The sequence below is a fragment of the Plectropomus leopardus genome, chromosome 20, assembly GCF_026936395.1.
Source record: "Plectropomus leopardus strain MGB_pleo_1.0 chromosome 20, ASM2693639v1, whole genome shotgun sequence".
Taxonomy (NCBI): domain Eukaryota; kingdom Metazoa; phylum Chordata; class Actinopteri; order Perciformes; family Serranidae; genus Plectropomus; species Plectropomus leopardus.
The window spans coordinates 2,954,140-3,025,972 of NC_142195.1; the positions used below are offsets into that span (position 1 = coordinate 2,954,140).

A 71,833-nucleotide genomic window follows, 5' to 3' on the forward strand; every position below is an offset into this window, starting at 1 on the left:
TCAAGAATGTTTTTGTCGTTAATCCAACCATCCATCCCATTCTTGTCAACGAAATATCTCAAGTTTCCTTAAATTTGGCATAAATGTCCAAGTGGACTCAAGAATAAACGGACTGATTTTGATCATGAAAGGTCAAGGTCAGGGAGGGAGACATCTGGGCAGATACTGGCTGTCCACCTTGAAACTGTGCTGACTGTTTAGATGTTCTGTGCTGCCGGGTGAAGATGTGTGTGAAGCATCTCTGTTTTCACACACATGTGTAACTGGAACTTCCCTGGAGGCATATGACCACAAAGCGGTAATTCTAGTTCTTTTGAATTGTTTTTATTTTGATTAAACGGCCAGTGGTCAGGATGCGAATAATGCAGTTTCCTGAAGCTTACGCATTTTTAGGCAAACAGGTTAGTCACTGTGGCTGTTACTGGTACTAAAGCAAAGTATCTACCCTTAAGTTTGAAAAAGTACTCTGCTGTAAATATACAGTATAAGGTGGTGGTGACTGATGGCCTGCATGTTTTGAGGCAGAAAGTGCACCCTGTCCATGTTGCCTCACACGCCTCAGCTCTGCGCTCTGATACTTTCATTTCTCTGTCTGCCGCTTGAGTACTGACTCACCCTCAACTCAACAGTGTGTGTGAAGTCCCAGCCCACTCATGACCAGTCACTGACCCCCCCCCGCACCGAAACCTCACATCCTCTCCAGCTGCTCCATTTGTTCTCCTTTATAGATCACAACTCACCACACAAGACACTTCAAATGCCAACCTGATATCCCTTCCTGAGTATTTCTTATGAATCCATTATGACTATCCGAGGTCTAGACAACAAAATGTTCTGGGCTGAGTGGAGAAACAAAACCAAAAACTTTTATTTCATCATTTCTAGATGAGATGGATAAAATTTGCGATATTTAATCTCAAATTGCAATGATTTAACCCTCACTCCCCTAATGTTTAACCCTTTGAAATCTGCAGCAACATTGCTTTTCTTGTGCTGCTTTCAGATATGCCTTTTGATAAGTATTAAAAAGTCTAAAACACAGGGGAAAAGACAATTAATAACTTGCTGTGAAATGCTCCACAAATTGCAGGAAATTAAAAGATGTAGGAAATTATTTCTTTAAGCTGGGGGAAAAAGAAAAATCTCAGGGAAAAAAAACATTTATAATTATCACAATCACATATTAAAAATTATGTTTCAGAATTATTTTTAATTTTTAAGCATTTTTTTCAAGTCTTGTTTGCCTTTTTTGTTTGATGTTTTTTTTTTTTTTTTGCTTTTGGCTTTTTTTCTCCTTTTGTCTTTTTTCTTCCTCTGTACTGTATTTATAGTTATCATATATCATATCATCATTTCATATATTAATTATCATTTGAATGAATTTATTAATTTTTTTAAGGTCATTTCCTTTCTCAACTTCCTCTTTCTTTCTTTACTTTTTTGGGTCATTTCTTTTTTTTGATACTCATTGCCTTCCTCCCATGTTTTTGAAAGAAATCAATGTAACTTGCTAAGTTTTCAAAGGGTTTAAAAAAATAGAAAAAGGTAATTCAATTCAAGTCATTCAAAGGCCAACAGTTTGTATGCTGAAGCCATAAATCAGTGAATGCACCTTAAATGTCAGTACGAAAGCTTTAAACATTCCATTTTTTATTGTCTTTCTTGCATGACATACACTAAAGTGATGATTGGATTTTCACCCAAAAAATATATATTGATTTCAACCAGATTAGCAAATTGCCTCTAGTTTCACATTTGTGCATTTCACAGTAATTTCACTTCCCCTTATTGACTTACTCTAAGCCCTGGATATTGCGTAAACGCTAATTTTACAAAGACACCAAACTGGAGAACAGAGGAAACGCGAGCGGGGGAGGAGATGGAAATGGAACACACCTGTCCATGCACACTTTTTCCCAAATTGTAAAAGTAGTGCAATAATGCCTTTAAAAAATCACCAGAAAGAACTGCGTCTTCTGTCTTCTGCAGATAATTGTAATCAGAGGTGGATGCAAAATATACAGCTCATTTACCGAAGTAATAGTAACACACTGTGAAGGACAAATTGCAGAAAAAATAAATAATAAAAATGATAACAAAAGTAATTTATTTAATTTAAAAAAACCTTGAAATAATTTTACAAAATAATATAAAATGACCTAAATTTCATTTTTAGTTTGGGTTTTTAGTTTTAGTTTATTTACACACAATTAAAAACTGAATAAAATTCAGGATTAAAAAAAAAGTGTCAGGAGAGGTCAAGAGACCACAGGCTTACACAAATGTTTAACAAAACCCCTACATCAATATTTTATTGAAAAATATTTTTCTGCATTAAAACCAAGACAATACATAGAACACAATACAAAGTGTAATATCAAATCATCTTTTTTTTCTTTCAATTAATTTTCTGTCAGTTGAATGATTTATTAATTAATTGTTTCAGCTGTATATGTATAAACTGTTTGGTAATTTAATTTATAACAAAACGTTATCTTTTATAAAGTCGTATGTTTTATTAAAAAAATATAATATGTCACTAAAGCTTTCAGATAAATGTAGTGGAGTTAGAAGTTCAATATTTCCCTCTAACATGTAGTGGAGTAGAAGTACAGAGTGGAACAAAAGGAAAATACTCAGGTAATGTACAAGTATCTCAGATTTGTACAGTACTGCAATAAATGTATTTAGTTACACTCCATCTCTGATTGGTTGTGTTGACATCACAATAGTGCTATCCCAGGACGTCAACAGCAGATGCAGAAGTACACCTGGATATCTCATTAGCCATTTATGTGAAATGTTGTCAGAATTAGCGTGTGAATTCTTGAGTTATGGCCCAAAAATGGGTTGTGATCACACAGTGACCTTGACCTTTGACCACCAAATTCTAATCAGTTCATTTTTTTTAGTCCTAGTGGACATTTGTGCCAAATTTGCGGAAACTCTTGTCAAGGCCATTTTGAGATATTGTATTCTTTAGAACGAGGAAGGCAACTCCCTCAAGGTGTTCTTGAGATATCGTTTCCACGAGGTCACAGTGACCTTGGCTATGTATTTGAATGAAGTTTGGCAGAGTTCATTACATGAGAAGAATTCTAAAGATACTTTTTTTATCATTAAATATTGAGCCACTTTCAGTAACTGATAACTTTTCCTTGAATTGTCCTGTTCCACTTTTGTAAGTGAGTGACCTCAGCTTCCTCTGCATACCGTGATTACAGCTGATGTTGGGACAGTGTTAATGGCCATATTTCTGGTTCCCCCTAAGTAACAACATTAGCTTTTGTCAGCACTGTTAACCCTTAGGGACTGTTTGGTTCGGTATTGTGTGAGAAGGCTGCAGCCAACAGCAAAACAGGCTTTATTGTAACTAACCAGAGTATTTGTGCACAGTCAGTGTACATTCACTGTAAAAGCACTCTGACAGGCTCAGATTATTATTCTAAGGATCTGACAAATTATGGAAAAGATCCCTACAGAGATAAATCTTTTGGTTAAAGAGTAAGGTACTTTTCGTTTAACGAGAAATAGTCCCCAAATTAACTATCACCAAACCCACAAGACTCCGTTTAACCCTTTGAAACCTGGAGTGTCTTCCCTTTTTTGCTGCTTTCAGACTCCTTAAAACATTTGGACAAAGAAATTTGATTTGTCATGGGGGAAAAGGCAATGAGCAACTTGGTGAAAAAAAGTTTCAAAAATTTCAAGAAATTAGTATTTAGAAAATTGTTTTCTTAAAAGCTAAGGAAAATGTCTTTTTTTTCTAATGATCATAATTACAGTCTTTTCACAGTTAACTGTGTGAATCAAGGGTTTATTTCAACTACATCCAGCTTGGTAACTGTTGGATCAATGGAAAGACAAACCACGGTGGCTTTTATTTTATTTGTGTTGACTTTGAACAAAGTTTGTTTTACGCTGATAAAATGACTGCTTATTTATATGGAGTCTGGTGGGTTTGGCAATGCCAATTTTGTTTCTGATTTAACAAAATGGATCTTACTTTTTGAAGAGCTCCATCTATGTAAGGATCCTTTCCATAATGTTGTCAGACACTTATAATAATCAGCTGAGCTTGTCAGTGGTAAAAACAAGCACTTTTAGTGGATATAAATTGATGGTGCTCAAATGCCCCTAGTGGTTACATTGCAACCCATTTCATGACTGCTGGCTGCAGTGCTATAGCTCAATACTGGACCAGTTTCAAAAACTGATGTCCCCATTGGTCACAATTATACACAAAAGCATGGAAACATTTGGTCCACGTATAAAAATACTGAGCAGCTAGCAGCAAATGGTGCCAGGTCATCAACACCACTAACAACGGCAACAGTGCTCACAGAGCTAACATTGTTACCTCGGAGGCAAATGGAGAATGGGCGCCTGTTTCGAGGCTGCCGACTGCAGCCCTCCTGGACCAATTCCAAAAAGTGTTGTTCCATTAGTCATTTAGACACAATAATGTGGGAAAATAGAGTCCAGGTTGAAAAATACACAAGCATCATGGCGTGATATTCCCATCATGAACAGGTGGTGTAAATGTGTCTCCTGATAACAAGTATTTTCCTTAAGAAAACATTCTCAAGAATTTGTACAAATGCTTGATTTATCTCCACAGTATAGCTTTCACCCACAGGAAACGCTCAGCCTAATTGCATTCCTGTTTTGGTAAAGGCTTGCCACACTTAGATAGTGAAACTATTTTTTCACTTCCAAGTCCTTCCAGAGAATCATAACATCCTGAGGGCATGTCAGGCATGTCTGATCTGGCCGTGTGACTCACGATTACCAGAAGCTAGCCTCTTTATTTCCTGCACTAAAGTCCACTCCGATTTCACAATCATTATGAGCTCAAGCAGCAAATGGATTTCTAAAGCATGCATCATTGGCTGTACGTGTGAAGGGAGTGCTGCTCTAGAGTGTAACTTGACACTTTGAGTTTTTGTTTTTTCTTAGCCTTCAAAATTAAACTCATTTGCTGTGTTAAGTCTTAACAACCAGTCAGACTTCTTCTTGTAAGTATTTTGATTTACCCTTACAAAAAGCCTCAGGAATATGCTCTTTTAGAAAGTAAATAATATTTTGACACTAATCAAACTATTTTCTTCCACAGTTATCAAGTGTAATCGGTGGATGTCTTTCCTGTGAAGCGCTAAATCCATGAGGACAAAGGAATAATAAAGGATTAATAACAATTGCCGACAAATTGGCATTGTAAAGCGGATTACGATGATCACATGGTTATTACTGGTCTCATTCTTCTCTAAGAGCACACAGGATGGAAATGGCCAAGACAATGGTGAGTGTTTCACCCTTGAACTTGTTACAGCCTGCAGGTATCAGATAGTCTTTACAGTGGATGCATTAATGTATTAATAGCACAAAAATGTCGCCCCATTTCCATGTGTAGTCATATGCAAATAGAAAAGTGTTTTGGAGAAGTTAGTGGTTTCTAGACTTGTTTACATTCTACAGTGACTGTTTTTCGGCCTATTCGGTAGAGTAATAAAGACAATACTCAACCATTTGAAACCTGAGCAAACTGGTTTGATAACTTTCAGAAATATGAGGGAGAAGGCAATAAGCAACCAGATATCACAAGAAAATTACCTAAAAAAAAAAACAAACCAAAAAAAGTAAAAAACAAACAAACAAAAAAAACAACCAAAAGAAAATCACCTGAAAATAAATTCCAAAAATTAAAAAAATATGTTTGTGCTTATTTAAGTTTCTTCATAACTTATTGACAATCTATTAGCGGGAGATCGACAGGCGGATCGGTGCAGCGTCTGCAGTAATGCGGACTCTGCACCGGTCTGTCTTGGTGAAGAGGGAGCTGAGCCGAAAGGCAAAGCTCTCGATTTACCAGTCGATCTTCGTTCCTACCCTCACCTATGGTCACGAGCTTTGGGTAGTGACCGAAAGAACAAGATCGCGGGTACAAGTGGCCGAAATGAGTTTCCTCCGTAGGGTGGCTGGGCTCTCCCTTAGAGATAGGGTGAGAAGCTCGGTCATCCGGGAGGAGCTCGGAGTAGAGCCGCTGCTCCTCCGCATTGAGAAGAGCCAGATGAGGTGGCTCGGGCATCTAATTAGGATGCCTCCAGGACGCCTCCCTGGTGAGGTGTTCAGGGCACGTCCCACCGGTAGGAGGCCCCGGGGAAGACCCAGGACACGCTGGAGAGACTACGTCTCTCAGCTGGCCTGGGAACGCCTCGGGTCTGGAGCTGGATGAAGTGGCCGGGGAGAGGGAAGTCTGGGTTTCCCTGCTTAGGCTGCTGCCCCCGCGACCCGACCCCGGATAAGCGGAAGAAAATGGATGGATGGATGGATGGATGGACTATTAATGCATATATTATTATTTATTATTATTTATTTATTATTTTCTAGATATTACAGCTGCATAGTGCAAGGGCTCCTTTAAAGTTATTAAAATCAATCTAATGCATAGTCTATGTTTGATAATATGAAGAAATGAATAGCTCTGAAATGCCTTAGCCATTTTATTATTACTATTTCACAAAATAAAGTATAAAATGACGAACCCTCCCTTAAAACTTTTTGGCCTCTCTTAGCGGAGTGTCTGTCCCTTTAAGAGTATTCTTAGTGTTTGTTGCTTCAATGCAGCTTTTGAGTTACCTACCTGTATTCCCTTGAGTGTTTATTTCTGTCATCCTCACATTATGTGGTGGATTACATTCCATAAATACATAAACTATGCTGGCTCTTTGCTCACAGAGCTTGCGGACTTGCAGTAAGTGTGTTTGCAGCAAACTCTGCACTGCTCTCCTTTCTTCCTCTCTCCTTGGAGCAAGGCAGAGAAACACCATACGCTGTAGTTGAAGAAAAAATGAGCAGTCTCATACATGCTCTTGATTATTGTGTGTGGTGTTCTGCAGCAGACAGGCCTCAGCTGCTGCTCTTACACACACAAGGTAGCTAAACAGAGACATTCTGTTGCTATGTTGCATGTTTTTCACCACAGATATTTTCAGAAACATTTTTTAGCTCACTGTTTAGCTGTAATATGAGACTGTTATCTGCCAGCTGGCTGCTATTGTTTCAAATGGATAGGGACACATTACTTCCTCCACAAGTTTGGGGCTGATGCTACACACTGAATTTTTGTGGTTATAGGTATTCTGCCTCTTTACTAAAAGCATCCCTTTTCTATGTTTTCTGTGGTTGTGTAGCACCTATTTCAAGAGTATTTACGTCTTTCTACTGCAGAGAGTTTTAAAAGCCATCGTTCCATCAGTGAAAGATTTTTTTACAACACTTATTGCCTTCTTGTCTTCATAGTTTGTACTGCTACTGGTGTCTTCACTATTGTCTCTCTGCTGGTAATGATAAGGATATATTTTATAATGATTATTCCCTTCAGGTGTTTTGCATTGTGGACCTCAGAATCAGACAGTTACCAGCGATAGCCAAATGATCCAGGTATCATGGGAAGACCAGCCTTCATGCTCTACAGTACAGGATGTGCTGATCTATGAGGTGGTGGTTCTCATAGCAGACAAGCAAGTACATTATGTAAGTATTATCTTCATTTGTGTTGCGTCAGTATTGCGATCTTCCATATTGATAGTCACAGCTTCTGGACTAGCCATATTAACGCGATTCTAATTTCAAAATGAAAATGCTTCAGGAGGAAGTTACTGTAATGCCTGACCAGATAGGATCTACTCACTTCTGGAACTGGTCGTCCTACTTTGCGTTGGAGTGTGCTTCGGTCAAGCTCAGGGCTCGATACAAAAACCATACAAGCCTATGGAAACAAGAACGGACTCTTCCTGGTTACTATTCAGCTTACCATGATTTCATCAAAAAAATATATCATTATTACACCTTAGACAGTCAGGGCACTTGTTGAAATGCTCATAATGTCTTATTCTGTTTTTTTTCAGTGGGGAAAATCTCAAAAAGACCAGAGATTTTCCCAAAGGACAGAGAGCTGAAGGTTGGCAGTAATGTCACATTCTGCTGCATTCTGCCTGAGGGGCAAGTTTTTGACAAAATGTTTCTGAATGAGCATAGTATTGCTAATGAGACACCTACTAAAATTAGCAATCAGATCTATGACCTGACTGTCCACCTGAATCAGGCATCAGAAGGCAGTTGCACTAATGTAAAATGCAAGTCAAATGCAATGGAAAATGGGGCTTGTGCTTATATTGGCTGTAAGTATGACCTATTTTGTGACGAATTTGGGGATTTCGATATTTTAAATATGTCTTGATAATAAATGCTAGCTGTTCTTTTTTTCTTAAATGCCTGCTTTCATTCAGACCCACCTCAGGACAGTAACCTTCAGTGTGAAACCCGAGATCTGAAATCAGTGGAGTGTCACTGGACAGTAGGAAGAAAAGCCTCCATCAAGAGGGGAGGTGGAACAGAGTATCACCTGCTTGGAAGGTAGATTAATAAAATTAAAACTGATATAACCAGAGGCTGGACAACATGTTTTCATCCAAGTTATCGTATTGGATCAGCTGTTGATGTTCCAGGATGCCACAGCTAACGCTTGAATGCTAACAAAAGCATGTGATTAGCATTAAACAAAAAACATTGTGTTTTGGCTCTACATTCATACCAAAAGCAAACATTGGGCTCCCGGTTGACAGTCTGAGGTTTTTTTGACCCGTCCAGCTCCCTTCAGCCCTATAGGGACCTTCCACCTCCTTACATTACCTAGATACTGGCAGCTAGGGCTGGGTCATAAAACTATATCTATCGCAAAATAACTTTTCCTTGATTGAAATATGAGAAGTAGTCGATAGAATGGCGATAGAACGCATTCGGGCCATGTTTTGACAGACAACACAAACAGCCAATGATAATAAGAATAGCGCCACGGCGAACCAAATGCAGTGAATGACTGTGACTCTAGAACAGCTGAGTGTTTGATTACCGAGTCGTACGTGCTTCCACAGTGTTTCATCATCGTGAATCAAACAGATGATGGTCCAACAGCAGCGCAGTGAGACAGACAAACAGAGCGGAGCTTCTCCTCATAGCACCAAAGTGTCTGAAACCGTCACATTTGGTGGAAAGTGACTTCTTTAGACATCTACAGACTACTTTGTGATAGTTTCAGGTTTAATAAGATTTTGGAATAATTATTTAGAAACAGCAGGACGCATCGCTGTCTCATCCAGCCGCTCGCGCTGAGCTCTTCTTATTATTACCAGGGGCAGATGTAATATTTTGGGGGCCTGGTTCCACAGGCACATTTCCTTATTTTCACCCTTTCTCTGACTGGGATTGTGGCAGGCTGTTGGCAACTATAGGAGAAGTAGGCCTACTGAAAAGTTTGTTTTTTTTTTCCCGAGTAAGATGATTAATAGCACAGAAGATTCACAGAAGTTGAAGTCAGAGTCCTGCAGTCAGAAGAGGTTGCTGTATTATCAGCACAATGTGCTTAAATTTACTTGAAGTTTGTTTGAGCTTTTAATTTTTATATAATGCTGGTAAATTTAATGAATAATAATTAATCATATGTTTATTACAATCCAACACACTATGGTCACATAAAACTGTGAGGGCAAAAAAAAAAAACCCACAAAAAAAGCAAAATAATCATTCATTATTTGTAATCGAAGTAAAATGTTCAATTAATCATGATACTGATTTTAGATATGAGGTTAGCACCTTTGCTGGGAGGAAATTTTAGTAACTGGACCTCTCTATATTTGTCATGGTCAATGTCTGACAGAAAATAAATATTTAAATCAAAATTGACCTTATGATATCTTCATATCTCACTTAGGAGTAAAAGGGAACCTTTAAGCTTGACAGAGATAGTGATCTGATTTATATCGCGATATATATCGATATCGACTGATATGAAAATTATCATGATAAGATTTTTCTCCATATCACCCAGCCCTACGGGCAGCATTTCAATCTCTCCTTTCAGTGCTTTTGGCATAAGTGCACAATGACAAAAAGTACAAAAGGTATTCTCTGCTGCATGGCGTCAACAGAGAACGCAACCAGACAGATCTGGTTGTTGTGGTATTACATTTCGGCGGACAGTGCCTGCCATGTCAATGTGATACATGCACAAGCGTCATCTCTTGAGAGCATAGCTGGATGGAACAGAACCTGTAGTGCGTGCATGACATGCGGCAGTACAGCGGCAGGTTGAAGCGCTGCTGGTAATGACGTAAAATAAGGAGTGCAAGGGCGCCTATAGGGCAGGAGGGAGGCTTGGTGTTGGATGGGTCCCACAAACAAGAGACTCTCCTGTGGGAGCCCATTGTTCACTTCCTGTCTGAATGTGATGTTTTTCTACACCTTACCATGTGCCTCCTTCCCCTAATCCTAACCATCTGTGCCAGCATGTGTGTTTGTTCACGTTTGGTGTTGGTTGTCATGTGCTGTTGTTGCCTAAACATAACCACGTGCCGCCTCATCTCACATGTGCATTTGTTGACATAATGGTAACGGCATCATGGAATGTTAATAGCAGATGCAGATGAATACCTAAATCATAAAATGTGACACAGAAGTCTACTGTAAAGCAGCAACATGTGACGACTTGGCGTATCATATGGCAGCCACAGGTGCCATCAGCTGCATTATAAACTGACACCGCCCGTCTGTGTATTATACTGCCACTGGCTGGCAATATACTGACAAGTGAGGTCTGGCCAACCAGCAGTGAATCATAACACTACAAACAGTTCCGTCTGGCTGTGGTACAGACACTGCCTGATACTGTATCATACTGCCTCTAAAGGTGGCTTTTGGCATCAGTGCATGAAATCAAAATCACTGGTATTGACAAGTTAATTTCGTTGGTATAACTAGAGGATGGAATTAGGCTGTTTAGGTGCTTACAAATTTTTAATTGATGGCCTTTGCTTGCTTCCATATTTAATGTGTTGTCCAGGTTGCCTGTAGGTTTCTGTTATGGGAGAGAGTTAAGCAATTTATATGTATCACCTGAGAAGTTACACTCTCCTGGCATTTCTATTTCAGTCCATGTAAGGTTCCGGGGAGCTGCTCTAAAGAAGCACAAGTAGATGTTGGTGAGAGAACGTGGACGCTGACAGCACAAAATAAGCTTGGGAAGGTAGAGCTTTTGGACACTGCAGACCTGACTAAAAGAGGTATATCTTTATACAAATGAGCATTATTGTGTGCCAAAATGCTTATGTAGTTGCTAAAAAACTCTTTGAAATAATTAAATTCAACTGAATGTTGTTTGTCTTTTGTTTCAGTGCACATGTTCGCTCCACAGGGAGTGACAGCTTTAACTGTTAATGCCAGAAATGTCAGCCTGAAATGGAAGTGGAGGGCGCAACAGTACTCTAATCTCAATTTAACCTGCCAAGTAAACATCATCCATGGTGAAGAAAAGATCACAGTGAGTTGACAAAAGAAGTGGGTGACATTAGCAAGGTTTTATTTAAAAAGTAAGATCCTTTTCTGAGCTACATTAACATCACTCTTGTCCATATTGTGTTCCCAGAGTGAAATCTTTGGAGTAGGTCTTAATTTTGCAGTTTTAAATGACTTGTTGCCAAACTGGACATATAATGTGACATTTCGATGTGGAACTGCGCAACACTTTTGGAAGTGGAGTGACTGGAGTCAAAGTGTCACCTTCCACACAAATAGTGATGGTAAGTAATAAAAAACAAACAAACATAAAAACACTGTTTACATTGTGGTCACTGATAGCCTATATGTCCCACAGTTCCAGATGCTCTTGATGTGTGGATGCAGATGAAGGACAACCAAATTATAACCATCTGGAAAGTAAGTCAGATGAGTGGATGCTACTTTCTAGTAAGCTGCTCTTTTATGGCTTTATTTTTGGCTGATAAATCATTCACCTACAGATCAATTACTATTTGTGGTTGTAAAAAAATCTCTCTGGTTCTCTGCTTACCCTCCACCATTAGGACGCTTGTCTTAGCTCCTTAGTGTACTCAGCCTGTTCTCATGCTGAAGATGTCAAATACCGCTGCCTCGACAGTGCTTTCAGCGTACAAGGCACAAGGCACAGGGCAGATTTACTAGTCTTTTTTTTGAAAACAAAGTTTAAATTAAAAACTACAATTTGTCCTTGATCCTACTACATCTTTGGAGCAGAAAGATGAGTTAATTAAAATCACCAGCTATCAATCCAAACAGGAGGCATGAAAGTCCGGGGTTTGTTGGACCCATTAAGCGCCCCTCCCGTCGGCCCTATAGCCACTCTCGAGTTTATTATATCACGTTGTTACTAGCAGCATTTCAACCTGACACGGTTCTGTGGTGTGTCTTTGCAACATTATGTGTCACATTGCAACATTATGCACAGAAAATAAGGGAAAGCATAACAGGTCCCCTTCAATAGATTGTTGTAAAAACTTTTCACATTCAACATATTCATATTTATAATATAAAATACTGAATGTTGCTGTTGGCTTATTAAAAAGTTATTTCAAAGACTAGCTAACATTTGTAACTGCAGACTTGATGGCTTGTTAGACAGTAAGACACATTACCTATATTAATTAATTTGTACTCACTGGCATGAGGGATTTTTCACCCCATGAAAAACCAAAAATTGCTCTAATGAGTGGCTAAAAATTCATCTGTAACACACTAGTAAATGATTTATTAGCCTTTAATAGCGTCAAAGCTATTAGTCAAAGGGTGCCTCATTAGAAAGTGCCATTGATGAGGGCCTGATCTCCATATGTGTGTTTTGGCAGGTAAGCTAAAGTCCTGTTACCTCTCTGCAGATGCCACTGGCCAACCAGAGTCATGGAAAGATCATGGACTATGAAGTCACCTGGACAAAGACCACAGAGAGAGGACGTCAAAACAGAACCAAAGTGGCTCCCAACAGCAACAGTCTGGCACTCAGTCTGGACACCACTGAAGAGTATATCATCTCAGTTACAGCTAGGAATATAAACGGCAGCTCATCTCCATCAACCATCACCATCACCAGCCCCAGTCCAGGTATGAAGCTCACGCAAATTACATTTAATTTAGTTTTAAACCTGTGTTAATTGATTTTTTACCATTTAGGGGCAGCAAAACATTCTGTACAGATAAAACTAAAATATTATCACCTTAAAAAGTTGACTGTTATCTTATTTTTATGTTGCGAGATGACTGTGTTTCCATTGAGTGATGTTCTGCGACTTCTCCTCTGGTGATAACATTCTAAGAAGCATATTGTCATATGTTTATAACATCAGCAGCTTTATTTCTATTGCAGCCACCCCACTAGCTGTCATCATTTCCAAATCAAAATTTACGTAGGCATGTTATGCGAGCGATAATGGAAAGGCAAGCTGCTCATAGTACATGGGAGTGGATTTCTGAGAGGCGATAGATTTCACAGAGGAATTTTGGATGCAAAACTTCCAGATAATCTGCTCTTCGCCAGCTGCATCATGCCCGAGAGAGCCAGTTCATACTGACAAGCACATAGCTGTAGCATCATGTGACCTATAAAGGACAAAAAAGTGTTTGCATTGCAGTTTTGCAAGATATGGCTTTTTCAAATCGCCTGAAATACCACCTTTTTTGTGATAAATGGATGTTTTTTTAAGAAATTGACCCGTTTCCATTAGACGTATTTTTTGATATTCGCAATTTCAATTTGCCTACTGATAAAGAAAGTTTGTATCAAAGACACTGATGATCATTGCTTTAAGATATTGTTATCTTCTCTGCAACAACTAAATGTCAATTGATAGCAGCTTTGTCAACTCTAACTTTCAAAGACTCTTCTTTTTCAGACAGCGTGAACACGTCTTGGATCATTGGCAGCAACAGCAGCTTCAATGTTTCCTGGTCCGCCAGTCCTGCAGCCAGCTGTGGTTACATAGTGGACTGGTGTCCTACATTAGGGCGGTGCATCGTGGAGTGGCTGAAAGTGCCTCCCACTGAGACTAACGCCATTATATTTTCAAGTAAGTCTTATTCCGCAAAACTGTTACCTATGTGACGTTACATGTCCTTGTGTTACAATATATCTCCTGTTATGTCTCCACCCAAGAAAACTTCAAAGATGGAGTGAGATACTCCCTGTCCATATATGCCTGCACCCCAGGAGCTCCAGTGCTGCTAGAAAGAAGAGAGGGCTATGTCCGCGAGGAAAGTAGGATTCCATTCTTTGATTGTCTGTAGAGCATTATTACTAATACATGCGTCAGTGCCCAAAAAATAACTCTATTCGACTGTGTTTCCCACTTTCTCAGAAATACAGGGCACCTTGTTTAAATCATTTAAGGGAAAACAGCAGGATTCAGATTATGTGGTGCACTGGGACCGTATATCTCTAAGAGAGCAGACTGCTTTTATCCAAGGCTACGTCCTGTATTGTTCCGGCAGCAACCAAAAAGTCATCAGTTTCAGCACAGGTATTGTGACACCCTGTTATTTTCTGATGACAGTCCACAGAGAACCAGGGTTACATACAGGACTACGCATTCTCAATCTGTAGAAACCTTCACAGATATTAGAACACATTTACACAGCCTGGTCAGACCAACAAACAAACACCAAACAACAACAATAACAAAAACAAAATAGCCCCCATAATAAAACAAAAAGAAACAAAACAAAACAAAGCATTTGTTATATATTTAAGCAGTGTATCCCATCTTTCCTCAAATATATGTATTTGATATATAATTCTCATAGTAATCTTCTCTATTTCGTATATTTCCTTCACAAGACCAACAAACCTTTATTTCAATGTCCCTAATATTGTGACAACACTCAACTTTATTTCCCCCTAGTTTTTACAAATAGTATATTTGCATGGGACAAATACTTTTAAACACACTATTTGCAGATGTATACTATAAGCAGATGTAAGAGTTTATTCATGTCAATAACTACAACTCCTGTCACTGCCTAGAAGTGAGGGCTGCTGTATATGCAGTTATTAAATGACAAGCCAATAAAACACAGTTGTAATATTAAAGCTGTAGATGATAACTTTCATGAATTTTATCTTTTTGACACATTTGCTGAAACTGTCACTATAACCTGTCAGTAGTACACAAGACAAACAGTCTCAAAGAAAATCATGTTCCTCCTCCTTGTAGTGCTTCTAATGGCATTTGCAAGAATTCTCTGCCATGGGATTGACAACAACCAATCAGAGCTAAAGAGTCTCTAATGCAGCTGGTAGTCATGTGAATTGCTGTTTGTTAACTGTGGTTAAACTTAAAAACTAGGCAGCACTGATCACATATTAATCAAGATTCTGTTACTGCATTGCCTATTTCTTACCTCAGATGTTCTTAGAAACATATTTTAGTGTACTGTTTAGCTGTAAAGTGAGAAAATTTGTGAAAAACAGACTGCTAACACCAAATAACCACTTACAATCATGAGCAAATGTCCTCATGGATTCTTGACAATGCTATTGGATGAATATGAAAAGAAGGGGAAACAAGTTTTTTCCAGACTATCTGTCTGATGTACTATTGTCAGGATATAGTGTTTCAGAAAATATGACACAGTTGCTTTTAGAAAAGTTATTAACTAGAGCTTTAAATGTGTCTTCATAAGAGAAGTTAGAATTGTTGACAAGTATTGCACATTCAAGGTCATAATTAGGGGGATGTTTTGACAGAAATGGCATATAATATAATAAGTATGTTAACTTTAGTGTAGAATCGCCTTGTTTCTACAGTAATCCAGAATGGACAACACAAACACTGGCCCACATTTAACTTTTTGCACCACCAACCGTAGTTAGTAACCCTTTTGCGATAAGCAGTGTCACAAAAACATTGTTTTTTTTTTCTTAAAGTGTTATTTTTTTCAGTGTTTTTACCAGTTTAAATCACCACATCTGTTTGTTTTGGAGAGGAAGGGACCTCTTCAGATAATCTGGCTTCCATTAAAAACTTTCTGAATAATGAACACTGAGGGAATGCCAATTAGCACTATGCAAAAGCCCCAAGAAACCAGAGATATTATTGCCTGAATATTCCAAGATATGACAATTCACATGGTAGATACTCTTTGAACATGAGGGTAATAGATTTCATGTTTGGAGCATATCAACTCCCGGGAACAGTTTATACTGCAAGAATATGAAGGATATGATCAGTGGTCATGGCTGAAGTCCAAACATGAGTGATTTCTGAAGATACTTGTAGCCATGTTACAAGTCAAAACAAGGATGATTTCTACTGTCTGGATGTATCAAACTATTACCAAAGTGATAATAGTCATATCTGATGATATTTGATGAGGATATACCAGTCATGTCCCTTGTCCAGATATGTAAAGATATGGCCAGCACCCATGTTTGATGTCAAAACATGGATGATTTGCAGACTTCATGTTCGAAGCATATCAACTCCTGGTATGGGACCACTTTATATTACAAGAATCTGGAGTTCAGGATATGTTAAGGATATGACCAGTTGCCATGGCTGGAGTGTGAACATGAGTGAATTTTTGTAGTCAAGATATTTCAAAACATTACTAAAGTGATGTTAGTCATATTTGATGAGGATATACTAGTCATGTCCCCAGTCCGGATATTATGCAAAAAACCCAAGAATCTAGAGATATTATTGCCTAATTTTTAGAGTAGTGCAACTTGCAATCCTCACTACTACATGCTACTGAATCCCCCTAAATTTAACTCACTGGACCTTTAATTAATACTTGCATAGGTGCATGTAACACCATTATCATGGGTTATAAGGCACTGAATGTTTGTGCACTGGTAATATAGTAAATGTGAAATTAGGGGTTCTAAAAAAAGTTTTAACTTTGTATCAACATATACAATGCAGAACTTTTTAGTGAAATCACTGTAGAGCACTCTATGAAACAGTGACCTTGGTGGTTCTGATTTGTACTGATGATCTTTTCTGCCTGGTTTAGATGATCCTGAAGCCAACAACCTGACAGCAAAGAACCTTAAAATTGATACCTACACATTCACATTGAAGGCAAAGACTGCAGTTGGAGAAGCTGGCACTGCAGCTATTATCGCCACCTTGAATTCTACAAGTATGTTGCTTCTTTTCCCTTTCAGACCATGATCCTCCACAATGCATTTGTTTCTAGACTTGTCTTATTCCTGTTCCTCTTCTGGGCTGTTTGCTTTGACTCATCAGCTGATTACTTGATCATAGCAGTCCTGATTTCCCTGGTCACTGTTTTTGGTCTCCTTTCCCTCATCGCTATTGTTTGCTACAGACACTGGACATGGTAAGCAAGTCAGCACATTCATTTTCTGTGGTTGCGTGTTACCTCTGATGGTTCCATTTGAGTGAGCTGCATGTTGTTGCCATAACCTGTGTAATTTATTACTATGCAATCTAACATCCAACAGCATGAAACAGGCGGTCTATCCTCCGATCCCCAAGCCAGTGCTGATATCAACGGTAGGTGCTAAAAACCATGTCTTAAAGGGGCACCCCACTAATTACATATATAAAGATTAATTTACTTGTCATGAGGAGTATTTCTTTAGCTGCGGACAGTGCTGAATAATGTCTTAAGTGGCTCTGCAAGGAGCTTTCTAAAGTCTGAGAAAACAACCCTGAAGATGTCGCAGTGGGTGGGTTTCCACTGACCCTAAAGTTGTGCATATTGAAATTGCAAATACAAAAGAGTTTTTACACTTGCATGAGGTGGTATTTCAGGTAATTTGAAAAGTCCATATTTTGCAAAACTGCAATAGAAGCACTTTTTTTTACTTTAATAGGTCACATGATGCTATGGCTATGTGCTTGTCAGTAAGAACTGGCTCCCTCATGATGCAGCAGGCATGAAAAGAGGTGTTATTGCATCACATAACTTAAGTTGAGCAAATGATCCAGAAGTTTTTAATCCACAATTCCTTTGTGAACTATCACCTCCCAGTAATCCCTCATTTTTGCAGCTCCCACATATAAGGGGGCTTAATTTTTCCATTATCGCTTGCATCATATCCCTACGTCACCTTTAATCGGGAATAATGACAACTAGTGTGGTGGCTACAATAAAAATAAACCTGGTGATGTTTTGAACATCCACCGCCATGCTTCTCAGAATGTTATCACCAGAGGAGAAGTTGCAGAACATCACTTAGTGGAAATGCAGTCATCGCACAATTGTGTTTTTTCAACTTTTTTGAAAACATCACTTAAAATTTGAAAACCTATCTAGTGATGTTATCAGTGTTATCTTGGATTGACGTCAAATTTTAGACCGAAACCCTTTAAACCCTAAATAACTTGGGTTCAAAGTTTTAAAGTCGTTAGCATTTAAAAGGTAGGGATAGTCATATGACCATATGACAGATGCCATTAAGTGGGATTATGGGAAGTATGGGGTCCGGCATTTTTGGACCGTGAGCGATACAAGAGACTTTAAGTCAGCATATCTCTGCTTCTGGGGCCGTACTCACAAAGCTTCTGAGAACTAAGAGTTGCTCTCAGTGACAAAATGCAGAAAACTGCCTCAGCTATGCTAGCAAGGCTGTACACTCTTTTATCTTGACTGTATGTCCTTTAATTTTAAGAAATTACAGTACTATATTGGTTGTATACCTCTTTAATACTATGTGAAAGTTCAATGTTCCTACTATGGTGCACTATTGGTTCAGGGGTTATTCACATTTTTACTTACCCAGCTACCACCCATCTTGAAATTTATATGAGTTCATTCCGTTTGATTTTCAGGGTGAACACAAATGTCATCCTCTACATGTGGATCAGTGCCACCAGAGTGAAGCAGAAATTGTTAATGTTGTGGAGCTGCACTGCAGTACAGGAGCACCGCTGAATGGTGATGTCAGCCAGGAGAACATGCCATTTGTTTATAGACAAACTCTGAAGGGTTACTACAACCAACCCCTGAAAAAGAACACGCCACCACCCCTCCATTTACTCACTTCAGCCGTCCCATCTCAGTCAGCGTTACCATCGTCTCCATTCAGAAGTATGTTTCCGAACCCGTTATACGACTTGATGATGCAGCCTGGAAATCAGCAAGAGGGAACATCATTAGAGCCTTGCTCGGATGGATACCAGCCTCAGGGTCACACAGAAACCTTCCCTTTTAACCTGACAGAAGAGGATCAAGTGAGTCCCATATCCTGCATCTCCACTTACGTTTTGATACCGAAGTCACCTTCCAGCTAACCGCGGCATGTACAACATGTGTGGGCTGTTATAAGTAGGGTAGCTTGGGAAAAGGACATTTAACATGAATGTAGTGAAACACGGATGTTTTATTATGTGTACTCATGTTATTTTAAGCTAAGCCTTAGACGTACTAGTGGCATCTGTTTGTCTACCACTTTGGACTGAAATAGCTCAACAACAAGCGGATGGATTGGTATGAAATTCATAGGCTAACCCTTTCCTTAACCTTAGTGGTGCCGCCACAAGGTAGACATTTTCGTTTTATTGTTAAAAAATCTTGATAGCTATGATATAGATTGCCATGGACTTTGCAACAGACATTTATGATCTCAGCTGATGAGTTATATGAACGTTTATCCCCTGACCTTTTGTCACCATCATCAGGTCAGAATTGTAATTTCTCCAATGCTTTGGTTTATGATCCAAGACCTGCAGAACTAACGGGATCCCCATCAGCCTCAGCTTTATTCAGAGTCTAAATTAGCAATAGTTAGCATGCTGATGGTCAGCATGAAAATAAAAAGTCGTTGCCGTTTTGAGCATGTTTGTATGCTGGCCATTTATCTGAAAGCACTGCCTCACTGATCTGCTAGCAAAGCTGACTCTTAGATTATCCTGAAGTGCTAAATCGAGGGCAACTGGACTTACTCTTGATTCTTGAAGACATTTCATTCAAAACGCCTTCCTTGAGTTAATTAAGTAAGTACTTTTATAACTTTGCTTGAATCATTTTTTTTATGGGAGTAATTGTAGCTTTCTTTGATGGCTGAAATTCTTCACATACAAACTGTTAGTCTTGTTGTTTTCATGACTGATCACTGATTTTATAACATACACTGTTTAATTACACAGTATATCTCACAGACTGTATTGTTTTTGCCAGTGCTGTAAATTACACAAAATGCCTCCAATTTATGAGCTACTGTGTATATGAAAATAACTGGGAAAAACTCTTCTGTAATTTTTAATCACTCTTCTATTGTAATCCTTGGAAAAATAAGCCTTTGAAAAGTCTTTAGTTCTTTCAGAAACACTGGAAGAAGTTAGCAACAAAAGAAGAAATGAACATAAAATTAGCAACACCCTCTGGAAATTTGTAAATAAATAAAGTTTAAAAACAACAACAAAAAAAGAAAAAAGAAAATGTCCTGGAATTTTCTTAAAAACAGTGACTTTGTGAAAAAAAGCAGTGACTTGTACTTTGTTAGTTTTGCAGTATCTTCTATCTAAAAAAATCAACATTTTTATCTGTTTTTGTGCTATTTTTGTGCTACATGCTGTACTTTTACTCTTACGTTTTAGTGCTACATTGGCCAAAATATTACAGTAAGACTTTTGTATGCTAATTTGGACTACTTTGAACAACATACTAGAGTTTGATTTTTTTGATGCTGTTTTGAACAACATACAATGGTATGATGTTTTTATGCAAATTTGGACCACATACTATAGCATGATATTTTGTTGCTTTTATGGATGACATACTACAGTATGACACTTTTGTGCCATTTTGGAAGACATAATATAGTATGACATTTTAATGCTATATTTGGATGACATATTATAATATGACATTTTCATGTTATTTTGGATGACATACTAACTATGCTATCACTTTTTTCATTTTTTTTTAAACACACTGTTCTATGATTTTTTTTGACATGTTTCACTACAATTGAGACACAACATGTTTTTTCACGATTAATGTTTTTGAGACTGGTGAATCCTCAATGTAGATATTAATGAAGTAAAGATCAGGACAGCGCTCCGCTTATATTCTTATAATTGCCACGGATGTTTTGGGCCAGACAAGGTGTTTTGTTGGCCCTGGAGATTGGCAATATTGCAAAGAAAGCCCACAGGTGGGGTTGATTAGAAGTCACCACATTAAAACATAACCAGTGCATCCCAGCAGGTGGAGCCAAAATATTTTCAAAGCACAGAATCACAACATTTTAAAAATGCAGTATTTACATAATAAAATTATTAGTAAATATTCTCATTTGAAAAATAAAATTCAATTTATAAAAAGCAAACAAATTAAATCTCCTCATTCACCCCATTAGAAATGAGGGTGTAAAGGTAATGTATTCAGTCTCTTGCTTTAAAAATTGCAAAACAATCCACTGTGGTCATGAACTTATTACTAAACGGATCTGCAGAACATGGACCCGGGGGCCCAAAGTGTCAGTGGGCCCCCTTGACTTCACTTGCAAAATGTCACTGAAATTAACATGCACTGCCAAAGAGGAGACCCAAAATTACTACGAACCGACACAAAAAGACCTCAAAGTGATGCAAAGAGACACAAAAAAACTACAAAACGGACCAACAACCACAAAGAGACACAGAACTACTACAAAGAGACACAGAATGACTGCAAGGACACACTAAATGGTTACAAAGTGATAGAAAATGAACAAAACATAGATACATACATACATCCCAGTAAGGCACAAAAAGGCACCTTACAACCACAAGTGGACACAAAATGACCACAAGATAGAAAATGACTACAAAGTCACATTATATAACCCAAAAATACATAAACTGACCTCAATAGGACACAAAATGACCTTGAAATGCTCCCAAACAACCACAAAATGACCACAAAGAGACACAAAAAGAACCAACAGAAAGTGTGTGTCTCACTCCTATGTAGAAGCAGTGGGGCCCTTTTGCATATCTATGATTATGCCTCACAAGACTGCCTAAACACCTAAAATAATAATGCAGATAATTGGCCAATGTTTCATATGAGTATGTAACTGTCAGCTAAGTAGTTAACCTTTCTGTTATTGATAGATGCTGCACAGCGATTTAGCGACAGATAGTTAACATGATTGCACAGGGATTTGTGGGTAACAGGTCAATGTCATCAATGTTGTGTATTATTTTTTTTTTTTATGAACAGGCCAGTTTTTTTTGCTAATAATATGCTGGATTCATGTTAATGTGTATTTCCAGACATATTTTATTTTTCAAAAAAGAAAAACCTAAAATTAGAATAGTGTTACTATCTGAGTCTTCACTGTGTGTCAGAGATGAGCTGAATGTAGCAGCTTAAGTCAATGTCAGTAGCAGAATATTGTAAATGACATTGTGGCTGAGTTGATGTTTAACATGTTTCTTGCAGTGAGACACTACCAGTTGAATATCTGGGAGGGAAGGCCCTCTGTATGAATCAGTACTACGAAGTGCTGTCGTCCTGCCGTATCCCTGGTCTGAAGAGAGACTCGGTGGTGAACCACGCCAGGAGCTCCAGGCCCCCTAAACACATCACTGTGGTCCATAACTTTCAGGTGATGAGTCCCACTTATTGTGTCTTGTGATCTTCTATGGGACTTGGGGCATGTATCACAAAGCAAGTTAAACGTTTGACAGTTGAGTGCTTTGTCTCATGAAGAACATACGTTTACGTGGTGTTTGAAAAAGGTCAAAGTATTGTAAGTCTGACTAAAGCTGGACTTTTAAAATACATGTAAACATGTCAGTGTGACTAAAATCGGACTACATTCATTTCGCAAAATCGGACTCACACACCCAGATAATTTGATTGGAAGATGAGCTATTCTGTCATGAAAACACCTCAGTCAAATTTAAGACGACTTGGTGCTCTGCATGTGCTCATAGCCGCTGCTCTGGCCTCCATCGGTGTGTACAGATAGGGACAGTTTGTCACATATGAAGGGGAAAAGGATGCTGCAAAATGGGTTTGGCATTACTAAAAATGTAAGCACTGAGGAGGGATGTGTTCCTAGTTTTGGTCTAGTTTTTTAAAAAAGTCACACGCCAGCAATAAACTCACATCTGTCATCTAAAAAAGAGACACCCAACTGATCCTAGCTTGTCTTTTCTCCTCTTGGAATCAGTTCTTTGTGTTGGACGTGTACAACAGCGACGGGACTCCACTGACAGCTGATCAGCTGTGTGTTCAGCTGGAGAGGATCTGCAGCTCCTCACTGCAGACCAACACAGAACCTGTGGGCATCCTCACCACCCAGCATTGAGACTCCTGGGGCAAAGCCTACGTCAACCTTAACCAGGGTGAGCTAAAGACCACCGACACCAAGCTAAGGGATGTTGGAGTCTTCATAGAAAGCAGTGTGAGAGTGATCTTCAGTGTAAACAGCAGAATGCAAAGCTTGATTCAGAAAATAGGTTGTAATTGCATTTGTAGGTTTTAAACCAAATGATGGAGTGATTTCAAAATAAAATTGAAATAAATGATAATAACACAGGGATAAATCATTAAATGCTAATTAGATACACAATGCCTCCCTAATGTAGAAATGCTAATTAGATACAGCATGTGAAAAATTTTAGATACCTAGATGAGGTAAACTGTCTCAATCTGATTTCACAAGAACATCATGTTTGATTTGTGTCCAGATAAGACCAACAGAGAATCCGTGTCAGCCATCCAAAGGAGCATCTTCACTCTGTGTTTGGATGGAGCGATGCCCCAGGGGTCCGATGAGACGTACCGCAGCTGTGCTGCAATCCAGATGCTGCATGGAGGAGGCAGCCAGTGGAACAGCGGCAACCGCTGGTTTGACAAGACGCTGCAGGTGACCCACTCAGGCTTTTTATATACACTTATTATAAAAACACTTTGTTAAAGAGGAGTTATTAGTTATAGTTTGAGTAATGTTTCCCACAGCTCTTGGTCACGATGACAGCGTAAGACTTAACTTTCTTTCTGAACACTTGCATTTAACAAATATATATTATAATATTTTTTATGCATGTTATGTTTTTATTTTTAAGTCAGTGAATGCAACTAATTTATGGATTATTCTAAAGATTGTTTTTTATTTTTTAATTATTATAAAAATGTATTTACCATAAATCAATGTCAAAAACTTTTGTCATTATTTAAATATTTAATTCAATCATATTTTCTTAAAAACAGTGATAATAGGGGCATATTTTAAAATTAGTCCAATTACCATATCAGTGGTGCATAATGAAATAATAATAATAATACTACATTTTTGTCATCCATATTTAAATATTTTATTTAAGGTAACGGACATGTTTTAAATTAGTCTAATTACCATTTCACTGCTGCGTAATGATAATAACAATAATAATAATAATATCAAAAATGATAATAATAATGATGATGATAATAATAATATTAAGTCATCAAGTCAAAAAGGACTTGATTTGCCTAAACAAACAGACTTGAGACTTGACTCTCTTTAAACAACTTGTAATAACTTTGGAGCTTTGGAAAAAATGTTGGCATTGTACGCTTCTGAAACCACAGATGTGTTACATTTGCATGTTATTACGTAGCGGATACACTGAAACTGAACTGTGCTGAAGTTAACATGTGGTTAGGTTATGGTAAGAAAAAGCTCATGTTTTGGCTTAAAATACCTGGTTTTAGGAGCACAATTCCTGTTAGAAGAGCAGGGCTGTCTGGATAAAAAAAAACAACCCAAAAAACAACTATCTGTGGCACTATCCCCAGTAGAAACACTGCAATGAGTTACCATAAAACACCCATGTTTAGAGCCTAAAACACTGGAAACAGCAATTACTTGAGAGAAACACCCACTTTTGTTGTTTGTTGGTCTCAAACTGTGGTCTGACACACCATCCACTTTCCCCTCCACCTGCTGAGGACGAAGTTTGATACCATACATTTAAAATGTGCAGAATGCAAACGTAATGTATTCACGAGCTGCAGAAATGTTCAATGGCAACGTTTTCTTCTTCTGGTGACTGGGCTGTAACTTGACCTTCTCAACAGATTCCTCAGGTGGATGTTATGCAAATCTGTGGTTTATGTTTTGTAAAAGTGTCTGATCTTTCCTCAGTTTATTGTAGGACAAGACGGGATGTGTGGTGTGAACTACGAGCATGCCCCGGCTGAAGGCCCACCCATAGTGGCCTTGATCGACCATGTTGTAGAGTACACGTAAGTGGGTCACAGTTTATTTTGTTTTGTTTGGATTTCTTCTTGTTTTAACGTCTTTGAACGTTCAGCAACAAGACAGAGAGGACACTGTGACATTCTGCTTCAGGCTGAGCATGGACAGAGAACCATGGCTTCATTAAGGATGACTTTCTTCCATCTCATGTGTTGTCTCTTTTCTGCCGTGTTGGTGGTAACAGGAGGAAGCCAGAGATGGTGCGGACTCCCATGGTGCCTTTGCCCATGCCCAAGAAGCTGCACTTCAACATCACGCCTGAGATTAAGAAGGACATTGAGGAAGCTAAGCAGGCCATGAACAAGTGAGGGCAGATTTTAAAAACACTCTGTGACCTTTATAATAAGTGTTTCTACTAGTGCTGGGCAATATGTCCTAGAAATGCAATTTTTTCACACCAAGCTCAATTTACAGTTTTAATTGATCCCCCCCCCCCAATAACAAATTACAAATGATAAAGAAATTACTCAAAACAAGATTTGCTTTGATCCAAGCAATACAAATTAACAAAGGCGAACTGAAAAATGTAGGACTTCAAGTCAGTTTTGCAGTTGGAACAGTCGAGTACTGAAAATGACCAATTCTGATTCATACAACTGTCGGTCAACGTTAGTTCCGTGTTAACAAATAATGTTGTTGTGTTGAAATGACTGGAGCATCGGTCTATGGTAGTGGAGTCAAACCACTTCCCCTCCAGCTCTCTAATGATCTTTTCACATGTACAGTTGTTCAGATGAGGCAGGGCGGCTGGTAGCACATAGCTGGGGCGGATAGTTTTCAGCATGTGGATAAATCTGCAGGCTTATCTACTGTATATGTGGGCACCGTATCTTTAGGGATATGCAGCTCGACTCGACTGCATCAGTAACAGCTTTGCAGCTGGTCTGTCATGCAAGACTCAATTGGAAAAGTATTTCAGTAATGTTGGCTGCTGCCTTTAGTTGCAACAGCCTTTTAACAAACTTTTAAGTGGACTGTGGATTGTTCCAGATCTGACGCCACAAAACCGAACCAGTTCCAAATGACTGACGAGACTGCTATCATGTTGTGTGTATCTCTAGGGCGTAAGTGCGGGTTGAGGGCGTAGGCCACTAAGAACTACAGAAGCCCAAAGGGAGCAGCGGAGGAAGTTAAAGAGAAAATCTAGATTTTCATTTTAAAAATCGATCTAAACCACAAATTGGCATTAATCGTAAAAATCGATTTAGCGCCTAGCCCTAGTTTTTACATTTTCACTGCATGTCATCAGGCACAGAGACAGAGTGGGTCTCACATTTCTCCCTCCACAGACTGGCCCAAGACCTGGACATGAGAGTCATCATTTTCAGCCACTTAGGGAAAAACGTCCCTAAGACCTATAAGATGAGTCCTGATGCTTTCATACAGATCGCACTACAACTGGCCTACTACAGGTGAGATAGTGAAAAGTGGTGTGGAGCTGGAAGTATCTTTTCTTTTACATTAAAAACATTTAAAAAAAAACCTTGATCAGAGTCTATATGTGTCAGAAATTCTTGTATTCATTAAATGAGATGAAATACATTTACCCATTTTTCATGTTCTTAATCTTTATTTCTTTCTTAATTCTTTCTTGTTAAATAAACACGATCAACTGCGATGATGATGATGATGATGATGATGATGATGATGATGATGATGATGATGATGATGATGTGCTCTCCACTTATAGAAAACCCTGCTGCATATAAAGTGTTCCCAAAACTAACAGCCAGCCTCCACTTAATTAGAGCTGTCTGCTGCCTGTGCACGCTGCAGTAGCTGCAGCCTGGGAAAAACTATGCTGAATTTTGCAACTGCAGACGGGCAAAACAAAAATCATCCTTTATCAACCATAATCATCTGCTGTTTGGCAGTATTTCGGATACAGAGAGAACAGATCATGTCTTTGTATATCTTCGTATATCCGGTTCTGTCCTTTGTGAATCCGGCAATGTTACAGGAGTGCAGGGCTATAGTGGAGTAAATTTTTCAGACTGCCTGTCATTTATTGTATCCTGTGTGATGTTTGGATCAATATATTAAGGCCTGCAAGAAAAATAGATTATAAATGAGATGTTTCCTCACAGTTATGGTGACAATATATATTTATATTATTTAGGATATCATTCATAAAAATCGTAAATACCTTAAAGTAGAATTCACCATTTGAACTGAGAACCATCTGTGGAGCTTCTAAATTTTTGCACTGTGACTCAAATCCATGTTTACACCCGTTGTCCTAAACAGAATGAAGAGTTGACCTAAAAATGAAACTGTCTTAAAATTTAAACTGGTGTGATTGTGTAGAATAATCTTTTTCTTATTAATAACAGGTCTTTCCCACTGACCTAAAATAAATGTAATAACCTGGATAATGTAAGCAAACAAAGCTGTTTATGTGTAACAGAAGTTATGTTTCCACCAGCACACAGTTTTCTCACACTGTCTCTCCTTCCTCTTGTGTGGGCAGGATGTACCAGCGCTGCTGTGCCACATATGAAAGTGCCTCCCTGCGTATGTTCAGACTGGGCCGCACAGATACAGTCCGGTCAGCCTCAAGTGCTTCGGCCGCTTTTGTCAAGGCCTTTGATGACCCCAGCAAACAGGTCTGTCAAGAAAATTGAAAGAGATATTCTTGTGTATGTAGCAACTTTGATTACAGCCCAGACTGTCTGACATGGTAACGCTGAGCTTTATCAATCAACCTTAGCATTATACGTACAGTGTAACAGTCAGGTTCAAAGAGAACTTCACACACAATATCTGTGAGTTACGCAACAGAACATGAGCACTGAGCCTCTGACAATTGAATAAAGACATCACTGGAAACCTCTCAAAAAGACGATCAAGCCGAAGATAAATCAGAGTCAGAAATACTGTTTTGATCCCTGAGGGGACATTGCAGTTCGTTCACTCAGATGCTAAGCATAGTATACAAGTACACAAGTATATAAAAATCTAAATATACAAATGTAAATACAGTAATAGTAAACAATTAGCACATTATGTAAATATTTGAATATTTTAAAATAAAGTAAAATAAAAATAAAAAATAAAGTATGTAGTTCACTGAGTATGTAAGTGTGTAAAAATATAAATGTAAGAAATACAGTAATAGACAGAAGTAATATATGAACATTTAAATTATGATATGGATAATGTGCTGGGTGTGTAAAATATAAAACTGTGCACTTATGCTACAATGCAATGTATAAAACCAGTATGTATGTTAAAATATAAAAATATAAATATGTTTGCAAAGCTCCAACAATTCACAACAAAGATAAGCAAGAATAACAATAAGAATGTAGACAAGATTTGTCACATATTAAGTATAGCCTACATTCAGGATTTGGAGGATTATTGCACATTTGAATAATTGCACAGAGAATTGTTGTAATTGAAATATTGCACCAAATATTTCAGTTAAAACAGCGATATTAAGATATATATTCCCTGCACCAAGTGATGATGTGATGATGAGTGCACATTATTCTTTTGGTGCTGTTAGACAGCAAGCTTTTAGTCAAATTGACAAATGAACACTGGCCAAGAATAACCTTTTGTAAGATGTGTTGTATTGTTTCTGCCTTCCTGCTGCCTTTTCTCTGTTCACAGAACACAGAAAAGGTTGATCTCATGGAGAAAGCTGTCAAAGCACACAGGTCATATACTAACATGGTAAGTATTCACAGCCACAGCACTGGTTCAGAGTTAAAAATTAAATGTTTTACTTTTTTTTTTTAAATTGGTCTAGTATTGAGAGAGAGCTCTGCAGCCAGCAGCAGTGAAACAGGCTGCAATGTAATCCCTGTGGGCTTTTGACCTATTGCTAAGCCCCGCCCCTTTAGCTCACTGTCAACAGTCAGCGTGCTGCTTAAAGTAAAAATGGCAGCTGTCAGTGTCAAGACAAATCCAAAGAAGATATACAGTACTTTTGTGGACAGAGGCTCCTTATTTCTCATAGAAGCATCAAAAGGTTCTTCATTATGGCATGGTGCTAGCATTAGCTAGCTATTGCTTTCTTTGTAATATTACAGCTAAGTTAATGTTAATGGTTTTCAGCTGGGTAGGCTTTAACTACAACCTTTTGCTACAGTTAACACTGATGTTGGATTGTCAAAGAACACAAATACTGAGACTAAGACTGAACAGATGACATGGTGAGCTAACATTAGGAAGCTGAAGTTGGCCATAACTTTTGCAGCTATCAGCTGACTTAAGCTAACGTTACCAAGCGAAGTCTGCTGCAAGGTGATGTTATACGCGATGTTGCCGACATAATGTATGGGGTTATATATACTTGTTACTTTGCATAAAAATTTGCCCAACACTATGTTGCCTTACCTAGAACAAATGTAGCAGCGTGTGCATTGTGTAGCTTCATGGAATGTGTTTGTGGCGTTTGAGGGTGGGGCTTAGCAAAAGGGCCAGTTGAGCACCGTCAATGTATGTCCACTAAAAATGTTAATTTTCCATTATGTCTGACAACATAATAGAAAAGATCCCCACAGCAAAAAAAGACCATTTTGTTTAGTATGATAATTCACATTTAATCTAAAACCTGAAATTCTAATTAACAAACCCAACACTCCATTTAAATGTACATTAATTTAAGAGTGTATAGAGCCAGCATATTTTCACATCTAACTGGAGGAATTAAGGGTTATTTAATCAGAACCAGAGCTGGTGAGTGGTGGAACAATGGAAAGACAAACCAAGATGTGTTAAGAGAGATGTTTTTTTTTTTTTTTGCTTGTCTTGACTTTGAATGAAGTGTTATACAATGACAAAATGATGGTTTATTTAAATGGAGTCTGGTGGGTTGATAATTCAGGGCTATAACTAGAGCCTGTCAGTGGCAAAAATAAGCACTTTCTGGCTGCAGGAATTACATTGCAGCTGGTTTCACTGCTGTTGGCTGAGGTGGTCTCACTCAATACTGGTAATATTAAAGAGTACTTTGTGTGTATCTCCAACCTGATATATCTTCTTCCTCTTTGCCATAGTTGTCCAAAAGCTATTAAAACACATAATTTACAAAAAATAATCAATATCAGTTTAAGTGTGCGCTATATTTAGAATATTTTCACAGCTTTATCTTGCTGTTAGACAGCTCTTAAAGATGGGGATTTTAAGCCGTTCTATCAAAAACACCAGACTCCACTGAGAGAAACAGTCATTTTACTCCACTGAGCTGCTGCTCTGCTGCTGCCTCCTTCAGCCGTTGTTGAAGGTTAAGAAGAGGCAAGAATCAAATATAGTGAACCGATATAGATTTTTAATTAGTAAAAGTTTGTTTTGCTTCTCACATTTTTTAATGCCTGACCCATTTTGTAGCACCTTCCCCCTCATAAGTGATGAACAGTCCCTATCTTTAACCACTGAGGGAGGATTGAGATGTTTACATTACGGAAAAGCTTAACTTCCAATTGAATTATCTGGTTGTGTTTTGTCATTTAGTAGATTACAGTCAGACTAACATGTTTACATGGATTTTAAAAGTCCAGTTTTAGTTGGACTGACACAATAATTCCACTTTTTCTAACTTCATGTAAACATACTAAGTGCCGTCATTACCATGAACACAGGATCTGCAGTTTATTTTGACCTAATCACACACACACACACACACACACACACACACACACACACTGTTCTGCTGTCACAAATACTTGAAATGCGAGAGCACCAACAAATCCCCAACTGATGCAATATTTCCTTTTGTTTGAGTAACGCCTGATTAAAAACTACAGTGACCAACTGTTAGGAAATACTGTACTTCAGATTTATAGACAAAAATCCATAATAATGCAAGTATTGTGTTTTTAGTAGTTAACATGTGGTGACTAATATTGTAAATAGATCATTTTCTCAATCCCTTCAGGCGATCAGTGGCCAGGCCATAGACAGACACCTGCTGGGCCTTAAAATGCAGGCTGCTGAAGAAAAGCTCTCCATACCTGCTATCTACACCGATGCGGCCTACTCCAAAGCTTTACACTACAAGCTGTCTACAAGTCAGGTATGGGCCAGCGCTGAAACTGCCACTGCCTGTTAGCAAAGATGTTTTTTCCTGTAAACTAATATTAAGACCTCAAAGACAATATGATGCATGGGTCATTCCATGGAAATTGTTCAGATTGAACCTTGGAATTCTAAGATTTTTGATCATGCACAAATTAAATTCATACTGTACTTTACAGCTTGAAGAATATGTCAGACCTGCAATGAAAGAATGAATCATATTTTTCAAGCTCAGGCATAATTTCTTTTCTCATTATATCAAGAGATCAGCCTTTGGCAGGTTGGAAAGCTTTAGGATAATGTGGCTGAATTTCTCACTCTGGTCAATGCTTATACCAAACTCAACATGCAGCCAAATTTTTAAAAATCATGATTTATACAAACACACTTTAAAAATGTAATGAAACAGAAGTTGTTTTCCCCATGTTTTTTGCCTGATGATGTGAATATGTCATGCTTGAAAAGACTATTTTGAAAGAAAGACATAGCCAAATAGTGGTGAATTTTGATTTTGTTGTAGAGCATATTTTGATGAGTCCAAATATCTACCCTCTAGATTTATGGACTGAGCCCTTGCAGACCTCAGTGTTATGACGAGTTTGCTGTCATCATGTAAAGTTTGCAAGGGCAGAGACTGTCCTGATAGACGGGCCTTGAGTCAGGTTCTCTTGTTGCTGTGAAAACATTTGAGCGAAAACTACAATCATTGATTGATCGCTGCTGTCACATCCGTCATCCAAACTAAACATTATAAAATATCGGATATTATTTCTGGCCTAAATGACTGTTTCATGTTTTCCTTTAAATGTTTGAACTCCAAACTCAGCAGTTTTCATGGAATGGTTGACTAACTAACCACCACATTCTCTCTTTTCACAAGGTACCTTCCAAAACTGACTGCGTCATGTGTTTCGGCCCAGTCGTACCTGACGGATACGGCGTGTGCTACAATCCCATGGAGGATCACATCAACTTTGTGGTGTCTTCTTTCAACTCCTGTAAAGAAACAAACTCGGCACATCTGGCCCAGGCCATGCAGGACACTCTGTTGGACATGAGGACGCTGCTGGAACAAACCCCAAGAGCCAAACTGTGAAGCTCCTTTAGACTCTACTAACCTCTCTGTAGATTAGGTTGATGCGACAGGGCCAGTTTCAGTGACGGCGCTAATGAGTCAGATCTGATGGTAAAACCACTTTCAGTGTGACTGAGTAACATGTGAATGACTGAACCCCACTCCTGCTGCAAGGCTGCTGAGCTCCGGTTGGTAGTCTGAACCAGGGTTCTCACCTGGATATTGATTATCAACATGCATTTTAAATGAGGCATTGAAACGTGCTACAATCTCAAAGCCCATCGGCCATCGGTCCAATGAGGATTAAGTCTCCTGGGCAATGGACAAAATATTTGGGTTAGGGTTAACTGATATGATATTTTGTGCAGCTACACAATGCGCTCAGACATCCTGCTTGTGGACCTTCATAGAAAAGCATCAGAAATTTAGATTTTCCTGTGGTGTTATTTGAATTTACGCACATTAAATTAAAGATTCAGCATGTAGGATTTAGGGGGATATATTGGAAGAAATTGAGTTTTAATATAATGAGTATGCTTTCTTTAGTGTATAATCACCTGGAATAAGAATCGTGGTTTCATTACCTCAAAATAAGCTGTTTATATCTACATAGGGAGCGGGTCCTTGTCAGTGGAGAATTACCATGTTGCACCACCATCTTTCTGCAGTAGCCAAGAATGGACAAACCAAGCTCTGGCTCTAGGTAGCAACATTCACGTTTTCGTTTGTTTGTGCCGGCCACCGTGGTTAGAAGCCCTTCTGCAACGAACAGCATCAGGACAACACTGATTTTTAACCTGAAACTGCTTTATTGAGCGTTTTTACCAGTTTGAATCAATGGGTCTGTTTGTTTTGGAAAGGAAAAGACCTCTGTGGGCAATTCGGCTCCAGGTAAAAACCTACGAAAAATGAACACTGAAGAATTCTAACTGGGAGCAGTTTCAGCTGGTTGCGGTATAGGAGTGGTTGCAATTTAGGACCCTTGGATTTAAATCATGTTTTTGCCCGCTTAAACCAACATGTTCGTTTAGTTTTGGAGAGCAAGAGACTTTGTGGATAACTCAGCTCCCAATAAAAATCTCCTGAACAATAAAAACTAAAAAAAAAAAGTCTAACTGGGAGAAGTCTCAGTTGGTTGCAATCTGCGATCCTCGCTACTAAAAAAAAAAAAATCCCCTAAATCCCACACACTGTTTGTTTAAAAATGGCGCACAGTTGTTTAAAAAGACATTTTTGTTTCGACACTGGTCAATTCTGATAATATTTTCGAGTCCAGAACTGGTCAACAGAACAATCTGGTGATTGTATGGAAAAGGATTGTCCATGGAGCCACAATCTGGTTTACGCCTCCGTGCCTTAGACCTCTGCATATTTTGAAAGCCGTACAACTATATTAGGTGAGACTTTATTTCAACTTCACAGCAGACATGACACGCATGCTATATTTGTTGAGCACATTTGGTACTACAGGGAAATTCAAAATGCTTTACAGAGCAATAAAATATAAAACATAACAAGGATACAGGTTTATAAAGAGTGAAGAGATAAGATGTAAAAGGTACATTTGATTACTAAATAATTTATCATTTTTAAAATAAAAGTCATTAAAAATAACAAAAGTGCAGACAAGAAGTGCAAAATAAATACATTCTTTAAACTGATTTAAAACCAAGTTTAGGAATAAGTTTAAGTCATTACCAGGTGGAACAGACAGTGTGGTGTGACAGTGTGTAACTCTTATGTGAAGTTTTGTCATAATAAGTGCATTCATTCAAAGTCTAAAATGACAGTTAGACATTTTATATCTAATAGGTCAAAGGTCAGCTTCACTGTGACATAATTTTCTGCAGAAACATTTTTTGGGGCATTCGTAAATGTCAGAAATTAAGAACAGAAATATTATATATCTAAAATTTCTACCATATGACACCCAGCGGGTGGCAGTATTGAATTCTGCATTGCTGTCCTCCCCTGCTGTTTATTTCTGTCATACAACAGTAGAGTTAGAAAAGTCTGAATTGAGTCTTAAAAACAGGATCTTATTGATTTTTATCAGTTGAAAGTCGCCATGTTTAAAAAATGATCTATCATGTTCTCGTTTTTGTGCAATGAAGCCACATACTGTGTCTGAATCGAAACATTTTAAACTGCAAAATGACTGAATATTCCTCAGATAGAGACAGCGAATGTAACTTCTCTGTCTGAGGAAGAGACGCCTCCACCTGATCGACTTTTATTGGCCAGTTAGCATTTCATCCATGTTTGTTGTGTAAGATAGTCAGCTTGCAGTAGCTTGAAATGAAGAGATGTGATTATTCTGAATGCAGTAATGAAGATTTTGGTATTGTGAGGACAGTCGAGCAGGAAAATTACATAATAACACAAAGCATGTTCAAATTGTTCAACACTTCCTCCCAAATTAAATGCATTTGAAGCACTTGCTGTACCTTCTGGCTGCTTTTCTGAAGTTTTACTGATGCACCTCTTTCTTTTAGCATCATCTCAGTGCCCTACTGACATGTTTGATGCCAGCAGAAACCGTGGAATAGAGGGATGATATTAAACCAGATATGTATTAGTGCATATGCATAAAGTAGGGTTACTCACAGATCAATGAAAGAATAGACAAAATCTGCATAGCAGAGGCCCAGATAGCCTCTATTTTCTACTCCATTTACACCAACTTGAAAAAATGCAATGCAATCTGTGTCAGGATAAGGAAGTTAAAGCCAACTGTAGGTTCACACATATCAATTGGTCCTTCTCAATTCTTCTGTTGATGGCTGGTTATACCTCAGAGTTTTCACTTTAACCCTTTGAAACCTGTGAAATTGGTTTGATTTCTTAAAATTAATGAGTGGGCAATGAGCAATTTAACAAGAAATTGCACAAAAAAATTGGCAAGAAATTAGTAAAAAGTTGCAAGAAAATTGCCTGGAGATCAAAAAGGACATAAAGCGCACACACACACACACACACACACACACACACACACACACACACACACACAAACATACATACACATACATATATAAAAAAATAAAAAATAAATAAAATTAGTCAAGAATGTTTTTGTGTCGTTAATCCGACCATCCATCCCATTCTTGTCAACTAAATATCTCAAGTTTCCTTAAATTTGGCATAAATGTCCAAGCGGACTCAAGAATAAACGGAATGATTTTGATCATGAAAGGTCAAGGTCAGGGAGGGAGACATCTGGGCAGATACTGGCTGTCCACCTTGAAACTGTGCTGACTGTTTAGATGTTCTGTGCTGCCGGGTGAAGATGTGTGTGAAGCATCTCTGTTTTCACACACATGTGTAACTGGAACTTCCCTGGAGGCATATGACCACAAAGCGGTAATTCTAGTTCTTTTGAATTGTTTTTATTTTGATTAAACGGCCAGTGGTCAGGATGCGAATAATGCAGTTTCCTGAAGCTTACGCATTTTTAGGCAAACAGGTTAGTCACTGTGGCTGTTACTGGTACTAAAGCAAAGTATCCACTCTTAAGTTTGAAAAAGTACTCTGCTGTAAATATACAGTATAAGGTGGTGGTGACTGATGGCCTGCATGTTTTGAGGCAGAAAGTGCACCCTGTCCATGTTGCCTCACACGCCTCAGCTCTGCGCTCTGATACTTTCATTTCTCTGTCTGCCGCTTGAGTACTGACTCCCCCTCACCTCAACAGTGCGTGTGAAGTCCCAGCCCACTCATGAACAGTCACTGACCCCCCCCCCGCACCGAAACCTCACATCCTCTCCAGCTGCTCCATCTGCTCTCCTTTATAGATCACAACTCACCACACAAGACACTTCAAATGCCAATCTGATATCCCTTCCTGGGTATTTCTTATGAATCCATTATGACTATCCGAGGTCTAGACAACAAAATGTTCTAGGCTGAGTGGAGAAACAAAACCAAAAAACCTTTATTTCATCATTTCTAGATGAGATGGATAAAATTTGCGATATTTAATCTCAAATTGCAATGATTTAACCCTCACTCCCCTAATGTTTAACCCTTTGAAACCTGGAGCAACATCGCTTTTCTTGTGCTGCTTTCAGATATGCCTTTTGATAAGTATTAAAAAGTCTAAAACACAGGGGAAAAGACAATTAATAACTTGCTGTGAAATGCTCCACAAATTGCAGGAAATGAAAAGATGCAGGAAATTATTTCTTTAAGCTAGGGGAAAAAGAAAAATCTCAGGAAAAAAAAACACCATTTATAATTATCACAATCACATATTAAAAATTATGTTCCAGAATTATTTTTAATTTTTAAGCATTTTTTTCAAGTCTTGTTTGCCTTTTTTGTTTGATGTTTTTTTTTTTTTTTGCTTTTGGCTTTTTTTGTCCTTTTGTCTTTTTTCTTCATCTGTACTGTATTTATAGTTATCATATATCATATCATCATTTCATATATTAATTATCATTTGAATGAATTTATTAATTTTTTTTAGGTAATTTCCTTTCTCAACTTCCTCTTTCTTTCTTTACTTTTTTTGAGTCATTTATTTTTTTTGATACTCATTGCCTTCCTCCCATGTTTTTGAAAGAAATCAATGTAACTTGCTAAGTTTTCAAAGGGTTTAAAAAAAGAGAAAAAAGTAATTTAATTCACCATGTCATTCAAAGGCCAACAGTTTGTATGCTGAAGCCATAAATCAGTGAATGCACCTTAAATGTCAGTACGAAAGCTTTAAACATTCAATTTTTTATTGTCTTTCTTGCATGACATACAATAAAGTGATGATTGGATTTTCACCCCAAAAATATGTATGGATTTCAACCAGATTAGCAAATTGCCTCTAGTTTCACATTTGTGCATTTCACAGTAATTTCACTTCCCTTATTGACTTACTCCAAGCCCTGGATATTGTGTAAACAAAGACACCAAAACTGGAGAACAGAGGAAACGCGAGCGGGGGAGGAGATGGAAATGGAACACACCTGTCCATGCACACTTTTTCCCAAATTGTAAAAGTAGTGCAATAATGCCTTTAAAAAATCACCAGAAAGAACTGCGTCTTCTGTCTTCTGCAGATAATTGTAATCAGAGGTGGATGCAAAATATACAGCTCATTTACCGAAGTAATAGTAACACACTGTGAAGGACAAATTGCAGAAAAAATAAATAATAAAAATGATAACAAAAGTAATTTATTTAATTAAAAACAACCTTGAAATAATTTTACAAAATAATATAAAATGACCTAAATTTCATTTTTAGTTTGGGTTTTTAGTTTTAGTTTATTTACACACAATTAAAAACTGAATAAAATCCAGGATTAAAAAAAAAGTGTCAGGAGAGGTCAAGAGACCACAGGCTTACACAAATGTTTAACAAAACCCCTACATCAATATTTTATAGAAAAATATTTTTCTGCATTAAAACCAAGACAATACATAGAACACAATACAAAGTGTAATATCAAATCATCTTTTTTTTCTTTCAATTAATTTTCTGTCAGTTGAATGATTTATTAATTAATTGTTTCAGCTGTATATGTATAAACTGTTTGGTAATTTAATTTATAACAAAACGTTATCTTTTATAAAGTTGTATGTTTTATTAAAAAAATATAATATGTCACTAAAGCTTTCAGATAAATGTAGTGGAGTTAGAAGTTCAATATTTCCCTCTAACATGTAGTGGAGTAAAAGTACAGAATGGAACAAAAGGAAAATACTCAGGTAATGTACAAGTATCTCAGATTTGTACAGTACTGCAATAAATGTATTTAGTTACACTCCATTCCTGATTGGTTGTGTTGACATCACAATAGTGCTTTCCCAGGACGTCAACAGCAGATGCAGAAGTACACCTGGATATCTCATTAGCCATTTATGTGAAATGTTGTCAGAATTAGCGTGTGAATTCTTGAGTTATGGCCCAAAAATGGGTTGTGAGCACACAGTGACTTTGACCTTTGACCACCAAATTCTAATCAGTTCATTTTTTAGTCCTAGTGGACATTTGTGCCAAATTTGCGGAAACTCTTGTCAAGGCCATTTTGAGATATTGTATTCTTTAGAACGAGGAGGGCAACTCCCTCAAGGTGTTCTTGAGATATCGTTTCCACGATGCAAGGTCACAGTGACCTTGGCTATGTATTTGAACGAAGTTTAGCAGAGTCCATTACATGAGAAGAATTATAAAGATACTTTTATATTATTAAATATTGAGCCACTTTCAGTAACTGATAACTTTTCCTTGAATTGTCCTGTTCCACTTTTGCAAGTGAGTGACCTCAGCTTCCTCTACTACTTTCCTCTTGTACTGTAAGCTGCCTGCTGATGAGACTTTTTTGAGGAACACAGTCAAAGGTTCTGTATGTGACTTTTAGAGCATTAATAAAGCAGCAAACTACTATTTGCCATGTAAAGATATAGTCCAGTAATGACATCCTGAGCGGAAAATGAAGCCACCCTCACACAATTCATGCTGTAATCCTTCTCTGTCCAGTGTTTTGGTAGACAGTCTAGCCACTCGAGCATGTTAGTTCATCCCCGTTGTTCTGCACTTTGATCATACGGTGATTACAGCTGATGTTGGGACAGTGTTAATGGCCATATTTCTGGTTCCCCCTAAGTAACAACATTAGCTTTTGTCAGCACTGTTAACCCTTAGGGACTGTTTGGTTCGGTATTGTGTGAGAGGGCTGCAGCCAACAGCAAAACAGGCTTTATTGTAACTAACCAGAGTATTTGTGCACAGTCAGTGTACGTTCACTGTAAAAGCACTCTGACAGGCTCAGATTATTATTCTAAGGATCTGACAAATTATGGAAAAGATCCCTACAGAGATAAATCTTTTGGTTAAAGAGTAAGGTAAAGTAAGTACTTTCCGTTTAACGAGAAATAGTCCCCAAATTAACTATCACCAAATCCACAAGACTCCATTTAAACCTTTGAAACCTGGAGTGACTTCCCTTTTTTGCTGCTTTCAGACTCCTTAAAACCTTTGGACAAAGAAATTGATTTGATTTGTCATGGGGGAAAAGGCAATGAGCAACTTGGTGAAAAAAAGTTTCAAAAATTTCAAGAAATTAGTATTTAGAAAATTGTTTTCTTAAAAGCTAGGGAAAAATGTCTTTTTTTTCTAATGATCATAAGTTAACTGTGTGAATCGAGGGTTTATTTCAACTACATCCAGCTTGGTAACTGTTGGATCAATGGAAAGACAAACCACGGTGGCTTTTATTTTATTTGTGTTGACTTTGAACAAAGTTTGTTTTACGCTGATAAAATGACTGCTTATTTATATGGAGTCTGGTGGGTTTGGCAATGCCAATTTTGTTTCTCGTTTAACAAAATGGATCTTACTTTTTGAAGAGCTCCATCTATGTAAGGATCCTTTCCATAATGTTGTCAGACACTTATAATAATCAGCTGAGCTTGTCAGTGATAAAAACAAGCACTTTTAGTGGAAATAAATTGATGGTGCTCAAATGCCCCTAGTGGTTACATTGCAACCCATTTCATGACTGCTGGCTGCAGTGCTATAGCTCAATACTGGACCAGTTTCAAAAACTGATGTCCCCATTGGTCACAATTATACACAAAAGCACGGAAACATTTGGTCCACGTATAAAAATACTGAGCAGCTAGCAGCAAATGGTGCCAGGTCATCAACACCACTAACAACGGCAACAGTGCTCACAGAGCTAACATTGTTACCTCGGGGGCAAATGGAGAATGGGTGCCTGTTTTGAGGCTGCCGACTGCAGCCCTCCTGGACCAATTCCAAAAAGTGTTGTTCCATTAGTCATTTAGACACAATAATGTGGGAAAATAGGGTCCAGGTTGAAAAATACACAAGCATCATGGCGTGATATTCCCATCATGAACAGGTGGTGTAAATGTGTCTCCTGATAACAAGTATTTTCCTTAAGAAAACATTCTCAAGAATTTGTACAAATGCTTGATTTATCTCCACAGTATAGCTTTCACCCACAGGAAACGCTCAGCCTAATTGCATTCCTGTTTTGGTAAAGGCTTGCCACACTTAGATGGTGAAACTATTTTTTCAGTTCCAAGTCCTTCCAGAGAATCATAACATCCTGAGGGCATGTCAGGCATGTCTGATCTGGCCGTGTGACTCACGATTACCAGAAGCTAGCCTCTTCATTTGCTGCACTAAAGTCCACTCCGATTTCACAATCATTATGAGCTCAAGCAGCAAATGGATTTCCAAAGCATGCATCATTGGCTGTACGTGTGAAGGGAGTGCTGCTCTAGAGTGTAACTTGACACTTTGAGTTTTTGTTTTTTCTTAGCCTTCAAATTAAACTCATTTGCTGTGTTAAGTCTTAACAACCAGTCAGACTTCTTCTTGTAAGTATTTTGATTTACCCCTACAAAAAGCCTCAGGAATATGCTCTTTTAGAAAGTAAATAATATTTTGACACTAATCAAACTATTTTCTTCCGCAGTTATCAAGTGTAATCGGTGGATGTCTTTCCTGTGAAGCGCTAAATCCATGAGGACAAAGGAATAATAAAGGATTAATAACAACTGCCGACAAATTGGCATTGTAAAGCGGATTACGATGATCACATGGTTATTACTGGTCTCATTCTTCTCTAAAAGCACACAGGATGGAAATGGCCAAGACAATGGTGAGTGTGTCACCCTTGAACTTGTTACAGCCTGCAGGTATCAGATAGTCTTTACAGTGGATGCATTAATGTATTAATAGCACAAAAATGTCGCCCCATTTCCATGTGTAGTCATATGCAAATAGAAAAGTGTTTTGGAGAAGTTAGTGGTTTCTAGACTTGTTTACATTCTACAGTGACTGTTTTTCGGCCTATTCGGTAGAGTAATAAAGACAATACTCAACCATTTGAAACCTGAGCAAACTGGTTTGATAACTTTCAGAAATATGAGGGAGAAGGCAATAAGCAACCAGATATCACAAGAAAATTACCTAAAAAAAAACAAACCAAAAAAAGTAAAAAAACAAACAAACAAACAAAAAAACAACCAAAAGAAAATCACCTGAAAATAAATTCCAAAAATTAAAAAAATATGTTTGTGCTTATTTAAGTTTCTTCATAACTTATTGACAATCTATTAGCAATATGAATAAATACAGTGGATCGGTGCAGCGCCTGCAGTAATGCGGACTCTGCACCGGGTCTGTCTTGGTGAAGAGGGAGCTGAGCCGAAAGGCAAAGCTCTCGATTTACCGGTCGATCTTCGTTCCTGACCTCACCTATGGTCACGAGCTTTGGGTAGTGACCGAAAGAACAAGATCGCGGGTACAAGTGGCGAAATGAGTTTCCTCCGTAGGGTGGCTGGGCCTCTCCTTAGAGATAGGGGTGAGAAGCTCGGTCATCCGGGAGGAGCTCGAGTAGAGCCGCTGCTCCTCCGCATTGAGAAGAGCCAGATGAGGTGGCTCGGGCATCTAATTAGGATGCCTCCAGGACGCCTCCCTGGTGAGGTGTTCAGGGCACGTCCCACCGGTAGGAGGCCCCGGGGAAGACCCAGGACACGCTGGAGAGACTACGTCTCTCAGCTGGCCTGGGAACGCCTCGGGGTCCCCCGGGAAGAGCTGGATGAAGTGGCCGGGGAGAGGGAAGTCTGGGTTTCCTGCTTAGGCTGCTGCCCCGTGACCCGACCCCGGATAAGCGGAAGAAAATGGATGGATGGATGGATGGATGGACTATTAATGCATATATTATTATTTATTATTATTTATTTATTATTTTCTAGATAATACAGCTGCATAGTGCAAGTGGGCTCCTTTAAAGTTATTAAAATCAATCTAATGCATAGTCTATGTTTGATAATATGAAGAAATGAATAGCTCTGAAATGCCTTAGCCATTTTATTATTACTATTTCACAAAATAAAGTATAAAATGACGAACCCTCCCTTAAAACTTTTTGGCCTCTCTTAGCGGAGTGTCTGTCCCTTTAAGAGTATTCTTAGTGTTTGTTGCTTCAATGCAGCTTTTGAGTTACCTACCTGTATTCCCTTGAGTGTTTATTTCTGTCATCCTCACATTATGTGGTGGATTACATTCCATAAATACATAAACTATGCTGGCTTTTTGCTCACAGAGCTTGTGGACTTGCAGTAAGTGTGTTTGCAGCAAACTCTGCAGTGCTCTCCTTTCTTCCTCTCTCCTTGGAGCAGGGCAGAGAAACACCATACGCTGTAGTTGAAGAAAAACTGAGCAGTCTTATACATGCTCTTGATTATGGTGTGTGGTGTTCTGCAGCAGACAGGCCTCAGCTGCTGCTCTTACACACACACATGGTAGCTAAACAGAGACATTCTGTTGCTATGTTGCATGTTTTTCACCTCAGATATTTTCAGAAACATTTTTTAGCTCACTGTTTAGCTGTAATATGAGACTGTTATCTGCCAGCTGGCTGCTATTGTTTCAAATGGATAGGGACACATTACTTCCTCCACAAGTTTGGGGCTGATGCTACACACTGAATTTTTGTGGTTATAGATATTCTGCCTCTTTACTAAAAGCATCCCTTTTCTCTGTTTTCTGTGGTTGTGTCGCACCTATTTCAAGAGTATTTACGTCTTTCTACTGCAGAGAGTTTTATTAAAAAGCCATCGTTCCATCAGTGAAAGATTTTTTTACAACACTTATTGCCTTCTTGTCTTCATAGTTTGTACTGCTACTGGTGTCTTCACTATTGTTTGTCTCTCTGCTGGTAATGATAAGGATATATTTTATAATGATTATTCCCTTCAGGTGTTTTGCATTGTGGACCTCAGAATCAGACAGTTACCAGCGATAGCCAGATGATCCAGGTATCATGGGAAGACCAGCCTTCATGCTCTACAGTACAGGATGTGCTGATCTATGAGGTGGTGGTTCTCATAGCAGACAAGCAAGTACATTCTGTAAGTATTATCTTCATTTGTGTTGCGTCAGTATTGCGATCTTCCATATTGATAGTCACAGCTTCTGGACTAGCCATATTAACGCAATTCTAATTTCAAAATGAAAATGCTTCAGGAGGAAGTTACTGTAACGTCTGACCAGATAGGATCTACTCACTCCTGGAACTGGTCGTCCTACTTTGCATTGGAGTGCGCTTCGGTCAAGCTCAGGGCTCGATACAAAAACCATACAAGCCTATGGAAACAAGAACGGACTCTTCCTGGTTACTATTCAGCTTACCATGATTTCATCATTCCAAAAAATGATATCATTATTATACCTTAGACAGTCAGGACACTTGTTGAAATGCTTATAATGTCTTATTCTGTTTTTTTTTCAGTGGGGAAAATCTCAGAAAGACCAGAGATTTTCCCAAAGGACAGAGAGCTGAAGGTTGGCAGTAATGTCACGTTCTGCTGCATTCTGCCTGAGGGGCAAGTTTTTGACAATTTTTTTCTGAATGAGCATAGTATTGCTAATAAGACACTTACTAAAATTAGCAATCAGATCTATGACCTGACTGTCCACCTGAATCAGGCATCAGAAGGCAGTTGCACTAATGTAGAATGCAAGTCAAATGCAATGGAAAATGGGACTTGTGCTTATATTGGCTGTAAGTATGACCTATTTTTTGAAGAATTTAGGGATTTCGATATTTTAAATATGTCTTGATAATAAATGCTAGCTGTTTTTTTTTTTAAATGCCTGCCTTCATTCAGACCCACCTCAGGACAGTAACCTTCAGTGTGAAACCCGAGATCTGAAATCAGTGGAGTGTCACTGGACAGTAGGAAGAAAAGCCTCCATCAAGAGGGGAGGTGGAACAGAGTATCACCTGCTTGGAAGGTAGATTAATAAAATTAAAACTGATATAACCAGAGGCTGGACAACATGTTTTCATCCAAGTTATTGTATTGGATCAGCTGTTGATGTTCCAGGATGCCACAGCTAACGCTTGAATGCTAACAAAAGCATGTGATTAGCATTAAACAAAAAACATTGTGTTTTGGCTCTACATTCATACCGAAAGCAAACATTGGGCTCCCGGTTGACAGTCTGAGGTTTTTTTGACCCGTCCAGCTCCCCTCAGCCCTATAGGGACTTTCCACCTCCTTACATTACCTAGATACTGGCAGCTAGGGCTGGGTGATAAAACTATATCTATCGCAAAATAACTTTTCCTTGATTGAAATATGAGACGTAGTCGATAGAATGGCGATAGAACGCATTTGGGCCATGTTTTGACAGACAACACAAACAGCCAATGATAATAAGAATAGCGCCACGGCGAACCAAATGCAGTGAATGACTGTGACTCTAGAACAGCTGAGTGTTTTATTACCAAGTCGTATGTGCTTCCACAGCGTTTCATCATCGTGGATCAAACAGCTGATGGTCCAACAGCAGCGCAGTGAGACAGACAAACAGAGCGGAGCTTCTCCTCATAGCACCAAAGTGTCTGAAACCGTCACATTTGGTGGAAAGTGACTTCTTTAGACATCTACAGACTACTTTGTGATAGTTTCAGGTTTAATAAGATTTTGGAATAATTATTTAGAAACAGCAGGACGCATCGCTGTCTCATTCAGCCGCTCGCGCTGAGCTCTCATTTGTATTACCAGGGGCAGATGTAATGTTTTGGGGGCCAGGCACATTTCCTTATTTTCACCCTTTCTCTGACTGGGATTGTGGCAGGCTGTTGGCAACTATAGGAGAAGTAGGCCTACTCAAAAGTTGTTTTTTTTTTTCCTGAGTAAGATGATTAATAGCACAGAAGATTCACAGAAGTTGAAGTCAGAGTCCTGCAGTCAGAAGAGGTTGCTGTATTATCAGCACAATGTGCTTAAATTTACTTGAAGTTTGTTTGAGCTTTTAATTTTTATATAATGCTGATAAATTTAATAAATAATAATTAATCATATGTTTATTACAATCCAACACACCATGGTCACATGAAACTGTGAGGGCAAAAAAAAAAAAACCCACAAAAACAGCAAAATAATCATTCATTATTTGTAATCGAAGTAAAATGTTCAATTAATCATGATATTGATTTTAGGTATGAGGTTAGCACCTTTGCTGGGAGGAAATTTTAGTAACTGGACCTGTATATGTGTCATGGTCAATGTCTGACAGAAAATACATATTTAAATCAAAATTGACCTTATGATATCTTCATATCTCACTTAGGAGTAAAAGGGAACCTTTAAGCTTGACAGAGATAGTGATCTGATTTATATCGCGATATATATCAATATCAACTGATATGAAAATTATCATGATAAGATTTTTCTCCATATCACCCAGCCCTACGGGCAGCATTTCAATCTCTCCTTTCAGTGCTTTTGGCATAAGTGCACAATGACAAAAAGTACAAAAGGTATTCTCTGCTGCATGGCGTCAACAGAGAACGCAACCAGACAGATCTGGTTGTTGTGGTATTACATTTTGGCAGACAGTGCCTGCCATGTCAATGTGATACATGCACAAGCGTCATCTCTTGAGAACATAGCTGGACGGAACGGAACCTGAACTGAACCTGACATCCGGCAGTACAGCATCAGGTTGAAGCGCTTCTGGTAATGACGTAAAATAAGGAGTGCAAGGGCACAGACTTTCCTGTAGGAGCCCATTGTTCACTTCCTGTCTGAATGTGATGTTTTTCTACACCTTACCATGTGCCTCCTTCCCCTAATCCTAACCATCTGTGCCAGCATGTGTGTTTGTTCACGTTTGATGTTGGTTGTCATGTGCTGTTGTTGCCTCAACATAACCACGTGCCGCCTCATCTCACATGTGCATTTGTTGACATAATGGTAACGGCATCATGGAATGTTAATGGCAGATGCAGATGAATACCTAAATCATAAAATGTAACGCAGAAGTCTACTGCAAAGCAGCAACATGTGACGACTTGGCGTATCATATGGCAGCTACAGGTGCCATCAGCTGCATTATAAACTGACACCGCCCGTCTTCTGTGTATTATACTGCCACTGGCTGGCAATATGCTGACAAGTGAGGTCTGGCCAACCAGCAGTGAATCATAACACTACAAACAGTTCTGTCTGGCTGTGGTACAGACACTGCCTGATAATGTATCATACTGCCTCTAAAGGTGGCTTTTGGCATCAGTGCATGAAATCAAAATCACTGGTATTGACGAGTTCCGAATGACATTTCGTTGGTATAACTAAAGGATGGAATTAGGGTGTTTAGGTGCTTACAAATTTTTAATTGATGGCCTTTGCTTGCTTCCATATTTAATGTGTTGTCCAGGTTGCCTGTAGGTTTCTGTTATGGGAGAGAGTTAAGCAATTTATATGTATCACCTGAGAAGTTACACTCTCCTGGCATTTCTATTTCAGTCCATGTAAGGTTCCGGGGAGCTGCTCTAAAGAAGCACAAGTAGATGTTGGTGAGAGAACGTGGACGCTGACAGCACAAAATAAGCTTGGGAAGGTAGAGCTTTTGGACACTGCAGACCTGACTAAAAGAGGTATATCTTTATACAAATGAGCATTATTGTGTGCCAAAATGCTTATGTAGTTGCTAAAAAACTCTTTGAAATAATTAAATTCAACTGAATGTTGTTTGTCTTTTGTTTCAGTGCACATGTTCGCTCCACAGGGAGTGACAGCTTCAACTGTTAATGCCAGAAATGTCAGCCTGAAATGGGAGTGGAGGGTGCAACAGTACTCTAATCTCAATTTAACCTGCCAAGTAAACATCATCCATGGTGAAGAAAAGATCACAGTGAGTTGGCAAAAGAAGTGGGTGACATTAGCAAGGTTTTATTTAAAAAGTAAGATCCTTTTCTGAGCTACATTAACATCACTCTTGTCCATATTGTGTTCCCAGAGTGAAATCTTTGGAGTAGGTCTTAATTTTGCAGTTTTAAATGACTTGTTGCCAAACTGGACATATAATGTGATATTTCGATGTGGAACTGCGCAACACTTTTGGAAGTGGAGTGACTGGAGCCAAAGTGCCACCTTCCACACAAATGGTGATGGTAAGTAATAAAAAAAACAAACAAACATAAAAACACTGTTTACATTGTGGTCACTGATAGCCTATATGTCCCACAGTTCCAGATGCTCTTGATGTGTGGATGCAGATGAATGACAACCAAATTATAACCATCTGGAAAGTAAGTCAGATGAGTGGATGCTACTTTCTAGTAAGCTGCTCTTTTATGGCTTTATTTTTGGCTGATAAATCATTCACCTACAGATCAATTACTATTTGTGGTTGTAAAAAAATCTCTCTGGTTCTCTGCTTACCCTCCACCATTAGGACGCTTGTCTTAGCTCCTTAGTGTACTCAGCCTGTTCTCATGCTGAAGATGTCAAATACCGCTGCCTCGACAGTGCTTTCAGCGTACAAGGCACAAGGCACAGGGCAGATATACTAGTCTGTTTTTTTGAAAACAAAGTTTAAATTAAAAACTACAATTTGTCCTTGATCCTACTACATCTTTGGAGCAGAAAGATGAGTTAATTAAAATCACCAGCTATCAATCCAAACAGGAGGCATGAAAGTCCGGGATTTGTTGGACCCGTTCAGCGCCCCTCCCGTCGACCCTATAGCCACTCTCGAGTTTATTATATCACGTTGTTACTAGCAGCATTTCAACGTGACACGGTTCTGTGGTGTGTCTTTGCAACATTATGTGTCACATTGCAACATTATGCATAGAAAATAAGGGAAAGCATAACAGGGCCCCTTCAATAGATTGTTGTAAAAACTTTTCACATTTAACATATTCATATTTATAATTTAAAATACTTGTTGCTGTTGTTGTAAAAAGTTATTTCAAAGACTAGCTAACATTTGTAACTGCAGACTTGATGGCTTGTTAGACAGTAAGACATGTTACCTATAATAATTTATTTGCACTCACTGGCATGAGGGATTTTTCACCCTATGAAAAATCAAAAATTGCTCTAATGAGTGGCTAAAAACTCATCTGTAACACACTAGTAAATGATTTATTAGTCTTTAATAGCGTCAAAGCTATTAGTCAAAGGGTGCTTCATTAGAAAGTGCCATTGATGAGAGCCTGATCTCCATATGTGTGCTTTGGCAGGTAAGCTAAAGTCCTGTTACCTCTCTGCAGATGCCACTGGCCAACCAGAGTCATGGAGAGATCATGGACTATGAAGTCACCTGGACAAAGACCACAGAGAGAGGACGTCAAAACAGAACCAAAGTGGCTCCCAACAGCAACAGTCTGGCTCTCAGTCTGGACACCACTGAAGAGTATATCATCTCAGTTACAGCTAGGAATATAAACGGCAGCTCATCTCCATCAACCATCACCATCACCAGCCCCAGTCCAGGTATGAAGCTCACGCAAATTACATTTAATTTAGTTTTAAACCTGTGTTAATTGATTTTTTTACCATTTAGGGGCAGCAAAACATTCTGTACAGATAAAACTAACATATTATCACCTTAAAAAGTTGACTGTTATCTTATTTTTATGTTGCGAGATGACTGTGTTTCTACTGAGTGATGTTCTGCGACTTCTCCTCTGGTGATAACATTCTAAGAAGCATGTTGTCGTATGTTTATAACATCAGCAGCTTTATTTCTATTGCAGCCACCCCACTAGCTGTCATCATGTCATCATTTCCAAATCAAAATTTACGTAGGCATGTTTTGCGAGCGATAATGGAAAGGCAAGCTGCTCATAGTACATGGGAGTGGATTTCTGGGAGGCGATAGATTTCACAGAGGAATTGTGGATGCAAAACTTCTAGATGATCTGCTCTTCGCCAGCTGCATCATGCCCGAGAGAGCCAGTTCATACTGACAAGCACATAGCCGTAGCATCATGTGACCTATAAAGGACAAAAAAGTGTTTGCATTGCAGTTTTGCAAGATATGGCTCTTTCAAATTGCCTGAAATACCACCTTTTTTGTGATAAATGGAAAAGAAATTGACCCGTTTCCATTCGGCGTATTTTATATTCGCTATTTCAATTTGCCTACTGATAAAGAAAGTTTGTATCAAAGACACTGATGAAATCATTGCTTTAAGCTATTGTTATCTTCTCTGCAACAACTAAATGTCAATTGATAGCAGCTTTGTCAACTCTAACTTTCAAAGACTCTTCTTTTTCAGACAGCGTGAACACGTCTTGGATCATTGGCAGCAACAGCAGCTTCAATGTTTCCTGGTCCGCCAGTCCTGCAGCCAGCTGTGGTTACATAGTGGACTGGTGTCCTACATTAGGGCGGTGCATCGTGGAGTGGCTGAAAGTGCCTCCCACTGAGACTAACGCCATTATATTTTCAAGTAAGTCTTATTCCGCAAAACTGTTACCTATGTGACGTTACATGTCCTTGTGTTACAATATATCTCCTGTTATGTCTCCACCCAAGAAAACTTCAAAGATGGAGTGAGATACTCCCTGTCCATATATGCCTGCACCCCGGGAGCTCCAGTGCTGCTAGAAAGAAGAGAGGGCTATGTCCGCGAGGAAAGTAGGATTCCATTCTTTGATTTTCTGTAGAGCATTATTTTCCTAATACATGCGTCAGTGCCCAAAAAATAACTCTATTCGACTGTGTTTCCCACTTTCTCAGAAATACAGGGCACCTTGTTTAAATCATTTAAGGGAAAACAGCAGGATTCAGATTATGTGGTGCACTGGGACCGTATATCTCTAAGAGAGCAGACTGCTTTTATCCAAGGCTACGTCCTGTATTGTTCCGGCAGCAACCAAAAAGTCATCAGTTTCAGCACAGGTATTGTGACACCCTGTTATTTTCTGATGACAGTCCACAGAGAACCAGGGTTACATACAGGACTACGCATTCTCAATCTGTAGAAACCTTCACAGATATTAGAACACATTTACACAGCCTGGTCAGACCAACAAACAAACACCAAACAACAACAATAACAAAAACAAAATAGCCCCCATAATAAAACAAAAAGAAACAAAACAAAACAAAGCATTTGTTATATATTTAAGCAGTGTATCCCATCTTTCCTCAAATATATGTATTTGATATATAATTCTCATAGTAATCTTCTCTATTTCGTATATTTCCTTCACAAGACCAACAAACCTTTATTTCAATGTCCCTAATATTGTGGCAACACTCAACTTTATTTCCCCCTAGTTTTTACAAATAGTATATTTGCATGGGATAAATACTTTTAAACATACTATTTGCAGATGTATACTATAAGCCGATGTAAGAGTTTATTCATGTCAATAACTACTCCTGTCACTGCCTAGAAGTGAGGGCTGCTGTATATGCAGTTATTAAATGACAAGCCAATAAAACACAGCTGTAATATTAAAGCTGTAGATGATAACTTTCATGAATTTTATCTTTTTGACACATTTGCTGAAACTGTCACTATAACCTGTCAGTAGTACACAAGACAAACAGTCTCAAAGAAAATCATGTTCCTCCTCCTTGTAGTGCTTCTAATGGCATTTGCAAGAATTCTCTGCCGCGGGATTGACAACAGCCAATCAGAGCTAAAGAGTCTCTAACGCAGCTGGTAGTCATGTGAATTGCTGTTTGTTAACTGTGGTTAAACTTAAAAACTAGGCAGCACTGATCACATATTAATCAAGATTCTGTCACTGCATTGCCTATTTCTTACCTCAGATGTTCTTAGAAACATATTTTAGTGTACTGTTTAGCAGTAAAGTGAGAAAATTTGTGAAAAACAGACTGCTAACACCAAATAACCGCTTACGATCATGAGCAAATGTCCTCATGGATTCTTGACAATGCTATTGGATGCATATGAAAAGAAGGGGAAACAAGTTTTTTCTAGACTATCTGTCCGATGTACTATTGTCAGGATATAGTGTTTCAGAAAATATGACACAGTTACTTTTAGAAAAGTTATTAACTAGAGCTTTAAATGTGTCTTCATAAGAGAAGTTAGAATTTTTGACAAGTATTGCAAATTCAAGGTCATAATTAGGGGGATGTTTTGGCAGAAATGGCATATAATTTAATAAGTATGTTTTCTTTAGTGTAGAATCGCCTTGTTTCTACAGTAATCCAGAATGGACAACACAAACACTGGCCCTAGATAGGGACATTTAACTTTTTGCACCACCAACTGTAGTTAGCAACCCCTTTGCGATAAGCAGTGTCACAAAAACATCGTTTTTTTTCTTAAAGTGTTATTTTTTTCAGTGTTCTTACCAGTTTAAATCACCACATCTGTTTGTTTTGGAGAGGAAGGGACCTCTTCAGATAATCTGGCTTCCATTAAAAACCTTCTGAATAATGAACACTGAGGGAATGCTAATTAGCACTATGCAAAAGCCCCAAGAAACCAGAGATATTATTGCCTGAATATTCCAAGATATGACAATTCACATGGTAGATACTCTTTGAACATGAGGGTAATAGATTTCATGTTTGGAGCATATCAACTCCCGGGAACAGTTTATACTGCAAGAATATGCAGATCAGGATATATTAAGGATATGATCAGTGGTCATGGCTGAAGTCCAAACATGAGTGATTTCTGATGATACTTGTAGCCATGTTACAAGTCAAAACAAGGATGATTTCTACTGTCTGGATGTATCAAACTATTACCAAAGTGATTTTAGTCATATCTGATGATATTTGATGAGGATATACCAGTCATGTCCCTTGTCCAGATATGTAAAGATATGGCCAGCACCCATGTTTGATGTCAAAACATGGATGATTTGCAGACTTCATGTTCGAAGCATATCAACTCCTGGTATGGGACCACTTTATATTACAAGAATCTGGAGTTCAGGATATGTTAAGGATATGACCAGTTGCCATGGCTGGAGTGTGAACATGAGTAAATTTTTGTAGTCAAGATATTTCAAAACATTACTAAAGTGATATTAGTCATATTTGATGAGGATATACCAGTCATGTCCCAAGTCCAGATATTATGCAAAAAACCCAAGAATCTAGAGATATTGTTGCCTAATTTTTAGAGTAGTGCAACTTGCAATCCTCACTACTAGATGCTACTGAATCCCCCTAAATTTAACACACTGGACCTTTAATTAATACTTACATAGGTGCATGTAACACCATTATCATGGGTTATAAGGCACTGAATGTTTGTGCACTGGTAATATAGTAAATGTGAAATTAGGGGTTCTAAAAAAAGTTTCAACTTTGTATCAACATATACAATGCAGAACTTTTTAGTGAAATCACTGTAAAGCACTGTATGAAACAGTGACTTTGGTGGTTCTGATTTGTACTGATGATCTTTTCTGCCTGGTTTAGATGATCCTGAAGCCAACAACCTGACAGCAAAGAACCTTAAAATTGATACCTACACATTCACATTGAAGGCAAAGACTGCAGTTGGAGAAGCTGGCACTGCAGCTATTATCGCCACCTTGAATTCTACAAGTACGTTGCTTCTTTTCCCTTTCAGACCACGATCCTCCACAATGCATTTGTTTCTAGACTTGTCTTATTCCTGTTCCTCTTCTGGGCTGTTTGCTTTGACTCATCAGCTGATAACTTGATCAGTGCAGTCCTGATTTCCCTGGTCACTGTTTTTGGTCTCCTTTCCCTCATCGCTATTGTTTGCTACAGACACTGGACATGGTAAGCAAGCCAGCACATTCATTTTCTGTGGTTGCGTGTTACCTCTGATGGTTCCATTTGAGTGAGCTGCATGTTGTTGCCATAACCTGTGTAATTTATTACTATGCAATCTAACATCCAACAGCATGAAATAGGCGGTCTATCCTCCGATCCCCAAGCCAGTGCTGATATCAACGGTAGGTGCTAAAAACCATGTCTTAAAGGGGCACCCCACTAATTACATATATAAAGATTAATTTACTTGTCATGAGGAGTATTTCTTTAGCTGAGGACAGTGCTGAATAATGTCTTAAGTGGCTCTGCAAGGAGCTTTCTAAAGTCTGAGAAAACAACCCCGAAGATGTCGCAGTGGGTGGGTTTCCATTGACCCTAAAGTTGTGCATATTGAAATTGCAAATACAAAAGAGTTTTTACGCTTACATGAGGTGGTATTTCAGGTAATTTGAAAAGGCCATATTTTGAAAAACTGCAATAGAAGCACTTTTTTTTACTTTAATAGGTCACATGATGCTATGGCTATGTGCTTGTCAGTAAGAACTGGCTCCTTCATGATGCAGCAGGTGTGAAAAGAGGTGTAATTGCATCACATAACTCTTCAAAAGTTGAGCAAATGATCCAGAAGTTTTTAAGCCACAATTCCTTTGTGAACTATCACCTCCCAGTAATCCCTCATTTTTGCAGCTCCCACATATAAGGGGGCTTAATTTTTCCATTATCGCTTGCATCATATCCCTACGTCACCTTTAATTGGAAATAATGACAGCTAGTGTGGTGGCTGCAATAGAAATAAACCTGGTGATGTTTTGAACATCCACCGCCATGCTTCTCAGAATGTTATCACCAGAGGAGAAGTTGCAGAACATCACTTAGTGGAAATGCAGTCATCGCACAATTGTGTTTTTTCAACTTTTTTGAAAACATCATTTAAAATTTGAAAACCCATCTAGTGATGTTATCAGTGTTATCTCGGATTGACGTCAAATTCTAGACCGAAACCCTTTGTAAATAGCTTGGGTTTAAAGTTTGAAAGTCGTTAGCATTTAAAAGGTAGGGATAGTCATGTGACCATATGACAGATGCCATTAAGTGGGATTATGGGAAGTATGGGGTCCGGCATTTTTGGACCGTGAGCGATACAAGAGACTTTAAGTCAGCATATCTCTGCTTCTGGGGCCGTACTCACAAAGCTTCTGAGAACTAAGAGTTGCTCTCAGTGACAAAATGCAGAAAACTGCCTCAGCTATGCTAGCAAGGCTGTACACTCTTTTATCTTGACTGTATGTCCTTTAATTTTAAGAAATTACAGTACTATATTGGTTGTATACCTCTTTAATACTATGTGAAAGTTCGATGTTCCTACTATGGTGCACTATTGGTTCACAATTTTACTTACCCAGCTACCACCCATCTTGAAATTTATATGAGTTAATTTCGTTTGTTTTTCAGGATGAACACAGATGTCATCCTCTACATGTGGATCAGTGCCACCACAGTGAAGCAGAAAGTGTTAATGTTGTTGAGCTGCACTGCAGTACAGGAGCACCGCTGAATGGTGATGTCAGCCAGGAGAACATGCCATTTGTTTATAGACAAACTCTAAAGGGTTACTACAACCAGCCCCTGAAAAAGAACACGCCACCACCCCTCCATTTACTCACTTCAGCCGTCCCATCTCAGTCAGCGTTACCATCGTCTCCATTCAGAAGTATGTTTCCGAACCCGTTATACGACTTGATGATGCAGCCTGGAAATCAGCAAGAGGGAACATCATTAGAGCCTTGCTCGGATGGATACCAGCCTCAGGGTCACACAGAAACCTTCCCTTTTAACCTGACAGAAGAGGATCAAGTGAGTCCCATATCCTGCATCTCCACTTACGTTTTGATACCGAAGTCACCTTCCAGCTAACCGCGGCATGTACAACATGTGTGGGCTGTTATAAGTAGGGTAGCTTGGGAAAAGGACATTTAACATGAATGTAGTGAAACACGGATGTTTTATTATGTGTACTCATGTTATTTTAAGCTAAGCCTTAGACGTACTAGTGGCATCTGTTTGTCTACCACTTTGGACTGAAATAGCTCAACAACAAGCGGATGGATTGTTATGAAATTCATAGGCTAACCCTTTCCTTAACCTTAGTGATGCCGCCACGAGGTAGACATTTTCGTTTTATTGTTAAAAAATCTTGATAGCTATGATATAGATTGCCATGGACTTTGCAACAGACATTTATGATCTCAGCTGATGAGTTATATGAACGTTTATCCCCTGACCTTTTGTCACCATCATCAGGTCAGAATTGTAATTTCTCCAATGCTTTGGTTTATGATCCAAGACCTGCAGAACTAACGGGATCCCCATCAGCCTCAGCTTTATTCAGAGTCTAAATTAGCAATAGTTAGCATGCTGATGGTCAGCATGAAAATAAAAAGTCGTTGCCGTTTTGAGCATGTTTGTATGCTGGCCATTTATCTGAAAGCACTGCCTCACTGATCTGCTAGCAAAGCTGACTCTTAGATTATCCTGAAGTGCTAAATCGAGGGCAACTGGACTTACTCTTGATTCTTGAAGACATTTCATTCAAAACGCCTTCCTTGAGTTAATTAAGTAAGTACTTTTATAACTTTGCTTGAGTCATTTTTTTATGGGAGTAATTGTAGCTTTCTTTGATGGCTGAAATTCTTCACATACAAACTGTTAGTCTTGTTGTTTTCATGACTGATTTTATAACATACACTGTTTAATTACACAGTATATCTCACAGACTGTATTGTTTTTGCCAGTGCTGTAAATTACACAAAATGCCTCCAATTTATGAACTACTGTGTATATGAAAATAACTGGGAAAAACTCTTCTGTAATTTTTAATCACTCTTCTATTGTAATCCTTGGAAAAATAAGCCTTTGAAAAGTCTTTAGTTCTTTCAGAAACACTGGAAGAAGTTAGCAACAAAAGAAGAAATGAACATAAAATTAGCAACACCAAATTTGTAAATAAATAAAGTTTAAAAACAACAACAAAAAAAGAAAAAAGAAAATGTCCTGGAATTTTCTTAAAAACAGTGACTTTGTGAAAAAAAGCAGTGACTTGTACTTTATTAATTTTGCAGTATCTTTTAAAAAAATCAACATTTTTATCTGTTTTTGTGCTATTTTGAACATGCTGTACTTTGAAGTTTTAGTGCTACATTGGCCAAAATATTACAGTAAGACTTTTGTTTGCTAATTTGGACTATGAACAACATACTAGAGTTTGATTTTTTGATGCTATTTTGAACAACATACATACATATGATGTTTTTATGCAAATTTGGACCACATACTATAGCATGATATTTTGTTGCTTTTATGGACGACATACTACAGTATGACACTTTTGTGCCATTTTGGAAGACATATAGTATGACATTTTAATGCTATATTTGGACGACATATTATAATATGACATTTTCATGTTATTTTGGATGACATACTAACTATGCTATCACTTTTTTCATTTTTTTTTAAACACACTGTTCTAGGATTTTTTTTGACGTTTCACTACAATTGAGACACAACATGTTTTTTCACAATTAATGTTTTTGAGACTGGTGAATCCTCAATGTAGATATTAATGAAGTAAAGATCATGACAGCGCTCCAATTATATTCTTATAATTGCCACGGATGTTTTGGGCCAGACAAGGTGTTTTGTTGGCCCTGGAGATTGGCAATGTTGCAAAGAAAGCCCACAGGTGGGGTTGATTAGAAGTCACCACATTAAAACATAACCAGTGCATCCCAGCAGGTGGAGCCAAAATATTTTCAAAGCACAGAATCACAACATTTTAAAAATGCAGTATTTACATAATAAAATTATTAGTAAATATTCTCATTTGAAAAATAAAATTCATTTTATAAAAAGCAAACAAATTAAATCTCCTCATTCACCCCATTAGAAATGAGGGTGTAAAGGTAATGTATTCAGTCTTTCTCTCTTTGGAGAAGGGTTCTGTCTTCGTTGACATTAGGGTTCCAGGCAGAATCACAGGTAATACAAAATGTGTTGTTTATCTGTTAAAATGTCCATGTATTACCCCCCTAGCATTTTTTTGGTTCTGAAAACATTCTGAGAACATTTAAATGCAACCACTGAATGTTTTAGTACCATTTTACATGGCAATTTATCTTCATGTTCACAGAACTTTCTTCTTAAAGTTTGGGCAACTTTTTTTCATGTTTTTATTGTTGACATATTACATGACGTAACATTTTCATCAAAAAAAAAAAAAAAAAAATCATCAAAACATCATCAAAATGTTTCAGTTCAAACGTTACATCTATAGTCAGCATTTAACCTTACAGGGACATTATGTGAAATAATAAACATCCTAAAAACATTCTTTGAACGTTAGATTAAAATGGGTTTTTTTTTTAAAAATATTATTGCAACTTGTAGATGTCATTTTTTTGCTTTATATATATTGTATTTTTGTTCATTAATTGAACATATTGTTTTTTTATTATGTAAATATATTTGCATTGATAGATCCTGTGATTCTGTGCCTTGAAAAGTTGTGGCTCCCCCTGCTGGGATGCACTGGTTATGATTTGATGTGGTGACGTATAATTAATCCCACCTGTGGGCTTTCTTTTTACCTTTGTCAGTCTACAGGCTGAGGAAGGGCATCTGATCATCTGATCTGATCAATATGCTATGCTATTTTTATCTGGGTTTTATATTGTTTGATTTTTTCCCCAGTTTTTTTTTACATGCTCTATAATGACTTTTAAACATGCTATACTGTTACCTTTTTTTAAAAAGCACACATGCTATATTATGACCCCCCTTTTATCAACATGTTATACCATGACTTTTTATTTTATATTTTTTCAACATGCTATACAATTACTTTTTTCAGTTTTTCAACTCTCTATACAATGGCATTTTTGACATACTGTTGTTTGACTTTTTTCAATTTTGTCAACATACTATGCGATGACATTTTTATTTCTTTATTTCTTTTTTTAGTTTTATTCCATATACTATACTATGACTTTTTTTTGTTTTTTTTAAATGTTATGCTTTACTTTTTTCCACTTTTTTCAACATGCTATGCTACGACTTTTATCAGTTATTTTGACACACTATTACTATACTATTTTTTAATTTTTAAAGGGAAGAGGAAATATCAGGTTTTAATACACAATACTTTTTAGATAGATTGTGGTTTTGAGTTCGCACATGAAATTTGTTGACAATAAGACATATAGAATATTGCTAGCTTCATCTTTTAAGACAGAAACCCTTCAAACTTCCCTTGTGAGGAACTGATTAAATAAAATGTGATGAAAACACTAGCTTTGTTATACATAACAGCTTTTTGTTTTGATCACTTAACTGCAGGTTTATATTATGTTCTGTCATTATTCTATACAGTCCTAAACAGTGGACAGTGTTCCTTTTATTTTATTGTCATGTTTTTGTATTTGAAACACATGCAGATGAAGTAAATTACTTTTTCTTTTTAGTTTAAAGTCTGGGATTTAATTCGTTAAGTCTTCTCTTTTCTGCTCTCCTCTTCTCCCGCTCTCTCTCTCTCGCCGTCTCTTGCACCGTATGATGTCATCACGCCTATTTGTTCAGATGATGTCATGGCAGCTGATAACTTTCAGATGTGTGAGTGAGATTTTTTTCCATTACATTCAGTGGACTCTCGCCCCGAACAGCCAAATAACCTCAGAGTGAAGTCAGCTTCACTCTGGATACAAACAGTATCTGCAGTGTGAGACGAGCGCACAGTGTGTTGCACTCTGAGTCTGCACTGGTCAGATCTTCATTTCACTCTGTCTGTCAAACTACTTCTTGCCTGGGGCGCAGTTACCTTGTCATCTTGTTGTTGCTGTGAGGTTGCCAGGCAGCCGACTTCAGGAAGTCAATATACTAGCCCTAGAAATAGTCTGGCCCATAGCTCCCCATAAAAGCACAATTTGTCTTTTTCTAAACCTGGATTTGATTCCATCTCATATTATTACATCTAATTCTCAGTGAAAAGTATTTCCCAAAATATCTGACTTTAGTGATGCTTTAACTTTTCACCTATTACTATTATCATGTCAGTTTTTAATTTGTTTAATTTGGTATATGAGCAAATGCCTACAAAACCAGCCTGTATTATTATTCCAAACTCCTAAAATACTGCCACTTTGACAGTGATTTTGTTGAAAGATTGCAACACTAAAAGTCACCTTTCGCATGTGTATGAAATGTCGCAGGATGGTGTCAGCTGAGATTGCAGATGGACAGAACCTGTTGTGGTGTTATTATACACCTGTGGACATCCGGATGAAACCTGTCAGATTGAAATGCTGCCAGGTAACGACATAATACACCTATATGGTGAACAGGTCCAACAAACCCCAGACTTTTATAAAGGAGTTCGGTGTTTGCTTCTTTTCTGAAGGTGATGTTTTTGTGCCAGCTGGGTGAATTGGCTCCTCCGGGTTGGGAATGTGTTGCTGCTCCAAGTTACAGAGTTCAAGTATCTCAGGGTCTTGTTCATGAGTGAGGATAGAATGGAGTGTGACATGGATAGGCGGTTTTGCGCAGCATCAGCACTTATTATGGAGGCATTCTGCCAGACTGTTGTGGTGAAGAGAGCTGAGCTGGAGGGCAAAGCTTCAAATTACTGGTTTAAAAATATGAAAAAAAAAAAAAAAACATCATAGTCCCCAAATAAATGAAAAAACATCTAAGTATAGTATGTCAGAAAAAAATGAAAAAAGTGTCATAGTATATTACGTAAATAGAAGTGAAAAAAAAGTCAGAAAATGGCATGTCGAAAAATTGAAAAGCCATAGTACAGCATGTCAAAAGTAGGTGAAAAAAGACATTTTTTAGTGTGTCATAGTATAGTATATCCAAAAAAAGGTGCCTTGCCAGGTTTGTAAATATCCACCCCTCACTCCTCCACAGCAACAGCCTCATATGACCATCTTTGGCTCCAGAAAAACCAAGATGGTGACCCTTCTATGCCAACTTGAGGCTTCAAAAGGGCATTCCATAAACCAATTGGTAACAATGAATTATTGCCCTGCTGGATCAATAAATTTTTATCAATATGGTCATGGTAGCTATGTCCATTATTTAAACATTCAATGGTACTTGTTTACGTTGCTGCAAATGGTTCAGGCCGATCCAGCCAATACACCACAGCCCACCAATTAGCTTGCTACGCCCTCACATACAGTGGATGAGGGTTAGCTACCAGTCTATATAGTCATGACTGTTTGTGGGCACCTCAATGGTTAAACAAACTCCCCGTTGACGTCAGGACAGCAGAAACTTTACACATCTTCTGCTCCATGCTTGAATGCACTTATTGTAATTGCTTTGGATAAAAGCATCGGCTAAAACCAATGGAATGTAAAGTAATTGCTGGCGTGTTTCTGAAGACGGTGGAAAAAGGAAGTGATAGGGTTTGGGGTAAAGAGACCAACATGAAAATCAAGCAGTCGTCACAGCTGCAGACCGGACTGTTTCAAATTTTGAGAGGACCTGCACACCTGCCGCAATTACATAATTACTGAGATTTTGCGAGTATGCACATGAGTCTGCAAAGCCCGGCACGAGAATCAAGCAGAGAGCCTAACTTTTGGCTGTTTGGCATGCAGATCTAGCCTTGATGCTCTAACCGTAAGCTCATGCTGCTGTCTTCATAAATTAACACAGCAGTGATTTCACTCAGCAGCTGCGCGTTGTTCTCTTGTCTGCAGTTTATTTCCTTTATTCACTGTGTGGAGGCTTGTGAGTGAAACCTCATTAACTCTTTATTTCATCAGAATGCCACAAATTCACCTTCTTCTGATCTGATCGTGAACACATCTGTTTGTGTGTCTGTATGCGTGTGTGCGCGTGCGTGCACGCGTGTATGAGTTTGTGTTTGTGTGTTTGTGCCGCTTCACCTACAAGAACTGTAATTACTTCAGCTTGCCAGAGTAAACACACTCATCTGTTATTACACACACACACACGCGCGCACACACACACACACACACACGGTACGTTTATGTTGTTTTGTTGGTTGGTCCTCAGATTTTTTATATGTGGACAATCAATAATCAGGTGTCTGGGCTAAATGACAGGAACAGATCTAAATCAGAATCTGATCAGATCTTTTATGATAAATCCTTAATAAGTTGATTTATTCCTTATTCAGCATATCTGCACTTAATGGTCTATTGACTATCAAATTATCAGCGGTGGATGAAGTCACAGAGAGCCACGCTTGAATAAAAGTGTAGATATCTTAACAAAAAATGTCTTTCGTAGAAGTTAGATTACTTGAGTAAAAGTCTTACAATATCACACATTTACTGAACTTAAGTATCAGAAGTGATTTAAAAAAAAATCTACTTAAGTATCAAAGATAAAAGTACAAGTAAATGCTGGTAATAAAAAAGCAAGAGGTCAGAATTCTGAGAATTATTAGGTTTATTTCTTCTTAACCCTTTGCAACCTGGAGTGACATCAAAAACACGGGGAAAAAAGGCAAAGAGCCACTTGGTGAGAAATGTTCCACAGATTGTAAAAAAAAAAGGGGGTAGATTTAGAAAACTATTCTTAAAAACACTCTAAAAAAGTCTTGTTTGCATTTTTTTGCCTTCTTCTTCTTCTTCTTTTTATTTATTTATTTATTACTATTTTTTTAGGTAATATTCTTGTACTTTTAAATAATTTCTTGCTAATTTCTGTTTTTTTAGTCCTTTATTGCCCCTTCTTCCCGTGTGTTTGAAAGAAATCAAGCCATTTGCTCAGGTTTCAAATGATTAAAATACATTACCTAAAAATTGAGTGTATATTAAAAAACATCTGTTTTTTTTTTACAACTTAAAATATATTTATTTTTTTATTGCTGTTTTCCTTCTCTACCATTCCTTAATTTGTCAATCCGTCCTCTTCTTTCCTCCTCCCTTCATTCTCTATTTTGTAGTTAGGTACTAAAATAAGATTTACGTAAAATTTGACAGAAAAATAGAAACTCAAATAAAGTAAAGATACTCCCAAAAAATACTATAGTACTGTTACAAAGTATTACTACTTCATTACATGACACCACTGAGTATTAGCTACTATTAAGGTCACAGAGGTCAAACCCTCTGTGCTATTTCTATGAATTTGAGGATTGTAACTCCCTGCGATGACACATATTTTACATTCAGGAGTTTCATTATCAGTGCCATTTTTATTTTATTTTTTATTTTTTACTTTGAATGCCTTTTTTATGGCAAAATAATTAAAAGGTTAATTTAAAAAATAGAAAACAGTACTGTGTTAACACCTTAATAACATTTCTGGAGATGTGGAGAAATATTTTAAACACAATTTAGACATTAATGTAGAGACAGATAAAATTGTTGAAAATAAAATGCATATATTTTTAGGGAAAAAAAGAATTTTAAAATCCTGGCCACAGCCCTGGCCTCGTTTAGAGACTCTTCTGATGAATGTAGTGCCTGATGGCAATTATGGATTGTATTAATGTCTAATTTTTGCCAAATGGAGGGTTGTCAAATTGTTTTTGGCAGAGTGGAGGAGGGTCTTTAGATTTGGAACATAATGTCGGCAGAGAGAACAACGCTTCACATCTTGAATGCTCTTCTACAGCTGCCTTTCATACTGTGTCTTAACAGAGAGAAAAATTACAATTAAGTAAAACACATAACAGAAAATATCTGTGGCCACTTACTCTCAGTAAAATATATGTATAAAATAAATAAATAAAATAGAATAGAATAAGTAGAAAATACTATTTTTTGTTATTTTTATGTTTGCCATACGATCTTGGTACCTCCTAATTCCTTTAAAGTGAAATCTGGTGAATATGAACACTTTTAAAAAAGGAACAATATGGTCTTATTAAAAAAAAAAAAGTTTGTGTCGGGTCTGGCTTAAATTTTTTAAGTTGACTGAATTTAAGATGAGTCAAATCATTAAAAAATGACCTAAACTTGTCTACTCAAATTTAGTAAGCTTAAAATTGTATGGCAGCCTGGACAGTTGTTTTGATGTTTTTTTCTTTTTAAGTTACAAAATAGCCTTTTTATTGTGTAATTATTATTCCACTGAAAAAAATGGGGTTCAAATTTTAGTTTTCCATCTCAAAATCTTTATGCACCTTAATTAATTGTACCAATAGATAGTGTTTTATTACTTTTTGCAAGCAGACTACCCAGAAAGAAAATACTAATAATGCTACGCTTTTCATCTCCACCGCAATCCTTTTCGCACAGTCCCTTGTTATTATCATTATGTGCTCATAGTATTTTCAGTTGAGCTGTTTTGAGTTTCAGTGACCCCAGTTAGGTCATTTACCGGAATTAAATGGTCATATTTAAATATACTTAAGTAATTCCAGGCAAATTATAAAACCAAATATAAAATATCATGTTTCAAACATGGTCCTGTAAATAAATGACTTCATTAGGGACGTGTTAATACGCTAATGAACGGGCAATGTCAGTGTGACTCACCTTATGATAGAGAGAGAGAGGGAGAGAGGGAGAGAGGGAGGGAGTGACTCACTCTGTCTGCTCTCGGATGCTTCAGCAGCTCTCTGCTTCTCTCTGTGAGTATTAACATTATTATCACTCATTAATATTTTATTATTAACATCCAGCCTCTGTGTGATATTTTAACACCAGATGGATCCATCAACGATGTTTTTGGGTCGTTACATTATTGTATTGATCCACCAGCGCTGCCTCGCGCGCTTCTCCCGGTCTGAAGTTAACGGCTGTTACCAGGAACTTTAACGTGTTTAGAGCGCGTGCTGACAGATTTAGAGTTAGATTAGACTGGAACAGCTTGATTGCCGACATGTGTTACCGTTTTTACTGTCTGACTCTTTATTTAGTCTCTCCATCACTAATTATTAATTATTGATTCAAACAGCAATAACAAGAATGATGCTATTCATATCCAACCCGTTCATTAAAAATGAGCTTTGCCCTGAAAAGTTAATACTTAACTTGTGTATTATTTGAAATCATTATTCATAATTATTAATATTGTCATTATTATTATTATTATTATTATTATTATTATTATCATTATTATTGGATCAACATGTTAGCAGAGTTTTAATGTTGTAGCTGTTTTAGGTTGTGCTGCTATGAACACATTGTTAGGTTGTTAAATTTATAACAATTTATCATATTGTTATTATCATTAATAATTATTCATTTTATTTATAAAATCTTAATTTGCAAGGAAAGTAACTCCAGCAATCAGATAAATGTAGTAGAAAGTCCCGTTGGCTGAGGTGTGAAGTAGAATTGTAAAGTAGAAAGTAAAAGTTAAAGTATAGAACAGAATTGAGATATAAAGATTGTCAGCTGATTTTGGGTTATTGCACACATATTGTGTCAGAGGTGATGTATGTGTTGGCTGATATGTAAGACATGTTGATATGTTGGAGGTCATGCCGAAACAGTGTTGACAGTACATAGTTTGTCCACCAGAGAGCACTGACTGTGGTGGTAAATATGGATTTATAATAATATCCTTACATTGCAAGATATTTCAGCAATAAATATAATTATGGCAATTTGAGGAAAAAAAAGTTATATAAAATGTAATTTTTCAGCTGGTGTTTTCAGATGTATACAGGCAGCTCCTGCGTTGTGTCTGTGTTAGATGGTGGATACGGAGTGCTCAGGGGGAGCGTCAGAGTTGTGGCTCTTCTTGGAAATAACTCACTGATCACTGATAAAACAGGTTTGTTAATGTTAATCTGGTGTTTGGCAGATAGTGTTGAAAATGCTTATCATATATTTCCTCCTAAATACCAGACATGATCCATCTGTCTCAAATTTTCCATAAAAACTTATACAGAGGAGTTTCCCTTTTTTGCTCAGGAAGTGATTGTGCTCTGTGACGGTCGACCCGAGCTGAGTCAGACTGATAAGATGTAGTATGTTGACTTTGTGGAGTGATGTAGTCTTTAAGCCTCTGAAACCTGGATCGGCATCACTTTTCTTGTGCAGCATTCAGCATTCAACTTCGAACCTTGACCAAATTGGGTTCCTTTTTTTTAAGCTGGATTTAGAAAAAAACAATAGTCATTTCCTTGCTTGTTTGTTTGTTTGTTTTTCAAAATTTTTTTAATTTTATTTTTTAAATGTTTTGCTTTGTATTTTGTCTAATTTTGAGTGAACTTTCTTGTATTTTTAAAGTTTTTTTTGACAATTTTTTGGGTGATCTAAGCTTCTCATTGCCTTTTCCCATGATTTTGAAAAGAAAAAATGGCCAGATTGCTCAAGTTTTGAAGGGTAAATCCTCAAATTAAAGCTACATTTGGTGACTTTTATAAAAAAATAACTTACTGACATATTTGCTGAAACCGTCACAACATCCACACAGTAGCACGAGACAGATGGTCTGCTTTTCTAATGTTATTTGCAAGAATCACCTGCAGCTGAAAAAGTAAACAGGGCTGCGGAAAAATCATTTTTTAAAATTGGGATTACTTGCTAAATTTCATTAGTTTATCACTATAAATCACATTTTAATCTTATGTTTTAAAGTGCATTATTTTGCATTTAGAAACACATTCGAAGTCCATATTAACAAGGTAAAGCAATTCTTACCAGTATCTTGATTAAAAATCAAATGAATGCAAAGAAATTTTTTCTCAAAGACTCTTTTATTTCAGATCAGTGCTGCGCTGCTGCTGCAGTCGTGTGGTCTAGAAACCATGGCAAAAGGCTAAAACAGGAGTGCACTGTCCAATCAGTGTCAGTATGACGTGTAGTTTATCTGAGATCAATTTGATTACTCACTCATCAGTGATCCCTGGTTAATGCGACAGTATTGGCACTTTTCAGCAGTTCCAGTTTAGCTTTCTCTGATTCAAACAGGTCCTGTATGTGTGAAACTATTACTCCCAAAGACAATGACTGGTCACAACATGCCAATCTAAGAATATCACTGAGAGGCTGTTTAAGCAGAAATAACTCTTACATGAAACATTAAACTTTTGTTGCGGTTTGGCCGTTTGTTCACACTTTAATAGTGTTTTGGGAGCTCAAAAACTCAAACTTTTGAAACCAGGTTCCAGAGTGTCATCTTTTGAAAACACCACCCTCTCTGTTGCCGTGTAATTGCAGTGATTGCTGCGATTAACTTGTTAATGCTGACAGCCCTAAAAACAACCAATCAGAGCTAAGGATACTGTCAAACGAGGCAGTGTACTGTTTAGATGTAATATGAGAGATTTTGTGACCTGGCTGCCATATTGAAAATGGTAGAGCCAACTCATAAGCACGACCCACTGGCCATACTTTTGACAGTTTGACCACAGTTCATGAGCAGTCATTGACATGAGTAACAGCTGTGTTAGAGACTCCTCAGCTCTGACTGGTTGTTTTCTCACAGCAACGGTGGATTATTTCAATTGCCGATAGAAGCACCACAACGAGGTGGAGGAACTTGCTTTATTCACCGACTACATTGTGTACTACTGTCAGGACATAGTGACTATTTCCACAAATATGACAAAAAGTTAATTTTATAAAAATGACGTATTGTAGCCTTAACAAGTCTATCTTGAAACAATAACTACATCCCCAATTAAACATTGAACCCCTTTTTGGTCACTGTAATTGTGTTTCCTGTCTATACCGACACTACTACGGATTAGTTCTTAGAGCAATTTCAGTGGAAGGGAAAGGGGAATAAAATCTGTATTTGTCGTCCTGTACGAAAACACACTTCAAAGTTTAGTCTAATAATGAGTTAGACTAAAAAAGTGGATATCATCCAACGTTATAGCAGTTTTAGTAAAAAAATTCCCTCTTTATGTGACTATCCATCTCATGTGGCAGTGACACAGTCCTATGAAACACAAAGAGGGACTTGGTATTACTTAAAAAAGAACCTCTCTCTGCAGCCAATCTGGACAGAAGTTAAAAACCCTTTCAGCGTACACATGGCACTAATTGTGTTAAGATAAAACTCAAGAACCTATTCTTACCAAAGCTCTTCCACACTACAAAAAAACGCTCCCGTTTTGGAACCGACCCTCCACAGCAGGCAGCAGCAGAGTAGCAAGTATGCTTTATAGCTCAGCAGTGTGTTGCTGCTGTACATAATAATGACATAAACACATTGCAATGTTTTTAACATCATAACATGATCCTTTCTATATTTACACAGGTATTTATGAACTATATGACATACCACACACCTACAAATGTTCATTTTTCAACTTTAAATCTGTATTGAGTCACAATTCATTGAAAACTAATTTAAGGGATCCTAATGGAATCAGAATCAGAGCTCTTGTCAAAAAAGTTTTTAAATACGTACTGTCAACTTCTCACTTGTCACTGCATACTGTGATCGGTGTGTCTAAGACGGAGGTGGTTAGGATTAGGACAAAGAGGTCTTGGTTAGGGCTTAGATATTCTCTGAAATTAAAGAGGTACATTTGCAAGAAAAAACTCACAGATGTTCTGCCAGAAAGTCAGGTGAGGTAGTATAAAGAGCATCACAGTCCATAGAGGCAGTAAGATGAGAGGGATGAACTGGTCAAGCACAGGAGTATCACACAGGAAACCGGGCTTTGAGGCCTGTGTGGGTCAATTTTAGACCTAGGTGACTGATTAATTTACATTTTTAGGATTTATAAAGCTACTGAATGCATCCTAAAAATGCTTTGGTAGTGGTTGTTTGTGTCTACATATTACATTCCAGTTATCCTCCTGCATTTGCTGTTGACATTCCAAGATGCTGCAACCAATGGGGATGTCAACACATGCACATGATTTGAATTAGGCAAAAAAGCACATGGCAACTAACGCTGGGACGAAAACAAAGGCACATGGTCAGGTTAAGAAATAAACATCGTGGTTTGGCTCTACATTCATATGGGAAGCAAACACCAGTCTCCCAGGTGAAAATCCAGGGTTTGTTGGAGCCATAAACTGTCCCTACCACCAGGACCTGCACACTTCTTATAAAACATCATTACCAGCAGTGTTGCAACCTGACGCCATCCAGCAGCGGCATATCATAACACCACGAAAGGTTCTGTCTGGCTGCGTTACAAACTGACGCCACCTGGCAGTGTCTCACACTGCTGTCTCATACCGTTTTTGGTTGGTATCTTATGCAGAAGTCACTCACAAATTGGCAGTATTCAACAACTTTGAAATAAAAACCCACTGGAATAGCTTAACTTGATCAGAAAATATATATATATTGCAATGGTGAATGTCCACTGTAAATGCACTCATTAATTATAAGCATTTTTATTAGGATACTTTATTATGTGTGTTTTTGTTTGTTACTTTTTTTTGTCCAATCCAATGAATGCAGTTCAACTAAAACACAAGAAACTTATGCTCCAGAAAAGGATAAGCACTCAATGAAGAACCTAGGGTCACTAATCAGCAATTATAGCTTAAATATAAAGGCCATAGAGCAGTAATAGAAAGGTCAGAGAGAGGCAGTGAAGACTAACACATCTTTGGGGTCATCAGGTGGGAACCTCCTTTCATCAGTGTTTCACCTAGTTGGTCCCACAACACCTCCAGGAGGCTAGGCAGTGAACTCCCAAAGCCACTCCTCTAGTGCCAGCTCTCACTGCTCCTATGCAGTCCAAATAGCCCTGCCACCTTCAACAGACCCAGGCTCCGTTTATGCAAGCTCCAGGTAATGACAGTACCACATGGCTATCACAGATACAAGGCTAAGCTAAACTACTACAAAGCTATCACAGATGCAAGGCTAAGTTTCAGGTAGTGTCAGTACAGAATAATCTAAACACAGAACCCAGTACTTGTCAAAATGAAAATAAATGGTCTTTACAGACCATCAGAAACACGAGTTCATTCATCTGTTTACTGAAGAGAAAAGTTGGTAATTATTTCATATAATAGATGATGAAAAATACTTTGCTGGAATAAAACTCTAGAATGCATGAATGAGAATATGAACAGTGTAAAGACATTGAAGCATAAAGATCCTTGAGCTCAAAAGTTAATTCCTGACTTTGTGAATGGCAGCACTCAAGGTCCACTTAATGCTTTTTTACAGAACTTTTAACCCTTTATCCTCTCCTCTCTCATTTAAGGACCAAATTCAGCTGATCGAGATAGAGAGATAACAGTGTAACAACACAGTTTTATTGTCTTCAGTCTCACCTCAGACTGTAAATAACACAGAACATGTACAGAAATACACACACACACACACACACACACACACACACACACACACAGATATATTCATCGTTAGCATCAGTAGTGTCAGCACCACCTCCAGGTTTACACCTCAGTAATCTTTCAGTCCTCTTCGTCCTCCTTCTCTCATAGCCTTGTTTGGTTTTCCTGCAGGCACACATCTTCCTCTTCTTCTTCTCTCCTCATCTCTTCTTCTTCTCTTCGTCCTGCCTTCATCCTCCAGCTGCAGACGTCAGTGGAACGTTTCAATCCCCTCTGATATCCAGGTTAATCTGATTATGAAGATATCCTCTGAGACACCTCTTTGTCAATGACGGCCAAGATGGAGACTCCTTTCTACCACGACGACTCCCCCGCCGTCCCAGGCTTCAGCCAGGTTGCTGAATATGAGCGTTACCCCGGAAACAAGATGCTGATGAGTAAGAAGGCCATGTCAGCAGTGGGGAGTCATCACTTCCCCGGCGGTGGTGTGGCAGGAGGTAGAGGCGGGAACCACAGCAACCTGGGGCTTACCGGCAACACCTCCCTGATGACGTCAGCAGTGTCCTCGGCAGACATGAACCTACTGAAGCTGGCGTCCCCTGACTTGGAGCACCTGATCATCCAGTCAAACCAGGGACTGGTTACCACCAGCCCTGTGTCAAACTCCACCAATGCTTTCCTGTACCGAAACCAGGCCACCAACGAGCAAGAAGGGTTTGCGGATGGTTTTGTCAAAGCGCTCGCCGACCTTCACAAGCAAAACCAGCTGGTGGGAGGTGGCCCCATGTCCCCGTCCTCATCCTCCACCGTTTCACTGCAGACGTCCTACCAGAGGAACCTGATGTCTGGTGGAGACATGCCCGTCTACACCAACCTCAGCAGCTACAACCCAGGCCAGATGACATACCCCGGGGGGCAAATGGCATACGGTAGCAGCTCTAGCCATGGCAACAGTGGAGCCTCTCAACCCCACGCCCGAGGCCTGGATGCTCCACAGACCGTCCCAGAGGTGCCTCACCCATCTGGTGACCCCACATCCCCGCCCTCCCTTTCCCCGATTGACCTGGAGACACAGGAGCGGATCAAAGCAGAGCGCAAAAAGCTACGCAACCGCATTGCTGCGTCCAAGTGCCGCAAGCGGAAGCTGGAGCGAATCTCGCGGTTGGAGGAGAAGGTCAAGGTCCTGAAGAACCAGAACTCGGACCTGGCCTCCACCGCTGCCATGCTGCGGGAGCAGGTCGCGCAGCTCAAACAGAAGGTCATGAGTCATGTTACCAATGGCTGTCAGATTGCCGTCGGCTCAGGTGCCGCCAAGTCTGGAGGAGGAGGGGGAGGCACCGGCAGCGAGGACTCCAGCTGCTGAGGAGAGGTGGACACCCGCAAAATGAGCACAAGCTGAGGCACCGAGGGTTTACTTTGACGATTTTGCCATTTTGCTCGCACCCTCAGTTGGAGCGAGCAGAGAGAGAGGCGTCAGGACAGACGGATGCTTAACAGGATCCGTGTAGCCCCGTAAACCGCTGTCTGTCATCCAGTCACAGGGGGCGGAGCTTAGAGGAGAAAGAGGAGACAGAGGAAGGGATAAATCCCTGTCAAGAGCAAAATTCAAATTTGACAATTTGAATTTTGATGTCGATTTTTTTTTCAGAGGAGATGGTGGCAAATTAAATCTAAAGCGACGAAAAGGTGATTTCAGTTTACTGACTGATGTCATTCCATCTCAGCAAATAAAAACAGTGGAATTTGTTTTCCATCACTGACTTTTTGGGGGATTATGATAAAAACATTGTTTGAATATTTGACATGTTAAAATGAATTTTTTTTACAGTGTGAAGATGAGCTTTTATTTTGAAACAGAGTTGCGAAGATTGCTGATAAGGAGCAAATGCTCAAATAATAAATACTGATGTAATTCGTATTTAAAAAACAGTGTCAAGTAATCAGATTACTTTAATTACAGAGAGGGGACTGCAATTTGAATTTTCTTTTCATAATTTACAATAATCAGTTATCAAAAGAGTGGCAAGGAGACAGTCTGTTACTGTTTTTACTACAGTCCCACGGTGTGCTCTCACAGCTATGGGACCAACACTCCATATCTTTGTTTTTACAGTAACTCTTCATGGTTACTGTAATAGATGTATGTAATCTGATTACTAATTACTAACAGATGTGGTTGGTAATAATCCAGTGACTGTTTTGAACTGTGTTTCTGTGTTTTCTTCATCTGTTATTGCTGGAAGTTAAAAAACAAAACAAAACAAAAACCTTTAAGCTGCGTTTTGATTGATCAGAAAAGTTTGTTGTTTTTCGAGCTGGCTGGTTGTTTGTTTTTGTTTTTTTGGTGTTATTGTTGGACGGTGGAAATGGTCCTCACATTTTCTGGATCTTTTAAGAATCAGGATTGAAGGGAATGCTTAACTTAAGACCTGTCAGTCAAGAGGTCTGTATATGGTTTGAATATCTCAGTTTGATTTAACTTTTCAATTAGTGGAGTAAAATCCTGATATGGAGGGAGAACTTCACTTTCACAGCAGTTTTTGTTTAAAGGAAGTTGACATGTATTTGACTGATTGTTTACACTGATATTTTCTGCAACAACAGAAATATTACTGACATGAAAAATGTCAGATAACCTTAACTTCTTTATTCTAATTTCATAACAGTATGGTGGATAAGATATGACTGTTGAATATTTATCATTTTGATAATTAGTTTGCAATTTTTAATGGAAGGCCATTTCTGCCAGAAAAAGACAAAAAAGTATGGCATGATGAAAGTGAAAATGCTCTTGTATAATCTCATTTAGCATAATTTGACCTGCTATGTTGACATACTCAACTCATTTTTGACAATTTGATTGAAATCCTCAGAATTTTAATCTTTATTGCATAATTTTGACTTGTTATGTCTAAC

The 71,833-nt window shown here is 38.2% G+C and overlaps 4 protein-coding genes across 11 annotated transcripts in view; all 4 read left to right on the top strand.

Moving 5' to 3' along the window:
• Window positions 1-4,800: 4,800 nt before the first annotated feature.
• Window positions 4,801-19,674, top strand: LOC121939293 (leukemia inhibitory factor receptor-like). Of its 4 annotated transcripts, none has more exons than XM_088071079.1 (18): window positions 4,802-5,018; window positions 5,117-5,302; window positions 7,385-7,536; window positions 7,652-7,799; window positions 7,911-8,183; window positions 8,292-8,418; window positions 10,990-11,120; window positions 11,232-11,377; window positions 11,483-11,636; window positions 11,711-11,772; window positions 12,747-12,969; window positions 13,758-13,931; window positions 14,018-14,119; window positions 14,220-14,381; window positions 16,879-17,007; window positions 17,133-17,208; window positions 17,333-17,384; window positions 18,666-19,674. In XM_088071079.1, exons 2-18 carry the CDS (start codon window positions 5,233-5,235, stop codon window positions 19,125-19,127), a joined length of 2,643 nt encoding a protein of 880 aa, XP_087927205.1. In that variant the 5' UTR covers window positions 4,802-5,018; window positions 5,117-5,232; the 3' UTR covers window positions 19,128-19,674. The 4 variants fall into 4 exon arrangements, with proteins under 4 accessions (XP_087927207.1, XP_087927205.1, XP_087927206.1 ...); XM_088071080.1 differs by having other exon boundaries at window positions 17,136-17,208; XM_088071078.1 differs by having other exon boundaries at window positions 4,804-5,018; window positions 17,115-17,208.
• A 2,595-nt stretch (window positions 19,675-22,269) lies between these two features.
• Window positions 22,270-34,623, top strand: LOC121965736 (carnitine O-acetyltransferase-like). The gene is made up of 10 exons (XM_088071177.1): window positions 22,270-22,432; window positions 23,003-23,177; window positions 23,523-23,701; window positions 24,962-25,062; window positions 25,260-25,379; window positions 26,365-26,487; window positions 27,546-27,681; window positions 28,694-28,756; window positions 30,963-31,100; window positions 31,983-34,623. The coding sequence occupies exons 3-10, from the start codon at window positions 23,591-23,593 to the stop codon at window positions 32,196-32,198; spliced, it is 1,008 nt and encodes a 335-aa protein (XP_087927303.1). The 5' UTR covers window positions 22,270-22,432; window positions 23,003-23,177; window positions 23,523-23,590; the 3' UTR covers window positions 32,199-34,623.
• Window positions 34,624-40,352: 5,729 nt separating this feature from the next.
• Window positions 40,353-54,262, top strand: LOC121938515 (leukemia inhibitory factor receptor-like). Of its 4 annotated transcripts, none has more exons than XM_088071182.1 (18): window positions 40,361-40,519; window positions 40,618-40,803; window positions 42,909-43,060; window positions 43,176-43,323; window positions 43,441-43,713; window positions 43,820-43,946; window positions 46,469-46,599; window positions 46,711-46,856; window positions 46,962-47,115; window positions 47,192-47,253; window positions 48,223-48,445; window positions 49,234-49,407; window positions 49,494-49,595; window positions 49,698-49,859; window positions 52,377-52,505; window positions 52,613-52,706; window positions 52,831-52,882; window positions 54,153-54,259. In XM_088071182.1, the coding sequence occupies exons 2-17, from the start codon at window positions 40,734-40,736 to the stop codon at window positions 52,838-52,840; spliced, it is 2,157 nt and encodes a 718-aa protein (XP_087927308.1). In that variant the 5' UTR covers window positions 40,361-40,519; window positions 40,618-40,733; the 3' UTR covers window positions 52,841-52,882; window positions 54,153-54,259. The 4 variants fall into 4 exon arrangements, with proteins under 4 accessions (XP_087927312.1, XP_087927311.1, XP_087927308.1 ...); XM_088071184.1 differs by having other exon boundaries at window positions 52,634-52,706; XM_088071186.1 differs by lacking the exon at window positions 49,698-49,859 and having other exon boundaries at window positions 40,353-40,519; window positions 52,634-52,706; window positions 54,153-54,262.
• Window positions 54,263-63,224: 8,962 nt separating this feature from the next.
• Window positions 63,225-71,833, top strand: part of june (JunE proto-oncogene, AP-1 transcription factor subunit) — a 10,712-nt gene continuing 2,103 nt past the window's right edge. Inside the window, exons 1-2 of one of the 2 annotated variants that reach the window (XM_042509954.2) lie at window positions 63,225-63,315; window positions 69,089-71,833. The exon at window positions 69,089-71,833 is cut by the window's right edge and continues 2,103 nt beyond it. In XM_042509954.2, the coding sequence (XP_042365888.1) occupies window positions 69,246-70,280 (1,035 nt within the window). In that variant the 5' untranslated portion in view covers window positions 63,225-63,315; window positions 69,089-69,245 and the 3' untranslated portion in view covers window positions 70,281-71,833. Of the gene's footprint in view, window positions 63,316-68,237; window positions 68,406-69,088 lie in introns of those variants that run through there. The other variant, XM_088071064.1, reaches the window with a different exon arrangement.

Bases quoted from the DNA above. Each gene is read 5' to 3' on its own strand.
- LOC121939293 (XM_088071078.1), top strand. From the start codon at position 5,233: ATGATCACATGGTTATTACTGGTCTCATTCTTCTCTAAGAGCACACAG. The intron at 12,970-13,757 runs GTATGAAGCTCA...CTTCTTTTTCAG, and splicing joins CATCACCAGCCCCAGTCCAG to ACAGCGTGAACACGTCTTGG. The intron at 13,932-14,017 runs GTAAGTCTTATT...TCTCCACCCAAG, and splicing joins TAACGCCATTATATTTTCAA to AAAACTTCAAAGATGGAGTG.
- LOC121965736 (XM_088071177.1), top strand. From the start codon at position 23,591: ATGCCCCAGGGGTCCGATGAGACGTACCGCAGCTGTGCTGCAATCCAG. The intron at 28,757-30,962 runs GTAAGTATTCAC...CAATCCCTTCAG, and splicing joins ACAGGTCATATACTAACATG to GCGATCAGTGGCCAGGCCAT. The intron at 31,101-31,982 runs GTATGGGCCAGC...TCTTTTCACAAG, and splicing joins ACAAGCTGTCTACAAGTCAG to GTACCTTCCAAAACTGACTG.
- LOC121938515 (XM_088071182.1), top strand. From the start codon at position 40,734: ATGATCACATGGTTATTACTGGTCTCATTCTTCTCTAAAAGCACACAG. The intron at 43,061-43,175 runs GTAAGTATTATC...AAAATGCTTCAG, and splicing joins CAGACAAGCAAGTACATTCT to GAGGAAGTTACTGTAACGTC. The intron at 49,596-49,697 runs GTAGGATTCCAT...CCACTTTCTCAG, and splicing joins GGGCTATGTCCGCGAGGAAA to AAATACAGGGCACCTTGTTT.